Source organism: Trichosurus vulpecula, chromosome 1 (genome assembly GCF_011100635.1).
Source record: "Trichosurus vulpecula isolate mTriVul1 chromosome 1, mTriVul1.pri, whole genome shotgun sequence".
Taxonomy (NCBI): Eukaryota; Metazoa; Chordata; class Mammalia; order Diprotodontia; family Phalangeridae; genus Trichosurus; species Trichosurus vulpecula.
This window is the reverse complement of record NC_050573.1, coordinates 455,320,538-455,392,626: the sequence shown is the minus strand read 5'-3', so window position 1 is coordinate 455,392,626 and position 72,089 is coordinate 455,320,538.

Sequence of the window (72,089 nt, the reverse complement as noted above, 5' to 3'; positions counted from 1 at the left end):
AAAGTTATTTAATAAACTAATAAATGTGGGAAACAGAGATTTCTGTAAGAGTCTTATTTCTTGAGAAGCCTATGTTGCATATATTTATCTGGTATAATTACCATCCCAGTGTAATTAATAACCCCCTTCATACATTTATCTTTTAGGCATCCAGTAGCGATTATTCTTTCTAGTAGGATGTGGTTTCTGCCTATGGCAGTCAATTAAAGAAAGATTTAGAGACCAAAAAAAAAATACATATATATATATGTATGTATAAAATGGTGTTTCATGGAGTGTGGTACTTTGCATATGACTGTGGATTGAAATATTTAGCAACACTATTTCACTAGGCTTCAAGACCTATGTGATAGAGCAAAAATACCAGTTTCATTTTGAAAATGAAGAAACCTAAATGAAGAAACCTAAGGTTATATGATCACCATGTATGATAGTGGTGAAATGCACTAAATCTTTGTGTTGAAACTTGTAGTTTCTAAAGTAGCATCTTCTTAAAGACTGTATGATATTACTTTGGTCGCTTAATCTATAACTTCACATCTTCATCATTAAAGCAAAGTTTGGAGATTTTACTTCTAGATCCTGAATTCTAGCCAAAGTTATTTTTTTCCTTATCATTCCCAAACATTTTTGCCCGGTGCCTTATTATACAACACTTTCCTGATACCAGTGTCCTTTCTCATTTTATTTCTAAAAAAAATTAACTATAACAAATCCGGACATCAGAGACTATGGAAAGAAATTGATCTTGACTCTTAATGTCTATTTTTTGTTGCTTTTTTGTGTTTATTACTCAAGTTAACATGCTAGAAAATTGCAAATCATTGGGTTTTCTCACGTTGTATGATTGAACTAAAAAAGTATGTAAGAGCAGATGTCTGTGTGGAGCCCCCTGCTTTTGAAGCAGATTGAATCTTTCATTATCACCATTTGTAGTCTATTGTGTTCATCTGGTTCCACTATAATTTCCTTAGCAACCTTGGAAGCTGTACTTTATCTCAGATTTGGGTGGAAATGTAATTAAATAAACCTTAACATTTTGCCTCCTCTAGAGTTTCTCTATGGAATTTGGCAAAAAGGAATTTTATCACGTCTACTGATTATGGTTTGGCACGTCCCAGAAAAATGGTTATTAATGAACACAAATCATATATTTTTTTTTTTTTTGGTATTTAAAACCTCCTGATGAATTTTTTTTTTTTTTTTTTGCAGAGGAAGGCATTTTATTACGCTCCCTGAGAGAGCGGGTGTAGTGCTCGCGGGAACACTCACACTGATACAGCTGCAGGAGCAGGGGTAACCATTCCCTCCACTCCTGCTAGAGTCATGGTTAGTTTACAATCTTTGTTTTTTACATAGTTTCCCTAGGTTATATAGTTTATATAAATAGGGTAATAAGGATACAGAAGCAAAAGTGAAGTTAATTAGATTTTCCTTGTCTTAGTTTAGGATTAAACTATATTCTTTTATTTCCCCTACTTTCCCTCTTTAACATATGCAAATTATGCAAATCAGTAGGCCTGGATTCTTGACCAAGACCAGACCCTAGATAAGCTTGAACTGGTTCAAGTGGGTTTGGCCTCTCTAATTCCCCAGACTGCCTTCTCAAAAAGCATGCACATGTGTACAAGCCTCTGACCTCTCACCTGACCGAACTTGAGGCCTGGTCTCTGCTAAAGCTGGGGTGGGGGAAGGCAGGGAAGCACACCTTTAGTTCTGTGGAAACAAAACTCCTCCTCCCATTTCTTACAATTTCCCCCTCTTCTTTTATTCAAATTTTTGTTTCCACATTTTTAATATTCCCTTTCTTTCTCATCTGAATTTTTCTCCTTAATCATCACCCCCTTAAATATGGGAAGGATTGATCGACTCATTGAAAAATCAAAGGGGGCAGTCCCCTTTGTAAATACAGATACAGAGACCCAAAAGAAAATGATAATGCAATTGTCCCTTTAAGATTCAAAAGTCTCTTCCCATAAGCTGTCTGGCAGGGAACATCAGTGAAGTCTTCTGGTCCTTGGTATTTGTTCCAGCCACCTCCAGCATCTTCTTCTTGCCTCCTTGTAGGAACCAGCTTTCTTTCCATTCTCCTACAAAAGTCACCTTGGCACAATTTTCTAATCCTTATACCCTGATCATTTTTACAAATTCAAAATTGGAACTTTGGCCAATTGCCATGTTTAAGAAATTTTACATCAGAACCCAGTTCCTCATAATTTACATTAACTCTTTACATACTTTACTTAACATACTTTATATAACAAAGCTTCAGACAAGCATGATATTAACCAAATAACAAAATATTCTCTCAAGCCTTTGACCTAATTGTCTCCATACCATTTCCAAGAAAAAAAACCTAACTTAACACTAGTCCCAGTCCTAGAGTAATCTAAGATGTTCCATAATCAATTATTTTAATAGATTTACAAAACCTTCTGATTACAGAAATTTGCCACCAAGAGAGTAGGGACTTAGAGTAAGGGGACCATATTTTCCCCAGCTTCCTATCAACTCCAGGCAGAGGCTGTGTCAAAGTGCAAGCTGCATTGAGCCAGGCTTAGTCTGCCAGGTTTCAGTTGAGGCATCAGGTCAAGACGGTCCCACCTCAGAACATGCTGAACAGTTGCCCCCTCAACTGTGCCAAGAAATCATACCTGCAGCTCATGCCTGCCCTCCCACACGGCTGCTGCCATCTTGGGTCAGCCTTCCTTGATACTCACACCTGGAGTTAGACTCAGAAAAACAGTCAGTTAACAGTCCCGTTAAGTCTTTGAATGACAAGTTCCAATAATTGGTGACTATAAAGTCACATTGCTTCAGGAACATCCTTAAAGCTAGCTCTAAATAGCTTGCATGCATTTCCTCCCTTGTTCATAAAATCTTCCCATTAAGATCATAAGTTACTGCTCTGACACGTTTGCATCAGTTTCTCCTCTATTTCTCTATTCTTCTCTAATCATACCTGATCTGAAAGAATTGAATCATATAATTTTTCTCTTTATGTTTTAGATGATGGAATGAATTCAAATCCACATTTAACTTTTTCCATCAATACATAACTATTCTACAACTTCTCTCCTAAAGAGACTTACTTTAAAATTCCTTTCACTAAACTGAAAATATCTCAGATTTAGTTCCAGTGATTAATTACACTATTTGTATCAACACCTAATTGGTCTTATATCACTTTAAAACATCTAAGGACCCTATCCCACAAAGATAACAATATAACTTTATATCCCAGCCTTAGTCTATGGGATAATGATTCAATAATATTATCTCACAAAACTTCTTCCCCCCCTTTTTGGATTTTTGCTCCCACACTTCTTACTCACTCCTATTCTCAATTTGTTTTAACATTAATTCACATTCTTCATCATCTTTCTCATCATCTGTTTTTACAATCAACATTTTTACCCTCCCTCCTTCATTAAAATATACCACCCCCATACCCTGAATGGCAGTTTTGGCAACCAATTGTATAATACAGTGTATACATAGAGGTAACAAGAATAGAACACATAATGCTAGCAGGAAGACTCCAATAATTTGTTTCCACCAGGAACCCTTGAGCCAATCAATCCAAGAAGGATTGAATGGACTGGTCCATGTCTGAACTGGGACATGTGCTAGTTTCCTGATACTATTAGTATTTTCTTTTACAGCCCGTCCATTATCATCTATTTTTATGCAACAACTAGAGAGGTCAAATTTTCATCACATCCTTTAAAAGCACCCAATTCACATATATTAAACTCAGATTAAAATCACAATGTTCTTCTCAAATTTCACAATCTAAGAGAATTTTAGAAATACAGAAACAATAAATTTCAGATGACATCAATTGCATTTCCAGGTCACCACCTATGGGAATTGTTGATCCTATTACTTCTGATACATATATATATATAAAAATTGAGCGAAAACCTGTTGACCCTTCCAATAGATGGGGGTCCATTCTAAGATCAGTACCTGGAAATCCTCACCCTTAACTCCCATAACCTTTAGGATTTTTCTCCCACTTTTTACCCCAATGGGTAGTGTACAAAGGGAAGATCTCTCTGTCCCTGTCTACCAAGAATATTATGGCTTCTTTATGATCCCCAAACTTTAGGTTTACTAGGGGTTCTCAGCTGGGTCTAGAGACAGAACCCCAGACCCCAATAGTCTTCTTCCTCAAAAGTGAGGAGGGGAGCTCCCTGTTCTTCCTTTCTTAAGTCAGGACACTCTCTCTTAAAATGTCCTTTATTACAATAGTAACAGACTGCCCTACCTGCCCATTTACCCACATCTCTCCTATATCCTGAAGCCCTGTGCCCTTTGAGATTCTCCCTTAAGGATTGTTTATGATCACCTCTTCCTTCTTGCTTCCTCATAATTTCCCTCATAGTATTGGCCATGACCCAAGCTTTCTGTTTCTGTCTTTCATCCTCCCACCTTACATATACTTTCTGAGCCTCTCAATAATTTGCCTATTGGTCTCTCACTCCATCTCTCTAATTTGTGCAATTTCTTATTTATATCTGGCCATACCCTAGTGACAAAGTTTACTTTTAGCATCCCTTGGGCCACAGTGATGAGGGCACAGTCTCTGGGAACCCCCTTCAATCTGGAATACAGTCTCTGGGAGCCCCCATGAACTGTTCTTGAATCTTCCAACTAGATCTGGCCTTCCCCTAAGGCCACAAGCCTTACATTATCATTAGGCCCAAATCTCTACCTAGCCTTGCTCTTTATTGTCCAGCTACTTCCCACCCCTGATACTATCAATATCCATGCCTTCAGCTACTTCCAACCCCCAATTCCATTCTCCTGGTTGCTGGAGTCTGACCTCATCTCCTCCTCCTTAGACTCCTCCCCAAGACCCTTCCTAAAGTCCTCCACTAGTCACCTCACACCACCTCTCAATGCCTCCTACAATCTTTGTGTATATAATCTCCATCTTGCCTCCTTGAAGGTGCTCAGATTCAATCTAGCTCAGCCCAGACTAAGTCTGGCCCACCTAACAGGTGTCACAAAGGGGTGGGACCACCCAAGACAACCCATCATGGTGAACCTCCAACAAACCCCGTCCCCTCCCTTGGCCGACAAGGCCCAAGCCGAGTTCCTTTGGCAGGACCCAGCGTGTGGGCACCTCGGGCTCTTGAGCACTCCCAGAAACCAATGGTTCACTAACAACCTTTATTTTGATTTAACCTCTTTAACAGGATCCTGAATATCTCCTAATTCTTTCTAGGAGCTGAGAAGGAGATTCATTTTTTTATTTTTCCTGATTTCAAAAGCCTTATATTCTGTGATTTTGGCACAGCTTCCCTTATCCCTTCTATTACCAATTGTCTAAGATCCTGCATATTCCTATGATGTTCTTTAATATTGTTATCCCAGCTTGGATCTTCATTTGGGAATTCTCTATCTGCAGCTACCACTCCTGGTCCTGGAGGGTGTCCCCTTTTTCATCCCTCCATGGCTGCCTTTCTAATCATACCCTTTTCTTCTCCCATAAACAGGAGGTTGAGTATGGACATTAATTCTGCCTAGTATTAGGAATATTTGCCTGGTAAAACTTATAAAAAAAAGAAAACTTTATTTCATATCATTATTTGCTTTAAGAACCATCCAGTTTTGAATTTGGCACCCTACTTTCTACAAAATTCATCTTATGCATACTGGTAATTAACAAAATGCCTAAGGATTCTAAGGATTTTTGAGGGGAAGGGGCGTGGACACTTCTCTCAAAAAAAAAAAAAAACCTTTTTGGACTCTTAAGGACCACATGGGCTTGCATATTCTCCCACTCATTCTTTATACCAAGCTAAAATATTTCTCAGTTTCCCCTTCAGCCTGCTGCTTCTGATAAAAGGGAAAAATCCCTTTCAGTTTTCTAAGGGCTCCTCCCTAGGTGGGGCCTGGCAGCCCCTTGAGGGCAAGGGAGTTTACCTTTCTAAGCACTAACTAATCCTAATTGACACACCCAGTCTTCCAAGATGGAGTGGGGGGAGGGGGTGGCCAAGAGGAGCACGTGGACTGAATACCAGGTGGTCTCAACCCCCCCTTTTATCTCTACCTTCTATCTCTCTTATTTTCCCAATCTTTACTGAAACTTTACTCTCCATATTTCCAATTTCAATCTTTCTTTCCTTAATCTTGACCCAAATTTCAAGTAAATAAATTACATACCCAGCTTTCCTTTTTCCCAGCTGCTTTCTTTTTACCTTAAAACTTAAAAATGACCAACAATTTTTAATCACATTCTAAGCAGACCACTGAGCCTCTTTAAAGTGGTCATCCAATTTTTCATACAGACCCCTTTACTTCTCCTCTACAGTTTAAACACTTGCCTGATGTTAGATAGGCTAACTCAATACAAAATACACAGATTTTTCCTCTAGAATCTAACCAACCCTTAATTCAGAGCCCCCAGCCCTGCCGACTGGCAGTTTCAGCTCTGATTCCTTATCTAACTATTTTAATACCAAAGGTCTCCTAGAGTTAAACATTTTTACCTGAACATAGAACAAAAAGGCACAGACAAAACATTAGACAGACATTTCACTTGAACAATTTAGAATTTGAATTCAGACTCACTTCCAATATTAAACCAAATCACTTTCCTTGGGTCGACCCACGAGTGCTTTTCTTCCAAGCACTAGGAGAAATCCATTCTCCCCACTTAGGTGTACTTTCCCTGGGTCGACTTATTGTCTTCCCAGCTAGCCAACATTCTTCCTAACGGGAGGAGGAATGTTAGGAGGATCCTTTCCATCCTCCCCAGGTACCTTTGCTTAGAGCTCTTATTTCCCATTCTAGGCAAACCTTACTTCTCAACCTAGAACCCCCAGACTTGACAAGGCAGTACTAGTACCCGTTTGTTCCTACCTTGCTCAGGTGACCTGACTTGCGCAGTCTCTGGTCGTTCCCTTTGCGTTGGTCTGCACACTCTTCTTATTCAAACAAGGTCTCCGGTCCTTCAGAGCCTCCAGGGGATTTTCAGCTAAAGACAGTGGGACCGCTCTAACAGTGAGCGGGAGCGCTCTTCCCTCTGCCCTATCTTATTCACCTTTCCTGGGGTCTTCAGAATCCCACGACGAGCCCCCAAATTGTGAGAAACGTGGTTTTGGGGATCAGTGGACTTCCTAGGCAGGGCCAAAGTCCTGAAGAAGAACCCTGTGATAATCCCTAGGGAAGGCTGTACAGACCACAGGACTCCCAGAGGAAGACCAAGTGGTAGCCATCCCTTAATCTGTGGGGATCACCGGGCCTCCTAGGGGTCAGACCCTAAGGAAGACCCAAGTGATGGCTCCTTAGGATGGCGGTAAGATCACAAGGCTCCCGAGACAGAGCCGGAAGTCCCATGTGATGTCCCCTTAAGAAGGCTGTGCAGACCACAGGGTTCCCCAAGGGAATCCAGAGTGGTAGCCCTCTTAACACCGCAGTGGGAATCACAGGACACCCCAAGACAAGATCCAGGAGTAAGCCTGGCGAGCTTCCGCTGCCTGTTGCTTCCCTTCACTTGACCTTAGGAAAATCCATGTGATTTGCCCATTCACACCCAAAGAACTCAGGACCAGAGTGGGCAGAGGAAGGCATTTTATTATGCTCCCTGAAAGAGCGGGTGTAGTGCTCGTGGGAACACTCACCTCCTGATGAAAATTTTAAGGGTAAATATGAACTATGAGAGCTAGGCACCTTGGGAATTGTAAGCCCTGTCTTTCTCCTCTCCTTCATTTGCCCCATTCCTGGGTAAGAAGGAGAAAACATCTCCTGTATTTGAGAATTTTTAATGAGATCTTGTTGCATGAGGAACTTGAATGGAAGGGGGATTTTGGTGGGAGTATAACGAGGTCAAAGAACAAGCAATAGATGTGGAGAGACAAAAGTAAAGCAGAAAATTCATGGAAAGCAGATAGAACCACTGTCTGAGGTCCCTGACACACTATGAGGTCAAAAGACTAAAGTGGTATATTTTTCTTTTCCCCTTTTTAACTCCCTCCTTCTGTTTATATAGAGTTGAAAAATGAAATGCAAAGACTATGTCTTGTTTTTGGATTTCCCCACTGCAGATGATAGCTTGTAAATATAGTTCTGATTCTCTTTTTTTCTAAATGAGTTTGTTTCCATTGGACACTGGTATACTGCCACTTAAGGTCAGAGTGCACATAAAAGGACATCTCTGAGGAGTTTCATATTTCAGAGACAATTTTGTTAGGATATTGTATATAGGATATTTCTGGTTGAAAATAATGGCAGTCGGTGGGTGGAGCCAAATGGCAGCTGGAAAACAGGGACTAGCATGAGCGCCCCGCCGAGTCCCTCCAAAAACCTATAAAAATGGCTCTTAACCAATTCTGGGACTGCAGAACATGCAAAACAGCAGAGGGAAGCAGGGCTCCAGCTAAGGATGGCCTGGAGGGTCTCTGGGTGAGGTCTATCCCACATGGAGCTGGGAGCTGGGAGCTGGGAGCAGAGCAGAGCAGAGCAGCACCCAGCTTGAGCAGCTCGGACCAACCAGACCACGAGCTGGGCAGAGCGGGCCCTAGCACCCTGAATCAGTGAGCTGCAGCAGTTACCAGAATTCTCAACCCACAAACACCAAGGACAGCAGAGAAGGTTAGTGAGAAAACCTGCGGGAGTGGAAGGAATTCACAGTTTGGCCACCACCCCCAGGGCAGCGGAGGCGGGGCAGCTACAGCTGCAGTTGCTTCGGGCCCCAAGCCCACCTGGTGAGAGGAATTAAGTGGCAGATCAGAGCAGGAGTGCACAGCCTGCTGAAGATCTAAGCCCAGTCCGGGTTGGGGGTTCTTGGGGAAGGAGCAGTGCTGGTGTGGCAGAGCTGGAAAATCCCCCCCAAACACGGAACATAGAACTCTTTAGTTATATAATACCCTGCTGAAAAACTCAAGGGTCAAGTTAGTTGGTTGGGAATATGGCCAGGCAGTGAAAACGCACCCAGATTCAGTCTCAGACTTCAGATTCTTTCTTTGGTGACAAAGAAGACCAAAACATATAGACAGAAGAAGTTAACAAAGTCAAAGAGCCTACAACAGAAACCTCCAAGAAAAACATGAACTGGTCCCAGCCCATGGAAGAATTCAAAAAGGATTTGGAAAAGCAAGTTAGAGAAGTAGAGGAAAAATTGGTAAGAAAAATGAGAAGGATGCAAGAAAACCATGAAAAACAAGTCAATGACTTGCTGAAGGAGACCCAAAAAAATACTGAAAAATACACTGAAGAAAACAACACCTTAAAAAATAGGCTAACTCAAAAGGCAAAAGAGCTCCAAAAAGCCAATGAGGAGAATAATGCATTGAAAGGCATAATTAGCCAAATGGAAAAGGAGGTCCAAAAGACCACTGAAGAAAATACTACTTTAAAAATTAGATTGGAGCAAGTGGAAGCTAGTGACTTCATGAGAAATCAAGGTATTGTAAAACAGAACCAAAGGAATGAAAAAATGGAAGACAATGTGAAATATCTCATTGGAAAACCCAGTGATCAGAAAAATAGATCCAGGAGAGATAATTTAAAAATTATTGGACTACCTGAAAGCCATGATCAAAAAAAAGAGCCTAGATGTCATCTTTCAAGAAATTATGAAGGAGAACTGCCCTGATATTCTAGAGCCACAGGGTAAAATAGAAATTGAAAGAATCCACCTATCGCCTCCTCAAATAGATCCCAAAAAGAAACCTCCTAGGAATATTGTCACCAAATTCCAGAGCTCCCAGATCAAGGAGAAAATACCACAAGCTCCCAGAAAAAAACAATTTGAGTATTGTGGAAACATAATGAGAATATCCCAAGATCTGGCAGCTTCTATATTAAGAGATCAAAGGGCTGGGAATAGGATATTCCGGAGTTCAATGGAGCTAAGGATGAAAACCAAGAATCACCTACCCAGCAAAACTGAGTATCATGCTCCAAGGCAAAATATGAATTTTCAATAAAATAGAGGACTTTGAAGCTTTCTCAGTGAAAAGACCAGAGCTGAATAGGAAATTTGATTTTCAAACACAAGAATCAAGAGAGGCATGAAAAGGTAATCAAGAAACGGAAATTGCAAGGGACTTACTAAAGTTGAACTGTTTGGTTTACATTCTTACTTGGAAAGATGATACGTATGATTCATGAGACCTCAGTGTTAGGGTAGCTGAAGGGAATATGTATATATACATATGTTTATGTATATATATATATATATATATATATATATATATATATGTGTGTGTGTGTGTGTGTGTGTGTGTGTGTGTGTAAGTGAACATGTATGTATGTATATATCTATGTGTATATATATATAAATATATATATATATATATATATATATATATATAGAGAGAGAGAGAGAGAGAGAGAGAGAGAGAGAGAGAGAGCCAGCAGACACAGGGTCAGTTGAAGATGAAGGGAAGATATCTAAAAGAAATAAAATTGGGGGGGGCAGAGCCAAGATGGGGGCTGGTAAGCAGGGACTACAGTGAGCTCCCTACCCGAGTCCCTCCCAAAACCTATAAAAATGGCTCTGAACCAATTCTAGAATGGCAGAACCCACAGAACAGCAGAGGGAAGCAGGGCTCCAGGTAAGGACAGCCTGGATGGTCTCTGGGTAAGGTCTATTCCACACGGAGGTGGGAGCTGGGAACAGAGTGGAGCAGAGACCAGCTTGAGCGGCGTAGACGATCCAGACCAGAAGCCGGGCGGAGGGGGCCCTAGCGCCCTGAATATGTGAGCTGCGGCTGTTACCAGACCCCTCAACCCAAAAACACCAAAGACTGCGGAGAAGGTTAGTGGGAAAAGCTGCGGGAGTGGAAGGAGTTTGCGGTTCGTCTTCCAGCCCCGGGGGCAGCGGAGGTGGGGCAGCTACAGCTGTTGTTACTTCCGGCTCCAGGCCCACCTGGTGGGAGGAATTAAGTGGCGGATCAGAGCAGGAGTGCAACAGCCTGCTGAAGATCTAAGCCCAGTCTGGACTGGGGGTCCTTGGGGAAGGAGGAGTGCGGCTCTGACAGAGTTGGCACCTCCCCCCCAAACGTAGAACATAGAACTCGTTAGTCTACAAGCAGTCATACCCCACTGAAAAACTCAAGGGTCAAGTTAGTTGGTTGGGAATATGGCCAGGCAGCGAAAACGCGCCCAGATTCAGTCTCAGACTTTGGATTCTTTCTTTGGTGACAAAGAAGACCAAAACATACAGCCTAAAGAAGACAACAAAGTCATAGAGCCTACAACCAAAGCCTCCAAGAAAAACATGAACTGGCCCCAGGCCATAGAAGAACTCAAAAAGGATTTGGAAAAGCAAGTTAGAGAAGTAGAGGAAAACTTGGGAAGAGAAATGAGAAGGATGCGAGAAAACCATGAAAAACAAGTCAATGACTTGCTAAAGGAGACCCACAAAAATACTGAAAAATACACTGAAGAAAACAACACCTTAAAAAACAGACTAACTCAAATGGCAAAAGAGCTCCAAAAAGCCAATGAGGAGAAGAATTCCTTGAAAGGCAGAATTAGCCAAATGGAAAAGGAGGTCCAAAAGACCACTGAAGAAAATACTACTTTAAAAATTAGATTGGAGCAAGTAGAAGCTAGTGACTTTATGAGAAATCAGGATATTATAAAACAGAACCAGAGGAATGAAAAAATGGAAGACAATGTCAAATATCTCATTGGAAAAACCACTGACCTGGAAAATAGATCCAGAAGAGATAATTTAAAAATTATTGGACTACCTGAAAGCCATGATCAAAAAAAGAGCCTAGATACCATCTTTCAAGAAATTATCAAGGAGAACTGCCCTGATATTCTAGAGCCACAGGGCAAAATAGAAATTGAAAGAATCCATTGATCGCCTCCTCAAATAGATCCCAAAAAGAAATCTCCTAGGAATATTGTTGCCAAATTCCAGAGCTCCCAGATCAAGGAGAAAATACTGCAAGCAGCCAGAAAGAAACAATTTGAGTATTGTGGAAACCCAATCAGAATAACCCAAGATCTGGCAGCTTCTACATTAAGAGATCGAAGGGCTTGGAATGCGATATTCCGGAGGTCAATGGAGCTAGGATTAAAACCTAGAATCACCTACCCAGCAAAACTGAGTATCATGTTCCAAGGCAAAATATGGACTTTCAATAAAATAGAGGACTTTCAAGCTTTCTTAGTGAAAAGGCCAGAACTGAATAGAAAATGTGACTTTCAAACACAAGAATCAAGAGAAGCATGAAAAGGTAATCAAGAAACAGAAATTGCAAGGGACTTACTAAAGTTGAACTGTTTTGTTTACATTCCTACATGGAAAGATGATGAGTATGATTCATGAGACCTCAGTATTAGGGTAGTTGAAGGGAATATGCATATATATGTATATATGTATGTATGTATGTATGTATGTATGTTTATGTATATATATAAGTGAATGTGTATGTATGTATATATATCTATTTGTATGTGTATGTGTATATATATATGTGTTTATATATGTATGTATGTGTATATATATATATATACACACATATATATATATATATGTAAAAGAGAGAGAGCAGACACAGGGTGAGTTGAAGATGAAGGGAAGATATCTAAAAGAAATAAAATGAAATTAAGGGATGAGAGAGTAACATACTGAGAGAGGGAGATAAGGAGAGATAGAATGGGGTGGATTATCTCGCATAAAGGTGGCAAGAGGAAGCAGTTCTATGGGAGGAGGAGGGCAGGTGAGGGGGGAATGAGTGAACCTTGCTCTCATCAGATTTGGCCTGAGGGGGAATACCATACATACTCAGTTGGGTATCTTACCCCACAGGAAAGAAGAGGGAGGAAGATAAAAAAAAAATAAAAGGCGGGGGGATGATGGAGGGGAGGGCAGATGGGGGTGGAGGTAATCAAAACAAACACTTTGGAAAGGGGACAGGGTCAAGGGAGAAAATTCAATAAAGCGGGATGGGTTGGGAAGGAGTAAAATGTAGTTAGCCTTTCACAACATGAGTATTGTGGAAGGGTTATACATAATAATACATGTGTGGCCTTGGTTGAATTGCTCAACTTCTTAGGGAGGGTGGATGGGAAGGGAAGAGGGAAGAGAATTTGGAACTCAAAGTTTTAAAATCAGATGTTCAGAAACAAAAAAAGTTTTTGTATGCAACTAAAAAATAAGATACACAGGCAATGGGGCATAGAAATTTATCTTGCCCTACAAGAAAGGAAGGGAAAAGGGGATGAGAGGGGACGGGGGTGATAGAGGGGAGGGCTGACTGGGGAACAGGGCAACCAGAATATAAGCCATCTTGGAGTGGGGGGGGAGGGTAGAAATGGGGAGAAAATTTGTAATTCAAAATGTTGTGAAAATCAATGCTGAAAACCAAATATGTTAAATAAATAAATTGCATTTAAAAAAAAAGAAATAAAATCAAATTAAGGGATTAGAGAGGAATATGTATAGAGAGGGAGATAGGGAAAGATAGAATGGGGTGGATTATCTCGCATAAAGGTGGCAAGAGGAAGCACTTCTGGGGAAGGAGGGGAGAGGGCAGGTGAGGGGCGAAATACTGAATCTTGCTCACATCAGATTCAGCCTAAGGAGGGAATACCATACCTACCCAACTGGCTATCTTACCCCACAGGAAAGAAGAGGGAACAAGATAAAAAAGGGGTAGGGTGATGGAAGGGAGGGCAGATGGGGGTGGAAGTAATCAAAAAAAAAAACACTTTTGAAAAGGGACGAGGTCAAGGGAGAAAATTCAATAAAGGGGGATGTGTTGGGAAGGAGCAAAATATAGTTAGTCTTTCAAAACATGAGTATTGTGGAAGGGTTATACATAATGATACACATGTGGCCTATGTTGAATTGCTTCACTTCTTAGGGAGGGTGGGTGGGAAGGGAAGAGGGGAGAGAATTTGGAAGTAAAAGTTTTAAAAACAGATGTTCAAAAACAAAAAAAAAGTTTTTGCATGCAACCAAAAAAGTAAGATACACAGGCAATGCGGCGTATGAATTTATCTTGCCCTAGAAGAAAGGAGGGGAAAAGCAGATGGGAGAGAAGTGGAGTGACAGAAGGGAGGGCTGACAGGGGAACAGGACAACCAGAATATATGCCATCTTGGAGTGGGGGGGAACGTAGAAATGGGGAGAAAATTTGTAATTCAAACTCTTGTGAAAATCAATGCTTAAAACTAAATATGTTAAATAAATAAATTTAAAGATAAAAAAAAAGAATGGTAGTCATGTGCCATTAAAAGAACTTTTCACTGTCACATTTCAGTTTTTGTTTTATGAATATAACTCTCTGAAATAAAACCTTAAAAGTTAAATTTGGGACACAGATTTTTTAATCAAGTGATCCATAAATAATTGTGAGAGACTTATTTGTAAGGTAGGCCCTTTGCTAAGGACTGTGGATTCAAAAATAAACAAAAGGGATCCCTCATTCCTCATGGAGTTGCAATCTAGTGGTGTAGACAGTAAGTATAGAAATATAATCAAAGTAAGTTATAAACATGATAAAAATGAAAGAATAAAGGGAAGACAGAATTAAAAGTGATTGGGAAAGGATTCCTATAAAAGGTGGGGTTTTAGTTAAGAATAAAAAGAAGCCAGGGAAGTCAATTGGTAGAGTTGAGAAGTGATTGAATTCCAGATTTGAGCCCAGTCAGAGAAAATGACTGGAGCTAGTGATGAAGTATCTTGTTTTTAGAATAGCTAGAAGGGCAGTATCACTAGATCAAGGAAAATTAGTCAAGGTGTAAAGTATAAAAAAGTTGGAAAGATAACTTGGAACTATTTTATGAAAGATTTTGAATGCTAAATAGAGCATCTGGTACTTTGTCCTGGAGGTCACAGATAACCTCTGGAGTTTTTTGAGTAGACAGGTGACGTGGTCAGATCTATGCTTTAGGAAAGTAATTTAGTGACTGAATGGAGGATGGATTGAAAAGGAAAGGTGTGGCAGGTGACAGATGAAACGCCTAAGGAAACAAACGTTCAATCTTCTGAGCATATCAGTTTATTAAGCAATGATTACTAACTGCCTAAAAAATTGTGAGCAGGTCCCTTCCTCAGCTTAGGGCTGGATCTTGGATATGGGGGGGAAACATATTTTTATACATTAAGAATAATTGTTCAAATAAGGCCAACAAATTAAAAGGAAACAGCATTAAGTAATCTGATTGGATGAAAGATTAGGTATTTTCCAAGTTGAGAGGAGGAGAGTTAACAAGTGCAATTACCTGAATTCAGAAAAAAAAGATGTCTCACTTTCTATTAAGTGTCTGTAAAACAATCAAAGGGACATGGGAAAAATAGCTGATTGATCAGTATGGGGTCAATTTTCAAATAAGATGCATGGGTGGCTTGAGATGTACAATTGTGAAAAAACTTGCATCATTCTTTGGATCTGACCAGGTTTTGGGTCACCATAAATTATGTCCATAGTTAAGGGCCTCAAAACAGTAGGTAGAGGTAGTCCAGCTTCCAAACCATGCAAGGCTAGGTTTAAATAATACAATAAGGTTTCTTCATAATTCCCACAAATGAATAAAGTTTCATCACATAAAACAGAATTTGGACTAGACCCATAATTAAAAAGAAAGGGAACTGTAGCTAGCTCCAGAATTAATGCTTAAAGTAGAGTCAGTGGGGCTTACTCAATTCCCATAATTAACCAGGTGTTTGTTTTTTTAACCACAAATAGCAAAATTTCGCTGATATAACTAAATCCTTGAATACTATTAATTTCCTTATGTTTCCTTAACAGTTATATTTAATTAATCCTTTACTTATAAATTAAAACTGACCACATTCTGGGGTTTAAAACATACAGCAAATAACTAAACATGTTAATGTATTGAAGTTACCTCTTTATACAACCCTTTGCGTTTCCATGATTTTTTATGTGATAGCCAAAAATTTTCATATGAAAACGCACTCTTCATTATAGGAAATGTACTGTTATTGTTATTATCCTCTGTTTTAAAACAAGATATACCCCATTGACCATTTAACAGTTTCCAAATATCTATTTTATGACATTTTCTTTTTTTCATTAAAATTAGTTAATTTAATTTTAGTTTACAACATTCAGTTCCACAAGCTTTTGAGTTCCAAATTTTCTCCCCTTCCCTCTCCTCTCCACCATGATGGCATGCAATCCAATATAGGTTCTACATGTGCATTCACATTAAACATATTTTCACAGTCATGTTGCAAGGAAGAATTATAACCAATGGAATGAATCACAAGTAAGAAGAAAAAAACAAAAAAGAGAGCCAACAGTTTGCTTTAATCTGCATTCAGACTCCTTGGTTCTTTCTCTGGATGTGAATTGCTTTTTCCACTGTGAGTCTTTTAAAGTTGCCTTAGAACCTTGCATTGCTGAGAAGAGCCAAGTGTATAAAAGTTAGTCATTTCACAATATGTCTGTAATTGTGTACAATGTTCTCCTGGTTCTGCTCCCCTCACTCAGCATCATATCATGTAGGTTGTTCTGGGTTTTTCTGCAGTCAGCCTGCTCATTATTCCTTATAGTACCATATTATTCCATTATATTAAAAAACCACAACTTCTTCAGTCATTTCCAATTGATGGCCACTTATTCAATTTCACTTCTTTGCCACCACAAGAAGAGGTGTTATAAATATTTTTGTACATATGGGTTCTTTTCCCATTTTTATGATCTCTTTGGGATACAGACCTAGAAGTGGTATTTCTGGGTCAAAGAATATTCACATTTTTATAACCTGTTAGGTATAGTTCCAAATTGCTCTCCAGAATGATTAGATGAGTTCACAACTCCACTAACGATGCATTAGTGTCCCAATTTTCCCACATCTTCTCCACCATTTATGATTTTCCTGTTTTGTCATGTTAGCCAATCTGACAGGTGTGATTTGGTACCTAAGTGTGGTTTTGATTTGCATTTCTCTAATAAATAGTGATTTAGAGCATTTTTTTTTCATATGAGTAGATATATTTAATTTCTTCCTCCGAGAATTGCCTGTTCATATCCTTTGACCAGCAGTTTTTGTGAAATTGTGAGTTCTTAACCCAGAAGCTGGAGTCTTTGGGTTTAACAACCAGTAGATTACCTACCATAGTCATTGCCTATTGTGTCTTGTGTAACTAACCTATTACACTGATCCACTACTCTTTTTCTTTTTTTTAATTTAAAATTTTTGAACAATTAATTTATTATTTAATATTTTAGTTTTCAACGTTGATTTCCATAAGATCTTGAGTTACAAATTTTCTCCCCATTTCTACCCTCGCCTCCACTCCAAGATGGTATATATTCTGATTGCCCCATTTCCCAGTCAGCCCTCCATTCTGTTATCTCACTCCCCCCATCCTCTTTCCCCTTACTTTATTGTAGGGCAGGATAGAATTCTATGTCCCATTCCCTACATATCTTATTTCTCAGTTCCATGCAAAAACAACTTTTTTGAGCATCTGATTTTAGAACTTGGAGTTCCAAATTCCCTCCCCTCTTCCCTTCCCACTCACTCTCCCTAACAAGGCAAGCAATTCATCATAGACCACATACATATGTGTCATTATGTAAAACACTTCCACAATACTCATGTTGTGAAAGACTAACTATAGTTCCATCCATCCTTTATTCAATTTTCTCCCTTGACCCTGTTCCTTTATAAAAGTGTTTGTTTTTGATTACCTCCTCCCCCATCTGCCCTCCCTTCTAGTATTCCCCCTTTTTTATCCCCTTACCCCTACTTTCCTGCTGGGTAAGATAGCCAATTGAGTGTGTATATTGTTCCCACCTCAGGTCAAATTTGATGAGAGCAAGATTCACTCATTCCCCCTCACCTTCCCCCTCTTCCCTTCCAACAGAACTGTTTTTTCTTGCCACTTTTATGGGAGATAATTTACCCCATTCTATCTCTCCTTTCTCCCTTTCTAAATATATTCCTCCCTCATCCCTTAATTGTATTTTATTTTTTTTTAGATATTGCCCCTTCATATTCAACTCATTCTGTGCCCTCTGTCTATACACACACACACACACACACACACACACACACACACATAGATAGATAGATAGATAGATACACATTAATTTATTCATGTGTGTGTGTGTGTGTGTATTCCCATCAATTACCCTAACACTGAGAAAGGTCTCATGAATTACACACATCATCTTTCCATGTAGGAATCTAAATAAAACAGTTCAACTTCAGTAAGTCCCTTATGACTTCTCTTTCTTGTTTACCTTTTCATAATTCTCTTGCTCCTTGTGTTTGAAAGTCTAACTTTCTATTCAGCTCTGGCCTTTTCACTGAGAAAGCTTGAAAGTCCCCTATTTTATTGAAAATCCATATTTTGCCTTGGAACATGATACTCAGTTTTGCTGGGTAGGTGATTCTTGGTTTTAATCCTAGCTCCTTTGACCTCCAGAATATCATATTCCAAGCCATTTGATCCCTTAATGTAGAAGCTGCTAGATCTTGCATTATCCTGATTGTGTTTCCACAATACTCAAATTGTTTCTTTCTGACTGCTTGCAGTGTTTTCTCCTTGACCTGGGAACTCTGGAATTTGGCAACAACATTCCTAGGAGTTTTATTTTTGGCATCTTTTTCAAGAGGCATTTGGTGGATTCTTCCAATTTCTAATTTACCGTCTGGGTCTAAAATATCGGGGCAGTTTTCCTTGATAATTTTTTGAAAGATGATATCTAGACTCTTTTTTTATCTTGGCTTTCAGGTATTCCAATAATTTTTAAATTATGTCTCCTGGATCTATTTTCCATGTCAGTGGTTTTCCCAAGGAGGTATTTCTCATTTTCTTCCATTTTTTCATTCCTTTGTTTCTGTTTTATGATATCTTGATTTCTCATAAAGTCACTAGCTTCCACTTGCTCCAATCTAATTTTTAAAGTGGTATTTTCTCCAGTGATCTTTTGGACCTCCTTTTCCATTTGGCTAATTCTGCCTTTCAAGGCATTCCTCTCCTTATTGGCTTTTTGCAGCTCTTTTGCTGTTTGAGTTAGTCTATTTTTAAGGTGTTATTTTCTTCAGGAGTCTTTTTGGGTCTCTTAGCAAGTCATTGACTTGTTTTTCATGGTTTTCTTGCATCACTCTCATTTTTCTTCCCAATTTTTCCTCTACTTCTCTTAATTGCTTTTCCAAATCATTTTTGATCTCTTCCATGGTCTCAGATCAATTTATATTTTTCTTGGATGCTTTTGATGTAGCCTCTTTGACTTTGTTGATTTCTTCTGGCTTTATATTTTGATCTTCTTTGTCACCACAAAAACATTCTAGAGTCTGAGTCTGAGTCTGCATCCTTTTTCTCTGCCTGGTCATGTTCCCAGCCAACTATTTGACCTTTGAGCTTCTTGCCAGGGTAGGTTGGCTTGTAGAGTAGAGCGTGTTTTGTCACAAGATTTAGCGGCTGTGCTGTTGTTTTCAGAGCTACTTTTACTCTATAGTCACTGCAAGCTCTGCCACTGCAATGCTCCTCTTCCCCCAAGAACAGCCAACCAGGATTGCAACCCAGATCCAAGCAAGGCAAAGCAATCCCTGCACTCCTGCTCTGGTCTTCTATTTGATTCCTCCATCTGTGTGAGCCAGTGACTCCAGAACAAGCTGACACTGGAGCTCGACCACCACACGACCTCTGCCATCCCCAGGGCTGCTGGCCAGACCACTCTCTAACCCAACCTAGCAGTTTAGCCACTAATCTGTTCCATGTTCTTTTGCATTTGTGGGTTGAGAAGTGTGGTAATTGCCGCAGCTCAATGACTCATGGCCCTAAGGCCTGCTCTGCTTGACACCTGGTCTAGTCTGTCCTTGCCCGGCTCATGTTGGACTGTGCTCCACTCCCAACACCATGCCATAGACCCTTCCTAGCCATTATCCAGGACATCCTAGCCTGGAGACCTTCTTCTGTCTGCTATTTCATGGGTTCTGCAGCTCTAGAATTTGTTTAGAGCCATTTTTTACATTTGTTTGGAGGGATTTGGGGAAGAGCTTAAGCAAGTCCCTGAGCCACCGTCTGGGCTCTGCCCCCCACTACTCTATTTCTTAGCCAATACAAAGTAGTTTAGAAGATTGCTGTTTTACAATACATTTTAAGATCTGGTATGGCTAGGCCTCCTACTCTAGCATTTTTTTTTCACTCAAATAAAGGAGAATCATTAGTATCTTGGATGGTGAGAATCAGTGATGAAGAGGCTGGAGGAGTAGGGATAGATAACATAGTTTAGTTGAAATTCATAAGTATGAGTCAGAATCTTTTGATAGGGCAAGATTTAGGGATTACCATATGCAAGGAGATAACAAGGCATCTAATCTACTAGCTTTATCTGCAAAAGGATACAACAAATAATATCCTATTGATGCTATGTGGCCTAGTAGAGATAGATTGTGGTATTCGCTTAGACACTGTATGAGGAAGTTAAAGGAAGAATAATGAAAACAGCAATTATGTTTGGAGACACTGAGGCACATTATGATATTCCCTTAACAGTTCCTCATAGAAATATAATAGTGAAGATGGCTCCTTCTGCTTATAAGCACCTAATTCTGACTCCACTAACTGGTGAAATAGGGCACCCTCTCTTGGAGGTACTGGATAAGATTTCACAGTTAAGTGACTTATGGGAATGGGAAAAAGATAAATTTCCTCAAGGGAGAAGAATAAATGGCCAATGGATTCAAAGTCAGAATAGATTAACAAGAAAAGAATTGTTTACTCCTCTATTAAGAACAGGGATAGATTTTGGAAGAATAGATGGTATCCCAACTAATGAACTATATAAGATGTAAATAGAAAAGGTGCTTAATATTAGACTGAATAAGGAAGTAAAAACTGTCCCTATAGATCCTCCTGAATCATTGTGTCCAAGTTTGTTACACCTTCAAGGAGAACAGGAAATTGGCTAATCCCCAGGTCAGATTAAAGAAATATACAGCAGTAAGGAGGATAGGAATTAATACAGTTTTAGTTGGTTCATGGACTCCAGAAGCATGGCTGACCCCATATGTCTTCTAGCTGTTGTCTCCTTAATCTTTTTGGCTTTTCAACTTGTTTGCCAGATTTGTTTTCAGCAGGTTTGGCGCCTTCTACCTATAGATGCCTGTATGCTTGAGCTGGATGTCACACGCTATCCAAGACTGTGCTGTGTCCCCCTTGGCCCTGGCATTGACCAAGCTCTGGGTGCTGGCTGAAGAACTGACCACTCAAATGGGACCTCTTGGTGCAGGGAGAGTTCTACATCCAATTTCAGGAAGAAGTAGCCATAGAAGAAGAGACCTTCACCACTTGCCCCAAAGAATATTGGGTCACATTCATTTGAGGGGGGAATGACGGGTTGCTTGTGTTCAAGCCCTACCCTAAGATATTCTTTTATGTGTTTATTTTTTGTTATCCCTATTATATTGTTAAACAGTTCTGTTGACACCAGTTACCCAAAACTCCCATTGACCTACATAATGGATAGGAAAGATATGGGGGCCAAAGATTATGTTAATGAAGATGGGAAGATCTTTTCCATCCATTAATAGGCCCAAGTGACCTGCCTGGGTCACATGGAAGCATGAGTCACATGAGCCTGTGGTGGGAGGAGCTTGTCAAGTGGGTGGAGCAGGAAGGGGTAGAGCAGGAAGTTGGTTTGAGTCAGAACTAGGAGATAGATGCTGGGATTTACAGCCCGGAGAGACAGAGACATAGAGAGAAAGAGAGAGAGAGCAGGTAGCAGCATCCAGCATGAGTGAGAGAGGGAGTGATTTCGCTTGAGGGAGTCTGCTTGTGGGAAGGATGACAGAGGAAAGGCTTGGTGATGGTAGTGCTCCCTGCATTGGTAATGTGTGTAGATTGCTTTGTTGCTGTGATGGATTTGGCTTTCTGGTGTTGGAATAAATGTTTTGGTTTTGTCTTCCATGAAGAGAGTCTGTTATATTTTACAATTTAGAACTATGCTGGCATAGCCATAGCAGCCATAGCCATTGTGGGTATTGCACTACTGCTATAACCACCAAGAAAAAGGCATATTTCTTTCTGTCCCAATTTGGTTTTCCCCACATGTCTACCATATCCAACTTTTCTAAAATTCTATTCACATGCTTAATTTCTTTCATGTTCATTTTGCATTTAGATTTATCTAGTTCAGCTAAGGGGAGGTTGAGGTCATCCACTAGTATAGTTTTGCTGTCAATCTCTTCCTTTACTTCCCTTAACTTCTCCTCTAAGAACTTGGCTGTTATAACATTTGCTACATATGTTTAGTGAAGGTATTACTTCATTGCCTGTGGTGCCTTTTAGCAGGATATAGCTTCCTTCTTTATTTCTTAATTAGATCTCTTTGTCTGAAATCATGATAGCTACTCCTGCTTTTGTTTTTTTAGTTCAGCTGAAGCATAATACATTCTATTCCAGCCTTTTATCTTTACATTGTGTGTATCCCTCTGTTTCAAATGTTTTTTTCTTGTGAACAACATATTGTAGGATTATGATTTTTAATCCATTCTGCTATTCCCTTCTGTTTTATAGGAGAGTTCATCCCATGCACATTCACAGTTATGACTGCCATTTGTGTCTTTCTCTCCATCCTATCTTCTACCCATTTATGTTTTCCTTTCTCCTTTCTCCCTTTCTCTCCTCACTTGAATTTTGCTTTTGACTGCTTCCTCCCTGAATCTTCTCTCTCTTCTATCACACCCCTCCCTTTTCTTTCCCCTTTCCCCTCCAGTTGCCTGTAGGGTAAATTAGATTTCCACACCTAACTGAGTATGTATTTCCTCTTTGAGCCAAATCTGATGAGAGTAAAGTTCAAACAATGCACATCATCCTCCCTTCCTTCCCTCTACTGTAATATCTCTTTGTGCCTCTTCATGTGATGTAATTTACCCTTTTCTACCTCCTCCTTTTCTATTCTCCCATTACATCTTTTTTCAGCACATAATTAGGTGTTTTTATCAACTCATCAAAATCAACTTAAACCCATCCCCTCTGTCTATATATTTCCCTTCTGTATTATGTAATCAAGATATAGTTCTCAAGAGTTGTATCATCTCATGTACAGATGTAAACAGTTTCTGTTTACATTTACATTCTGAAATGTTTTCCGCTTTCCTGTTTAACTTTTTATGCCTCTCTTGAGTCTTGTTTTTGAAGATCAAATTTTCTGTTGAGCTCTGTTCTTTTCATCAGAACAGTCTGGAAGTCCCCTATTTCATGGAATGTACATCTCTTCCCCTAAAAGATTATCCTCAGTTTTGCTGAATAGTTGATCCTTGGTTATAATCCAGGCCACTTTGCCTTATGGAACATCATATTGCAAGACCTCAGATCTTTTAATGTAGAAGCAGCAAGGTCCTGTGTAATACTGACTGTGGTTTCATGATATTTGAGTTGTTTCTTTCTGGATGCTTGAAGTGTTTTCTCCTTAATCTGATAATCCTGGAATTTGGCTACAATATTCTTTGGCATTTCCAATTTGGTTTCAGGAGGTGATTGATAGATTCGTTCAATGACTAATTTACCATCTGATTCTAGTGCCTCAGGGCAGTTTTCTTTGATTATTTCTTGAAAGATGCTATCCAGGCTCTTTTTTCATCATAGTTAGCAGGTAGACCAATAGTTCTTAAATTCTCTCTCCTGTGTCTATTTTCCAGATCAGTTGTTTTGTGCAATGAGGAATTTTATGTTTTCTTCTATTGTTTCAATCTTTTGATGTCACTTGACTCATTCTTGATGTCCCATAGAGTCATTTGCTTCCAGTTGCCCAACTCTAACTTTTGTTTTTGTTTTGTTTTGTTTTGTTTTGTTTTTGGAGGGGGGAAGGCAGGGCAATTGGGGTAAAGTGACTTGCCCAAGGTCACCCATCTAGTAAGTGTGTCAAGTGTCTGAGGCTGGATTTGAACTCATGTCCTCCTGACTCCAGGGCCGGTGCTATAGACACTGCATCACCTAGCTGTCCCCCCACCCCAACTCTAATTTTTAACAAATTGTTTTCTTCAGTTAACTTGTGTACCTCCTTGTCCATTTGACCAATTGTACTTTTTAAGGAATAGTTTTCTTTGGTGTACTTTTTTCCCATTTTGTCAATCGTATTTTTAAATTTTTCTTCTACATCTCTTATTTGACTTTTAAAACCCTTCCTGAGCTCTCCCAAGAAGGCTTTTTGGGCTTGAGATCAGTTAAAATTCCCCTTTGAGGTTTCAGATATGGGTATATTGACCATGTTGTCCTCTCCTGAATTTGTGTCCTCTTCCTTGTCACCAAGATATTCATCTGTGGTCATTGGGTTTTGTTGTTGTTTTTTTTTTAATTCTTCTTGCTTATGTTGTTTGCCTTTATTTTCTGGCTTTTAAATTTTATCTCTGCTTCTTGGGCCCAAGAGGAACTGTCCCAGACTTCTTGTGCTGGGGTCTAGGGGCCTGGTTACTGATTCTGAGACCTCGAGTGCATGCATTTAGATGTTGTAGTGGTCTGGTATTTTACCTGGTGCTGAGCTGGAAGTGGTGTGTGCCTGGTGTTGGTGCTTGCTTGCTCCTCCACCCTGGGGCTCAGGACCTCTTGCTGGTCCACTGAGGTGTGTCTTGCTGCTAGCTTGCTGAGATGCCTCCCATACTGAACTTGTCACCTTCAGCCATAACAAGAGAGAGTTTTCCCATTAATCCACTAGCCTCTGGAGCTAGAGCTAAAAGACTGTTGTCTTTCTGCTGGCTCCACTATTCCAGATATTTTCCTGGAGTAATATTTTCTGGGTTTTTCAAGGTCAAAAAGGGAGGGTGAAATCAACTTACTGTCTACTCCACCATCTTGCTTCCTGGAAGTTTTAGTAGGTGACTTTTAAAAATTTTGTCTGTTGGGTGATAGCCCCAGGAGTAGCTGCTGCTCCTGCCACAAGCCCTGTAGAGGACTGCACTTCTCTCTCATCTAGTTAGGACAGAGCCCCCTCTTGTGCCTAGAGTTCTGGGAATTGCCACCACTGCCAGTGATTCAGTCAGTTGGGGTCTGCTCCAGCCTCACCATTGTTGAGTTCCTCCCAGTGCAGCCTGCAGGCTAGACCATGTTCCCCTCCCAGTCCAGTGCAACAGAACCCTCCTATCCACCCTCCAGGTTGTCCTAGACTGGAAATCTGCCACATGCCCTCTCCCTGTGGATTGTACCACTCTAGAAGTGGTTCAGATTCACCCTTCAGTGGAATCTGAAAAGTGTTTGTGGGAGATCTCCGGTGAGTCCCTGCTTTCACTCTGCCAGCTTGGCTCCACCTCTTTTTATGACATTTTCAAAAGCCCAATTCAAATCCATATTAAAAATATATTTTCTTTGTTAAATAAGTAATTTATTTTTAATCTTAACATTCACTTTCTTAAGATTTTGAGTTTTTAATTTTCTTCCCCATTTTTTCCTCCTACCCTCCCTAAGACAGTGTGCAATATGATATAGGGTCTACTCCTACATTCACATCAAACATATTTTCACATGAATTATGATATAAAGAAGAGTTAGAACTAATGGGATGACCATGAGAAAGAAGAAACAAAACAAAAAAAAATAAAATAAAAGGAGAGCAATAGTACGTTTCCATCTGCATTTACACTCCAAAGCTCTTTCCCCACATGTGAATATAATTTTCCATCATTAGTCTTTTAGTGTTTTCTTACATCCTTGCAATGCTGAGAAGGGCTAACTCTGTCAAGGTCAGTAACCACACGATGTGTCTGTTACTGTGTACAATGTTCTCCTGGTTTTGTTAATTTCACTCAGCATCAGATAATATAAGTCTTTTGAGGTTTTTCTGAAGTCTGTCTGCTCATCATTTCTTTCATTACATTCATATACCACAACTTATTCATCCATTCTCCAATTGATGTACATCCCCTCAATTTCCAATTCTTTGCCTCCACAAAAAAAGCTGCTGTAAATATTTTGTTCATGTGGGTCCTTTCCCATTTGTATGATCTCTTTGGAATACAGACCTAGAAGTGGTATTGCTGGGTCAAAGGATATGCACAGATTTATAGCCCATTGATCATAGCTCCAAATTGCTATCCAGAATGTTTGGATCAATTAGCAACTCCACCAACAGTGCATTAATGTTCTAATTTTCCCACATCTTCTTCAAAGTTTACCATTTTTTTTTTTTTGGTTTTCATGTTGGCCAGTTTGATACGTATGATGTAGTATCTCAGAATAGTTTTTTCTTGATTTGTATTTCTCTAGTCAATAGTTATTTAGAGCACTTCTTCATATGATTAGATAGCTTTGATTTCATCATCTGAAAACAGCCTGTTCATATACTTTGACCAATTATCAACTGAGGAAAGGCTGGTATTCTTATAAATTTATGTCAGTTCTCTATGTATTTGAGAAATGAGGCCTTAATTGGAGGCACTTGGGGTAACAAATGTTTGCCAGTTTTCTGCTTTCCTTCTAATCTTGGTTGTATTTGTTTTGTTAGTATAAAAGCTTTTTAATTTAAGATCATCAAAATTATCTATTTTACATTTTGTAATGCTTTTGATCTCTTCTTTTGTTATGAAACTATAACTAACTTAACTTCCCTTTAAAAATTTGGATGCTCCACCATTTGGTGCATATATGTGTAGCATTGATTTTACTTCATTGTCTATCATACCATTAAGCAAAAAGTAGTTTCCTTCCTTACTGCTTTTAGTTCGTTCTATTTTTCTTTTGGCTTTGTTGGAAATCAGTATTACTCACCATGCTTTTTTTCTTCTTTACTTCATCTGAAGCATAATTGATTCTTATCTTTATTTTGTGTGTGTGTGTGTGTGTGTGTCTGCTTCAAGTGTGTTTCTTTTTTGATCCACTCTGCTATCTGCTTCCATTTTATGGGAGTGTTCATCCCATTCACATTCATAGTTTTGATTACTATTTGTGTATTTCCCTCCATCCTATTTTCCAACTGTTTATCCTCTCTGTCTTTTCACCTTTTCCCTCATCGACAGTATTTTGCTTCTGTCAACCACCTCCCCTCCTCCACTTCTCTCCCCACTATTGCCACCTTTACTTAATCACCTCTCTACCTATTTTCCAGGCTAACAAGGTAGATTTTATATTGAACTGATAATGTATATCACTTCCTCTTTGAGCCAGTAATAATGAGCTATGCCTGTCACCAACCCTCCCATCTTCCCCTACACTGTAATAGATTTTTCTTGCTTCTTCATGTTAGAAAATTTACCCCATTCTACCTGTCCTTTTCTTCTGCACCTAGTGTAATTCTCTTTCTCATTTATTAATTATTTTTATGCCATTCTCTCAAACCGACCTTAAACCTATACCCTCTATACTCTGTCAGTTGTACTATTCATGTAAAATTTTAAAGAATTAGGATGATCATTTTCCCATGTAGGGATGGAAGCAGCTTAGCTCTATTGAATCCCTTATGTTCTCATTTTCCTTCTTAACTTTTTATTCTTCACTTAAGTCTTGATGAGGGAGATCAATTTTTTTGTTCAATTCTGGAGGAAGCTTAAAATCCTCCTTTTACATTGCATGAACATTTTTCCCCTTTTGGTATTATGATTAACTTTGCTGGGTAGGTAATTCTTGGTTGTAGTTGTATCTCCTTGGCCTTCCAGATTATCATATTCCAAGCCCTCTGACCCTTTGATGTAGAAGCTGTTAAGTCCTGTGTAATCCTGATTGTAACTGCCCAATATTCAAATCATTTCTTTCTGAACCATTGCAGTATTTCTTCCTTGATCTGATACTTAATTTCACTATAGCATTCCATGGAGTCTTTATTTTGGGATCTTTTTCCTGAGGTTCTTGTTGGATTCTTTTAATGCCTCTATTTCCCTTTGGTTCCAGAATACCAGGGTGGATTTTCTTCATAATTTCTTGAAAGATGCTGTCCAAGTCCTCCTTTTGATTATGGCTTTCAGGTGCTCCAATTATTCTGACATTGTCTTTCTTGGATCTATCTTCTAGGTCAGTTGTTTTTCCGTTAATTTATTTTACATTTTCTTCTATGTTTCTCATTTTTTAAAATTTATTTGATTCTTGATATATCACAGACTTGTTAGCTTCCACTTGCCCAATTCTGACTTTTAGGGTGTTGATTTCCCCAGTTAGCTTTTGTATTTCCTTTTCCATTTGGCCAAATCTACTTTTTAAACAGTTTTTTTTCTTTTATCAAACTGTTGACTCTTTTTTCATAATTTTCTTGCATTACTCTCATTTCTTTTCCCCATTTTTCTTTTATCACACTTATATGATTTGAAGCTCCTTTTTATTTCTTTTTTCTGTATATATATTTTTTAATATTTTAGTTTTAGACATTGATTTCCATGAGATTTTGAGTTACAAATTTTCTCCCCATTTCTACTCTCCTTCCCATTCTAAGATAGCATATATTCTGATTGCCTCGTTCCCCTGTCAGCCCTCCCCTCTTTCACCCCATTCCCCCCATCCCCTTTCCTCTTACTTTTTTGTAGGGCAGGATAGATTTCTATGCCCCATTCCCTATATATCTTATTTCCCAGCTGAATGCAAAAAAAAATAATTTTTTTAAGCATCTGCTTTTAAAACTTTGAGTTCCAAATTCTCTCTCCTCTTCCCTTCCCACCTACCCTCCCTAGAAAGACAAGCCATTCAACATAGATCACAGATGTATCATCATACAAAATACTTCCAGAATGCTCATGTTGTGAAAGGCTAACTATATTTCCTCCTATCCTATCTGTCCCCCAATTTTCTCACTTGACCCTGTCCCTTTCCAAATGTGTTTGCTTTTGATTACCTCCTCACCCTATCTTCCCTCCCTCCTATCATCCTCCTTTTGTTTTATCCCCTTCCTCTTACTTTCCTGTGGAGTAAGATACCCAGTTGAGTGTATGTTATTCCCTCCTCAAGTCAAATCCAATGAGAGCAACATTCACTCATTCCCCGTCACCTGTCTCCTCTTCCCTTCCAACAGAATTGCTTTTTCTTGCCTCTTTTATTTGAGATAATTTACCCCATTCTATCTCTCCCTTTCTCCCTCTCTCAATATATTCCTTTCTCACCCCTTAAATTTATTTCATTTTTTTACATATCATCCCTTCATATGCAACTCATCCTGTGCGCTATGTATATATTCTCTTCAACTCCACGAATACTAAGAAAGATCTCTTGAATTGCACACATCATCTTTCCATGTCAGAATGTAAACATAACAATTCAACTTTAGTAAGTCCCATATGAATTCTCTTTCTTGTTTACCTTTTCATGTTTCTTTTGATTCTAGTATTTGAAAGTCAAATTTTCTGTTCAGCTCTGGTCTTTTCATTGAGAAAGCTTGAAAGTCCTTTATTATAATGAAAATGCAAGAACCCACAAAACAGCAGAGGGAAGCAGGGTTCCAGCCCAGGAGACCCTTGATGGGTTCTGGGTGAGGTCTGTCCCACACGGAGCTGGGATCCATGGGGAGCCGAGTCCAGCCGAGCCCAGCATGAGCTGCGCGGAACAACCAGACCAGAAGCTGGGCAGAAAGTGCCCTGGTGCCCTGAATCAGTGACCTGTGGCAGTTACCAGACTTCTCAACCCACAAACACCAAAGACAATGGAGAAGGTTAGACGGAAAAGCTGTGGGAGTGGAAGGAGTTCTCCATTCGGCTTCCAGCCCCGGGGGCAGCGGAGGTGGGGCAGCTACAGCTGTTGTTGCTTCCGGCCCGAGGCCCACCTGGTGGGAGGAATTAAGTGGTGGATCAGAGCAGGAGTGCACAGCCTGCTGAAGATCTAAGCCTAGTCCGGGTTGGGGGTTCTTGGGGAAGGAGCAGTGCTGGTGTGGCAGAGCTGGCACATCCCCCCCCAAACACGGAACATAGAACTCTTTAGTTATATAATACCCTGCTGAAAAACTCAAGGGTCAAGTTAGTTGGTTGGGAATATGGCCAGGCAGACAAAACACACCCAGATTCAGTCTCAGACTTTGGATTCTTTCTTGGGTGACAAAGAAGACCAAAACATACAGCCTAAAGAAGTCAACAAAGTGCAAGAGCCCACACCAAAAGCCTCCAAGAAAAACATGAACTGGTCCCAGGCCATGGAAGAGCTCAAAAAGGATTTGGAAAAGCAAGTTAGAGAAGTAGAGGAAAAATTGGGAAGAGAAATGAGAAGGATGCGAGAAAACCATGAAAAACAAGTCAATGACTTGCTAAAGGAGAACCAAAAAAATACTGAAAAATACACTGAAGAAAACAACACCTTAAAAAATAGACTAACTCAAATGTCAAAAGAGTTCCAAAAAGCCAGTGAGGAGAAGAATGCCTTGAAAGGCAGAATTAGCCAAATGGAAAAGGAGGTCCAAAAGACCACTGAGGAAAATAGTACTTTCAAAATTAGATTGGAACAAGTGGAAGCTAGAGACTTTATGAGAAATCAAGATATTATAAAACAGTACCAAATGAATGAAAAAAATGGAAGACAATGTGAAATATCTCCTTGGAAAAACCACTGACCTGGAAAATAGATCCAGGAGAGATAACTTAAAAATTATTGGACTACCTGAAAGCCATGATCAAAAAAAGAGCCTAGATATCATCTTTCAAGAAATTAACAAGGAGAACTGACCTGATATTCTAGAGCCACAGGGCAAAATAGAAATTGAAAGAATCCACCTATCACCTCCTCAAATAGATCCCAAAACGAAATCTCCTAGGAATATTGTCGCCAAATTCCAGAGCTCCCAGATCAAGGAGAAAATACTGCAAGCAGCCAGAAAGAAACAATTTGAGTATTGTGGAAACCCAATCAGAATAACCCAAGATCTGGCAGCTTCTACATTAAGAGATCGAAGGGCTTAGAATAGGATATTCTGGAGGTCAATGGAGCTAGGATTAAAACCTAGAATCACCTACCCAGCAAAACTGAGTATCATGTTCCAAGGCAAAATATTGACTTTCAATAAAATAGAGGACTTTCAAGCTTTCTCAGTGAAAAGACCAGAACTGAATAGAAAATTTGACTTTCAAACACAAGAATCAAGAGAAGCATGAGAAGGTAATCAAGAAAAAGAACAAGAAAAAAAAATTGCAAGGGACTTACTAAAGTTGAACTGTTTTATATACATTCCTACATGGAAATATGATGTGTATGATTCACGAGACCTCAGTATTAGCGTAGCTGAAGGGAATATGCATATATATATATATGTATATATATATATATATATATATATATATGTATATGAATGTGTATGTATGTATATATCTATGTGTGTATATATATATATATATATATATATATATATATATATATAGAGAGAGAGAGAGAGAGAGAGAGAGGACACAGCGTGAGTTGAAGATGAAGGGAAGATATCTAAAAGAAATAAAATCAAATTAAGGGATGATAGAGGAACATATTGAGAGAGGGAGATAGGGAGAGACAGAATAGGGTGGATTATCTCGCATAAAGGTGGCAAGAGGAAGCAGTTCTGTGGGAGGAGGGGGGAGGGCAGGTGAGGGGGGAATGAGAGAATCTTGCTCTCATCATATTGTGCCTGAGGAGAGAATACCATACAAACCCAATTGGGTATCTTACCCCACAGGAAAGAAAAGGGAAGAAGATAAAAAAGGGGGGGATGATGGAGGGGAGGGCAGATGGGGTTGGAGGTAATCAAAAACAAACACTTTCTAAAGGGGACAGAGTCAAGGGAGAAAATTCAATAAAGGGGGATGGGTTGGGAAGGAGCAAAATGTAGTTAGCCTTTCACAACATGAGTATTGTGGAAGGGTTATACATAATGATACACATGTGGCCTATGTTGAATTGCTTGACTTATTGGGGAGGGTGGGTGGGAAGGGAGGAGGGGGCAGAATTTGGAACTCAAAGTTTTTAAAAACAGACATTCAAAAACAAACCAAAAATATTTTTGTTCTCATGCAACCAAAAAAGTAAGATACACAGGCAATGGGGAGTAGAAATTTAGCTTGCCCTACAAAAGGGAAGGGAAAAGGGGATGGGAGGGGAGTGGGGTGACAGAAGGGAGGGCTGACTGGGGAACAGGGCAACCAGAATATACGCCATCTTGGGGTGGGGTGGGGAGGGTAAAAATGGGGAGAAAATTTGTAATTCAAACTCTTGTGAAAACCAATGCTGAAAACTAAATATGTTAAATAAATAAATTAATTTTTTAAAAAAATGCATATTTTGCCTTGGAGCATTATACTCAGTTTTGCTGGGTAGGAGATTCTTGGTTTTAATTCTAGCTCCTTTGACCTCCAGAACATCCTATTCCAAACCCTTTGATCCCTTAATGTAGAAGCCCCTAGATCTCATGTTATTATCATTGTGTTTCCACAATACTCAAATTGTTTTTTTCTGGCTGCTTGCAGTATTTTCTCCTTGACCTGGAAACTCTGGAATTTGGCTACAATATTCCTAGGAGTTTTGTTTTGGGGATCTTTTTCAAGAGGTGATGGGTGGATTATTTCAATTGCTATTTTACCCTCTGGCTCTAGAATATCAGGGCATTTTGTTTGATATTTTTTTGAAAGATGATGTCTAGGCTCGTTTTTTATCATGGCTTCCAGGTAGTCCAATAATTTTTAAATTGTCTCTCCTGGATCTATTTTCCAGTTCAGTGGTTTTTCCAATGAGGTATTTCACACTGTCTTCCACTTTTTTCATTCCTTTGGTTCTGTTTCATAATATCTTGACTTCTCATAAAGTCACTAGCTTCTACTTGCTCCAATCTGATTTTTAAGGTGGTATTTTCTTCAGTGGTGTTTTGGACCTCCTTTTCCATTTGGTAAATTGGCCTTTCATTGGCTTTTTGGAGTTCTTTTGCCATTTGGGTTAGTCTATTTTTAAGGTGTTATTTTGTTCAGGAGTTTTTTGGGTCTCCTTTAGCAAGTGATTGGCTTGTTTGTCATGGTTTCCTTGCATCACTCTCATTTGTCTTCCTAATTTTTCCTCTACTTCTCTTACTTGCTTTTCCAAATGCTTTTTGGGCTCTTCCTTGGCCTGAGCCCAATTCATATCTTTCTTGAAGGCTTTTGATGTAGGCTCTTTGACTTTGTTGGCATCTTCTGGCTGTACGATTTGAACTTCTTTGTCACCAAAAAACAGATCTAGAGTATGCGTTTGAGTCTGAATTGGAGTCTGAGTTCATTTTCACTGCCTGTTCATGTTCCCAGCCAACTACTTGACCCTTGAGCTTTTTGTCAGGATATGACTGCTTATAGAGTAAAGACTATTTTGTCCCAAGCTTTAGAGTCGAAGCACTGCTGTTTTCAGAGCTACTTCTACTCCACTGTAACCCCAGGCTCTGTCCCAGCAGTGCACTTCCTCCCCTAAGAAATGCCAACCTGGATCACAATTCAGATCCAAGCAGGGCACAGCAAGAGAATCTGCTTTTGTGCCCACAAAGTACTCCTCACATTCCCACTCTGATCTGTTGCTAGATTCCTTCCACTGTGTGAGCCAGGGACTAGGGAAGCCGCTGACACCGGTGCTCTGAAGGCAGCGTCAGGAGGTTCCTGCTACTGCCACTGCTGCACGACCTCCTCTACCCCTAGAGCTGGCAGCCAGACTGCTCTGAACTCAATCCCGCAGTTTCCCCCTAAGCTGTTCTTTGGCATTTGTGGGTTGAGAAGTCTGGTAACTGCCACAGCTCACTGTATCATGGCCCCAAGGCTTGTTCCAGTTGGATGATTCCAAGTGTGATCTGTCCTGGTGCAGCCCATGCTGGGCTGCCTCCTCTCTCAGCACGTGTGATAGGCCCTTCCCAGCCTATTCTGGGCTGGAATTCTGTTTCCCTCTGCTATTTTGTGGGTTCTGCAGTTCTAGAATTTGTTCAGAGCCATTTTTACAAGTGTTTGGAGGGATTTGAGGGGGGAGCTTAAGCAAGTCCCTGCTTTCATGCCACCATCTTGGCTCCACTACCCCCCCCCAGCTCCTTTTTGAGCTCTTCCATGAGGTTTTTTGTTTTTCTGGGTTTGAAACCACCTCCCCTTTTTCTTTGCATTTTTGTCCATAGATGTTTTAACAATGTTTTCCTCTTCTAAGTTAGTTTCTTGATGTTCCCTGTCACTATGATAAGTTTCTATGCTCAGATTCTTTTTTATTGTTCATCTTTTTTGACTATTTTTCCTTTGTTTTAAATTTAAATTCTGTTACCAGGGTGGAAACGGCACTGTCTCAGGCTTCTTGTGCCAGTGGCTAAAAGCCCTAGCTATTTACCTGATGCTGCACTGATGTTTCTCTGAATCCCAGGGGAAACCCTTGCATGGTACTGCCTTGAGGGGAGGGGGTTGGGTGGGAGATAGCTGGCATTGATGGAGGTCATAGGGGTTTGACAGATTACTTGGTGTTGAGGTGGGTTCTACTGGTGGTGTTTGGCATGTCCTGAGTCCAGTGGGGGTGTTTCTGTGTTTCCCCAGGGCTATCCTGAAGCACATAGCAGTCTGGCCTCTGGAGTCTACCTATTTGCCCAGGGCTGTGCTAAAGCATGTGAAGGTCTGACCACTGCAGGATACTTGTTTACTCAAGGCTGTGCTGAAGCAAGTGCTGATTCTTGTGCCTGGATGGAGTCTGCCAGTTCCTCTGGCTACACTGAGCCATGTGGGGTATTGTTGATGGTGTTCGCCTACTGCCCCACACTGGGGCTCAGGATATCCCCTGTTTTGCTGAGGTGTGGCTTGCTGCTGGCTTGCAAGTATGCTTCCTGTTCTGGACTGTGTTCCGCATTTACTTGCGTGAAACAGACACGTTTTGCTGATCTTCCATGTTTTGGGGGCTAAAACATTGTTGCACTCCACCTTTTTATTTGTTCTGCTATTAAGATTTGTTTTGGTATGCTATTTTATGGATGTTTGGAGGTGAATATGCAAGAATTATTGTGATTTATTGCTTACTCTTTTATTTGGGAATTTGATCCTATATGAGAGGGGTTGACAGGATCATTGGGACAAGGACTCTGAATTGGAGAAGTCAGAAGTGGTCTTTAAGCTGGGGTAGAAGTCATAATGGAGAAAATGGAATGGGAGGCTAGGAGGTTTCCTCCCTTTTTTATTTAAAATGCCATTTTTATTCCTTAATTAAATTATATTCATTTTTAATTTGTCCCCTGATTTAAAAAAAAAAAAAAACAAGAAAAAAAATCTGTTCTCTTTTCATAGTCAAGGAAGGGTTAAGTGCCCAGTAAATTTAACTACAATGCATGTACATTTAAATAAAAACCCTTTGCTATGAAATTACTTTTAAACTACCTGCCTTCTTTTATTATACTAAAGCATTATCAATCTTCAGAAGATAAAATGATCTAAGTGGTATTTATTCCTAAAACTTCTACAGAAATTAATTCTTATTTTTCCTTAAAACAACTTCTATAGAACTCACTAAGATAATTCAGTGGAACTGAGTTCTTGAAATTACTAAAAGTCCCAGATGTTCTCCCCTGCAATTTAAAAATGATTAATCTCCAAATGTCCCAAATCTATTAATAGGTTTTTAGTACTTTTTTTAAACCTAATCTCCCTCTGAAAGCCTAAAGTGAGAGTTAGTCTTGCTTACTGAAATAACTGCTTCAACTATGAAACTTCATTAATCTTCCACACCATTCTAAACTCTTTTGGTGCAGGTTTTAGCAGTTTTTAGCAGTTTTTTGTGGGGGAGGGGAAGGAGGGGAACTGGTTCCAATTTTCTTTAGAAATCTTTCAAATAACAGAACCTACATGTACCACTAAATACGACACAAGACAAAGATTTTCTTATATTTTACCGAGAAACAAAACAAAAACAGACAAATATGATAAGAGAAACATATACTTGATAGTCTTAGTTTTCTTTTCAATCTAAAGTGGTATAAAAGAACTGAATTAACCAAAACACATTATCAGCTGAATCTCTCACAGATGTATTTCAGTTATCACATAATTCAATAGTCTGTTCTTTAGTCCTTCCTATAAACAATGGGAGTATTCCTTGGTTCCACAGTACAAAAATTCTTTTACAAAGGTGACCACAACTATATTGTAATACTACTGGAGCCCATCATCCTTCATCACTCCTGTGAGAAAATATCATTGAAAAACTAAAACTTAATCCTAAACCACCTCAATCTCTGCAGCAGTCTTAATCCAAAATTTAACCTTAATCCTAAATTTAACTCTAAATCTTACCTGACCTCAGAAGAAACAAGGATTGAGAGCAAGAGTTTGACCTACATGGTGTAGCAACAAAGTTGCTAGCAGCTACTATGGCTATGTAAGACCAATCTCACCAGCACACAGAAGGGCTACCAACACAGGTTTTATGATCTGCTTTTCTAAGCAAAGCAACTTTAAGGGGTTAACAATCTCAGTTTCATTAAACATACATATATCATTGACTTAGTTCAAGGGGAAAAGATCAGCCACCTTGAACTTCAGGCCAAATGCAAAGAGAAATTACAAGCATACATTATAAACAGAGCAAATAACACAAACCAGTCTATCCATACTAATACATAGTTACCAGAGAAGCACAAATACCTGGGTTATCAAAGCTGTGGGGGCTGCTTCAACAGCTTGCCCAGATTCTTGTCAGCCACACTTTTTCAATGAGTGTGCCTCTGAAAGTCAAATGCTAACCTTCTAGTACATATATGCTATTCAGGACCCTGAGACCTCAAGGGTATGGGAAAGTTAGTTCTTCAATCACTAAAACCAGGGTGTGGGAAAGTTCTTCAATCACTACTACCACATCATATATATTGTTTCAAATCAATGATTCCTGATTGCTTTAGTGCTGAGAAATACTCCAAGACAAAAGATCCCACTTCACCTGTCCCATTCAAACAAAGGCCAGACTCATTAAAGACACTTGATAGCCTTATCATCCCAAAAGAGAAGAACAGCAAAAAAGAAAAAAAAATCCTGCCCTGATTGCCATTACACATGAGCAATCTTCCATTAAAATAAAAGTCCTCCCCCACCCCCGGCCCCAGTTTAAAAACAACAACCGAAACTAGAAGATCTCTTGGGAGTTTTTTCTTGAAGGTTGTCGGATTGGGGGTGGGGTGGAGAGGAATTCTGACTCCTAGTAGATGACTCACCAAAAAACTGTGACAGATGAAAGAGGAAACGACTAAGGCTGTAAAGGTTCGATATACCAAGCATACCGAGTTATTAAGCAATGCATAGCAATTGCTCCTAAATTGAAGGAATTGAGGAGATTAGAAAAGCAAATGGTTAATTTTGGGAACTTGGTGAACCACACTGACTTCATCTGAAGACTCAATTTTGGTGTTCAGTTCCCTTTCTATTTAATTTTAGGTGTAGTGCAAATTCTGTCTTGTGTAAGAAAATTTTACTTTAAAATATTCATACCCTTTGTTCATACCCTTTGTTCATACCCTTTGTTCATACCATTTGACCCAGCAATACCACTTCTAGGGTTGTATCCCAAAGAAATCACACAAGCGGGAAAAGGACCCATATGTACAAGGATATTTATAGTGGCTCTTTTTGTGGTAGCCAAGAATTGGAAATCAAAGGGATGCCCATCAATAGGGGAATGGCTGAACAAACTGTGGTATATGAAGGTAATGGAATACTATTGTGCCATGAGAAATGAGTATGATACTGACTTCATAACAACCTGGAAAAAACTTATATGACATAATGCTGAGTGAGTGGAGTAGAGCCAGGAGAATGTTGTGCACAGCCACAGAAATATGGATTCCGTGAGGACCAACCCTGACGTACTTCGCTCTTCTCAGCAACGTAAGGTGTAAGGACAACTCCAGGGGACTCACAATGGAGAATGCTATCTTCATCCAGAGAAAGAACTGTGAAGTTTGAATACAGATTGAGGCGCACTACATGCTCGCCTTTTTTCTTCTCTTGTGTTTTTGTCTTTGGGTTTTTTTTTGGGGGGGGGGTTCTGTCTCTTCTTTCTCATGATTCATTCCATTGGTCATAATTCTTCTCCACTTCTTGACTAGTGTATAAATTAATTCAATGCAAAGTTATACATGGTAGTTATATGAGATTCCATGCCGTCTTGGGGAGGGAGGGGAGAAAATCGGGAACTCAAAATTATGTAGAACCGTGTGTGGTAACCTAAAAATTAATAAATAAATAAATGGGGAAAAAATAAAATAAAATATTAACAAAGGAACTGCAAACATTTGTCACCAGGATCATACACTATGACAGGGTGATATTTATACCAGCAACATAAGGCTGCTTCAATATTAGACAAATATCAGCATAATTGACCATATCAATAACAAAAACAATGGAAACCAAATGATTATCTCAATGGATGTTGAAAAAGCCTTTGACAAAATACAGTAGTCATTCCCATTAAAAACACCAGAGAACATAGGAATAAATGGGCCATGCCCTAAAATGATAACTAATGTTTATCTAAAACTATCATATCTATAACGGGGATAAGCTAGAAGCATTCCCAGTACTATCAGTGGATGAAGCAGGGATTACAATTATTACCTTCATTATTCATTGTACTAGAAATGTTAGTATTAGCAATAAGAGAAGAAAGATAAATTGAAGAAATTAAAATAGAAAAAAAGAACAAAATTATCAGTCTTTACAGACAATATGATGGCATATTTATTATATTATAATTTAATAATACATAATATAATTTATGACATAATATGATGTGATATGATGTGATGTGATATGATATGATATGTTATGATATGATATAATATGATTTACTATACAATACTATGATATACTATGATATGCTATGATGTGATGTGATATGATATGATGTAACATAGTGATATAATATAATATTATACAATATGATATAAGATGATATAATGCAGCACAATACGATACAACATGATACAATACGATATATTATAATATGATGTGATGTGATGTGATGTGATATGATAATAATATGATATATGATATGATATGATATGATATATGATATAATATGATCTAATATAATGTAGTATAACATAATATAATATAATATAGCATAGTATAGTGTAGTACAGTACAGTACAGTATAGAACAGTACAGTACAGTAAAATACAATACAATATACTATAATATAACATAACATAGTATAATGGAGTACAGTACAGTACAATATAGTACAGTACATTATAGTACAGTTGAGTGTAATATAATATAACATAATATAATTATTATAACATAGCATACTGCAACATAACATAACACAATGTAACATAACATAACATAGCATAATAACAATTTATAATACTAATAAGAATCAACTCAAAAGATACTTTTAATTTTTAATGACTTTAGCAAAGTTGGAGGATAAACCCACATAAACTATCATCATTTCTATATATTAACAACAAAGTCCAGCAGTAAGATATAGAAATATAAATTCCATCCAAAATAACCATAGACAATATAAGACCCGTGGGAGTCTTCCTGCTGAGGAAAACCCAAGAACTATATGAACACAATAAAAACCACACCCACAACAACAGCAACAACAAAGACTATTCACTCAAATAAAATCAGATCTAAACAACAGGAAAAAAAATATTAATTGCTCATGGATAGACCAAGGCAATAAATAAAAATGGCAATTCTACCTAAATTGTTCTATTTAGTGCCATACCAATCGAATTATCAAAAATTACTTTGTACAGCTAGAAAAAAAATAATAGCAACATTTATCTGGAAGAAAAAAAGGTCAAGGATATCAATGGAATCACTAAAAAAAAAAATTGAAGGAAGGTTGTCTAGCCATACCAGATCTTAAATTGTACTGTAAAATTTTCGCAACAATCTATTAGTGGGTAAGAAATAGAGTGGTGGATCAATGGAATAGATTAGGTACAAATTACATTATAATAAACAATGATAGAAATGCAGTATATGATAAACCCAAAGATCCAAGCTTTTGGAACAAAACCTCATTATTCCACAAAAACTGCTGGGAAAACTGGAAAATGATGTGGGAGAAACTAGGTATAGATCAACATTTGAAACCATATACCAAGATAAGGTCAAAGTGGGTACATGATTTATACATAGAGGGTGATACCATAAGCAAATTAGGAGAGCATAGAATAGTTGATCTGTCAGATCTATGAATAAGGAAAGAACTCATAACCAAAAGGGAGAGAGAGCATAACAAAATGTAAAGTAGATAATTTTGATTAAATAAAAGTTAAAAAAAGGTTCAGCACAAACAAAACCAGTGCAAAGAAAATTATAAGGAAAGCAGAAAACTGTGGGAAAATTGAAACAAGCATCTCTAATAAAGGTCTCATTTCTCAAACATAAAGATAACTGGATTGGGGGCAGAGCCAAGATGGCGGCTGGTAAGCAGGGACTAGAGTGAGCTCCATACGGAGTCCCTCCAAAAACCTATAAAAAAATGGCTCTGAACCAATTCTAGAATGGCAGAACCCACAGAACAGCAGAGGGAAGCAGGGCTCCAGCCCAGGACAGCCTGGATGGTCTCTGGGTGAGGTCTATTCCACACGGAGCTGGGAGCTAGGAGCTGGATGCTGGGAACGGAGTGGAGCAGAGCCCAGCCTGAGCAGGGTGGAACAACCAAACTTGGAGTCGGGCGGATTGGGCCCCTAGCACCCTGAATATGTGAGCTGCGGCAGTTACCAGACCCCTCGACACACAAACACCAAAGACTGCGGAGAAGGTTAGTGGGAAAAGCTGCAGGAGTGGAAGGAGTTTGCAGTTCAGCTTCCAGCCCCGGGGGCAGCAGAGGCAGGGCAGCTACAGTTGCTGCTGCTTCTGGCCCCAGGCCCACCTGGTGGGAGGAATTAAGTGGTGGATCAGGGCAGGAGTGCAAAAGCCTGCTGAAGATCTAAGCCCAGCCCGGGCTGGGGGTTCTTGGGGAAGGAGTAGTGCAGGTCTGACAGAGCTGGCACCTCCCCCCCAAACGTGGAACATAGAACTCATTAGTCTACAAGCAGTCATGCCCCACTGGAAAACTCAAGGGTCAAGTTAGTTGGTTGGGAATACGGCCAGGTAGCGAAAACACGCCCAGATTCAGTCTCAGACTTTGGATTCTTTCTTTGGTGACAAAGAAGACCAAAACATACAGCCTAAAGAAGACAACAAAGTCATAGAGCCTACAACCAAAGCCTCCAAGAAAAACATGAACTGGCCCCAGGCCATAGAAGAACTTCAAAAGGATTTGGAAAAGCAAGTTAGAGAAGTAGAGGAAAAATTGGGAAGAGAAATGAGAAGGATGCGAGAAAACCATGAAAAACAAGTCAATGACTTGCTAAAGGAGACCCACAAAAATACTGAAAAATACACTGAAGAAAACAACACCTTAAAAAACAGACTAACTCAAATGGCAAAAAAATTCCCAAAAGCCACTGAGGAGAAGAATGCCTTGAAAGGCAGAATTAGCCAAATGGAAAAGGAGGTCCAAAAGACCACTGAAGGAAATACTAATTTAAAAATTAGATTGGAGCAAGTGGACGCTAGTGACTTTATGAGAAATTAGGATATTATAAAACAGAACCAAAGGAATGAAAAAATGGAAGACAATGTGAAATATCTCCTTGGAAAAACCACTGACCTGGAAAATAGATCCAGGAGAGATAATTTAAAAATTATTGGACTACCTGAAAGCCATGATCAAAAAAAGAGCCTAGATACCATCTTTCAAGAAATTAACAAGGAGAACTGACCTGATATTCTAGAGCCACAGGGCAAAATAGAAATTGAAAGAATCCATCGATCGCCTCCTCAAATAGATCCCAAAAAGAAATGTCCTAGGAATATTGTTGCCAAATTCCAGAGCTCCCAGATCAAGGAGAAAATACTGCAAGCAGCCAGAAAGAAACAATTTGAGTATTGTGAAAACCCAATCAGAATAACCCAAGATCTGGCAGCTTCTACATTAAGAGATCGAAGGGCTTGGAATGCGATATTCTGGAGGTCAATGGAGCTAGGATTAGAACCTAGAGTCACCTACCCAGCAAAACTGAGTATCATGTTCCAAGGCAAAATATTGACTTTCAATAAAATAGAGGACTTTCAAGCTTTCTCAGTGAAAAGACCAGAACTGAATAGAAAATTTGACTTTCAAACACAAGAATCAAGAGAAGCATGAAAAGGTAATCAAGAAACGGAAATTGCAAGGGACTTACTAAAGTTGAACTGTTTTGTTTACATTCCTACATGGAAAGATGATGTGTATGATTATGAGACCTCAGTATTAGGGTAGTTGAAGGGAATATGCATATATATATATATATATATATATATATATGTTTATGTATATATATCTAAGTGAATGTGTATGTATGTATATATCTACATGTATATGTATTTATGTGTATGTATGTGTAAATATATATGTGTGTTGATATATATATATATATATGTATGTATATATATATATATATATATATATATATATATATATATATATATATATATATATATATATATATATATATATATGTAAAAGAGAGAGAGCAGACACAGGGTGAGTTGAAGATGAAGGGAAGATATCTAAAAGAAATAAAATGAAATTAAGGGATGAGAGCAACATACTGAGAGAGGGAGATAGGGAGAGATAGAAAGGGGTGGATTATCTCGCATAAAGGTGGCAAGAGGAAGCAGTTTTGTGGGAGGAGGGGAGAGGGCAGGTGAGGGGGGAATGAGTGAACCTTTCTCTCATCAGATTTGGCCTGAGGGGAAATACCATACATACTCAGTTGGGTATCTTACCTCACAGGAAAGAAGAGGGAGGAAGATAAAAAAAAATAAAATAAAAGAGGGGGGGATGATGGATGGGAGGGCAGATGGCGGTGGAGGTAATCAAAACAAACACTTTGGAAAGGGGACAGGGTCAAGGGAGAAAATTCAATAAAGCGGGATGGGTTGGGAAGGAGCAAAATGTAGTTAGCCTTTCACAACATGAGTATTGTGGAAGGGTTATACATAATGATACATGTGTGGCCTAGGTTGAATTGCTCAACTCCTTAGGGAGGGTGGGTGGGAAGGGAAGAGGGGAGAGAATTTGGAACTCAAAGTTTTAAAATCAGATGTTCAAAAAAAAAAAGGTTTGCATGCAACTAAAAAATAAGATACACAGGCAATGGGGCATAGAAATTTATCTTGCCCTACAAGAAAGGATGGGAAAAGGGGATGAGAGGGGAGGGGGGTGATAGAGGGGAGGGCTGACTGGGGAACAGGGCAACCAGAATATATGCCATCTTGGAGTGGGGGGGAGGGTAGAAATGGGGAGAAAATTTGTAATTCAAACTGTTGTGAAAATCAATGCTGAAAACCAAATATGTTAAATAAATAAATTTAAATTAAATTAAAAAAACATAAAGATAACTGGGTCCAATTTATAAAAATACAAATCATTCCCCAATTGATAAACAGTCAAAGGATATAAACAGGAAGTTTTCAGACAAAGAAATCGAAGCTATCCATAGTTATCTGAAAAAAAATGCTCTAAATCACTATCAATTACAGAGATGCAAATTAGATCAACTCTGAGGTATTATCTCATGCCTGTCAGATTGATGAATATGACAGAAAAGGAAAATTATGAATATTGGAAGGGGACATGGGGAAACTGGGAAACTAATGCATTGCTGATGGAGTTCTCAACTGATCCAACCATTCAAGAGAGCAATTTTGAACTATGCCCAAAGGCCAATAAAACCGTGTATACTCTTTAATCCAGTAGTGCCTCTTCTAGGTCCATACCCCAGAGACATAAAAAAGATAGATGAAAGGATGTACTTGTACAAAAGTATGTAGAGCAGCTCTTTCTGTGGTAGCTAAAAATTGGAAGTCAGAGGGATGCCCATCAATTCGAAAATGACTAAACAAGCTGGAGCATATGATTGTAATGGAATATTATTGTGCTATAAGAAACGACAAGCAGGATGATTAGATAAAAACTTGGAAAGACTTGTAAGAATTGATGCAAAGTGAAGTGAAAAGAACCAGGAGAAACTTATACATAGTAATTGCAATGTTGCTTGATGAAGAATTGTAAATGACTTAGCTATTCTCAGCAACAAAATGATCCAAGAAAATCCCAAAGAACTAATGTGAAGCATACTATCTGACTCCAGAGAAAGGACTGATATTGTTTGAAAACAGACTGAATCATGCTATTTTTTCACTTTCTTTCTTTCATTCCTTTTCTTTTACTCTAGTCTTCCTGTACAAAATGACTAATATGGAAATGTTTTACATGATTGCACAAGTATAACCTGTATCTTACTATTTAGCATCGCAGGTTAGGGGGAGGGGAGAAGAGAGGGATAGAATTTGGAACTCAAAACTTTAAAAATGTTAAAAATTGTTTTAACATGTAATTGGGGGAAATATATATAAAAAACATTCAGCAAGCATTATCTGTAATTGGGGAAAGATAGAAGCTCTCTCAGTAGTGTTAAGGGTGAAGCAAGAATTGCCATTGTCACCAATACTATTCAATAGTGTACTAGAAATACTAGTTACACAATAAGAGAAGGAAAAGAACATGAAGGGATTAGAATGGGCTATAACTCTTTGTATATGCTATAATGGTATACTTAGAGAATTCTAGAGAATCAACTAAAAAAAACTACTTGAAATCATTAACATCTTTAACAAAATTTCAATATGTAAAATAAACTCAAATAAATAATGAGCATTTCTATATATTTCTACTAAAGGCCAGCACCAAGAAATGGAAAGAGAAATTCCATTTAAAATAACAGTAGACTATATAAGATATTTGGGAGTCTACTTGCAAAGAAAAAAAGAACAGAAATAAAATGATCACAATTACAAAACATCTTTCACACAAATGAAGTCAGATCTAAACAATGGGAGAAATATCAGTTGCTCATGGTTAGGCAGAGCCAATATAATAAAAATGACAATTATTCCTAAATAAATTTACTTGTTCAGTGCCATATCAATCAAATAACCAACGATTATTTTTAGAGCTTGAAAACTAACGACAAAACTCATTTGGAACAACAAGAGGTGAAGAATATCAAGAGAATTTTTTTAAAAATGCAAATGAAGGTGGCCATGCTGTACCAGACTCGAAACTATATTATAAAGCATAATTATTAAAACTATCTTGTACTGGCTAAGAAATAGAGTGGTGGATAACTGGAATAGGATAGGTAAATAAGACACAGAAATAAATAAAAATAGTAAAGTAGTAGTTGATAAACCCAAAGACTCTCACTTTTGGGGTAAGAACTCAGTATTTGACAAAATTCTGGGGAAAACTGGAAAGTAATGTGGCAGAACCTGGGAATAGTCCAACATCTCACACCATAATATACCAAGAAAAGTCCAAAATAGGTGCAGCATTTAGACATAAAGGGTAATATCATATGCAAATTAGAACAACAAATATTTTACCGGTCAGATCTATGAGGAGGGGAATAATTTGTGACCAAACGAGAGATAAAGGGCATTACAAATGTAGAATGAATAATTTTGACTATATTAAATTTTTAAAAATGTTTTATACAAACAAAATCAATACAACTCAGATTAGGAGGAGCATAGAACACTAGGAAAAAATTTTTACAGCAAGTGTCTTTGATAGAGGCCTCATTTCTCAAATACATAAAGAACTGAGTCAAATTTATAATAATACCAGCCATTCCCCAATTGATAAATAAATGTTCAAAGGATATGACTAAGCACTTTTCAGATGAAGAAATCAAATTATCTATAGGCAAACAAAAAATTCTCTAAATCACTATTGCTTAGAGAATTGCAAATTAAAAAAAAAAACTCAAAATACTACCTCACAAGTATCAGGTTGACTAATATGACCAAAATGGAAAATGATAAATACTGGAGGAGAAGTAGCAAAATTGGGACATTAATGCATTGTAGTTGGAGTTGTGAAATGATCCAAGTCTTCTGGGGAGCAAATTGTAACTATACACAAAGGGCAAACCAAACTGTGCATACCATTTAACCCAACAATACCACTACTAGGTTAGGATCCCAAAGAGATCATAAAAAAGAAAAAAAAAATTCTACCAAAACATTTATAGCAGCACAAAGACTCACAAAGAATTAGAAATTAAGCACATGCTCAACAATTGGGTAATGGCTTAACAAGTTCTGGTATATGAATGTAATGGGATACTATTGTGGCATAAGAAATGATGAGCAAGCAGTTTCCAGAAAAACCTGGAAAAGCAAATTGAAGTGGGCAGAACGACATAATGGGAAGCAAAGTGGGACTTTTTGCTAGTTTTTCTTTTGGAGTACTTCTTAGCCCTAAGGCAACCAAGTGCCTTTGATTGAGCCATGTCTTTGTTTGTAGGAAGGCCAACACCCTTTTGCTAATTATGTCACGAATGGTGTGAAGCCCTCTAGAGGTGTGAAGCTCTCAAGAGGTGTGAAGCTCTCTGGCCTTAAAAAGGGGTATATATCCTCTGAGGTTAGCATTTTGCTTGAGGCTCACTCATTTGAACAGTGTTAGTTTAGAGACTCTGAATAGCCATTAAGGAGCCCCCCAGCTTTGAAAACCCAGATGTTGATGCTTCTCTCCCTGGTAACTATATATGTATAGCTTTGGTCACACAGATAGAAGTCTGTCTGTTGTGTGTTATTTTGCCCTGTTTATAATTTCTGCCTGCAAATTCTGTTTCTATTTGCTTTGAAGTTCAGGGTGCTGACATTTTCCCCTGAACTAAGTGAATGATATATGTATGTTTGATTAAAGTGAAATTATAAGCCCCTTAAAGTTGCTTTCCTTAGAAAAGCATATCAAAGAATCTGTGCTAGTAGCCCCCTCCCACCCCACTGTGTGTTGGTGTTATTGGCCTTACACAGCCACAGTAGCACCAAACAGCATTGTTGTTACAAACCACAACATTTTATAAAATTTCAGCAACACTGTATGATGATTAATGATGAATAACTTAGCTTCTCTCAGAAATACAATGATCTAGGACAATTCCCAAAGACTCATCATGATGGAAAATGCTATCCATATCCAGAGAAAGAAATGAGGGAATCAGAATTCAGATCAAAGCGCACTATTTTCACTTTATTTTTAGTTGTTCTTTTCTTTTGGCCTGTTTCTTCTTTAACAACATGACTAATATGTAAATATGTGCTACATGATTGCACATACATAACCTATATTGGATTCCTTTTAATTCTTCATTCAAAAACTGCCTGTTCACTGTTTTCAGATGAAGAAATTAAAGCTATCTATAGTCATATGAAAAAATACTGTAAATTACTATTAATTAGAGAAATGCAAATCAAAGCAACTCTAAGGTATCACATCACACCTATCAGATGGGCTAATATGACAAAACAGGAAAATGACAAATGCTGGTGAAGATATGGATAAATTGGAATACTGATGCATTGCTGGTGGAGATGTGAATTGATCCAAACATTTTGTAGAGCAATTTGGATCTATGCCCAAAGGGCTGTAAAATTGCAGATATCCTTTGACCCAACAATACTACTTTTAGGTCTGTATCCCAAAAAGATCATAGAAATGCCAAAAGGGCCCACATACACACAAAAAAATAATTTATAGCAATTCTTCTTGTGGTGGCAAATAATTGGAAACTGAGGGGATATTCATCATTTGGGGAAGGGCTGAACAAGTTGTGGCATATGAATGTGATGGAATACTATTGTTCTATAGGAAATTATAAGCAGACAGACTTCAGAAAAACCCGGAAAGACTCATGTGAACTGATGCTGAGTGAAATGAAAAGAACCAGGGTAACATTGTACACAGTAACAGACACTTGTGTGATGACTGACTTTGATGGACTTAGCTCTTCTCAGCAATTCCAGGATCTAAGACAACTTTAAAAGAATCATGATAGAAAAAGCTATTCACATCCAGAGAAAGAACTTTGGAATCTGAATGCAGATGGAAGCATACTATTTGCTCTTCTTTTCTTTTGTGTTTTGTTCTGCTTGCTCTTTCCCATGGTTCCTTCCCATTATTGCTAATTCTTCTTTGCATCATTATTAATTAGAAAATATATTTAATATGAATGCATAAGTAGAAGAAATATCAGATCACCCACCATCTTAGGGATGGGGTAGGAGAGAGAAGGAGAAAATTTGAAACTCAAAATCTCACGGAAGTGAATAATGAAAACTGAGAATAAATAAATATTTAAAAAACCTGCCTGTTCATATCCTTTGACTATTTATCAATTGGAGAATGACTTGTTTTCTTATAAATTTAATTCAGTTCTCTGTGTATTTTAGAACTGAGGCTTTTATCAGAAACTCTATCTATAAAAATTGTTTCCCAGCTTTCTGCTTTCCTCCTAATATTGGTTGAATTGGCTTAATTTAACAAAACCTTTTTAATTTAATGTAATCAATATTATCTACAGTATTATCCATTTTGCATTTAATAATGTTCTCTATCTCTTTTTGGTCATAAGGTCTTCCATTCTTCAAAGATCTGAGAGGCAAACTATTCCTTAATCTACTAATTTGCTTATGCTATCAATCTTTATGTCTAAATCATGTACCCATTTTTATGTTAACTTAGTATGAGGTGCAAGATATCGGTCTATTCCCAGTTTCTGCCACACTATTTACCAGTTTTCCGAGCAGTTTTTGTTAAATAGTGAGTTCTTATCCCAGAAGCTGGAATCTCAGGGTTTACCAACTAGATTGATAAGGTCTCAGGGTTTATCATTAGGTTACTATAGTCATTGAATATTGTATCTTCGGTACCTAGCCTATTCCACTGATCCACCACTCTATTTCTTAGCCAGTGTTCAGTAGATTTGATGATTGCTGCTTTATAATACAGTTTTAGAGCAGGTATGGCTAGGCAACTTTCCCCTGCATTTCTTTTCAATAATCCCCTCAATGTTCTAGACCTTTTGTTCTCCCAGATGAATTTTGTTATTTTTATCTAGCTCTATAAAATAATTTTTGGTAGTTTGATTGGTATAACACTGTATAAGTAGAGTAATTTAGGTAGAATTGTCAATTTTAACATATCTCAGCCTGCCTATGAGCAATTATTTTTCCAGTTACTTAGATCTGACTTTATTTGTGTATAAAGTGTTTTGTAATTCCATTCATATAGTTGCTGGGTTGGTTTGGCACATAGACTGCTAAATATTTTATGACACCTATTGTAACTTCAAAAGGAATTTCTCTCTCTATCTCTTGTTACTTGGCTTTCTTAGTCATATGTAGAAATACCGATTCTTTATGTGGGTTTGTTTTGTGTCCTGTAACTTTGATAAAGTTGCCAATTATTTCAAATAATTTTTTTAGTTCGTTCTCTAGGATTTTCTGAGTATAATCATCATATCATCCGCAGAGTGGTAACTTTGTTTCTTCATTGCCTATTCTAATTCCTTCAAGGTCTTTTTTCTTCTCTAATTGCTACAAATAATATTTCTTTTTTAATCTTTTATCATATTTTATTATTTAATATTTTTAGTGTTCAACATTGATTTCCACAAGATTTTAAGTTACAAATTTTCCCCTCATTTCTACCCTTCCCCCATTCTAAGATGGCATATATTCTGATTGCCCCGTTCCCCAGTCAGCCCTCCCTTCTGTCACCCCACTTCCCCCCATCCTCTTTCCCCTTACTTTCTTGAAGGGCAAGATAGATTTCTATCCCCAGTTGCCTGTATATCTTATTTCCCAGTTGCAGGCAAAAACAACTTTTTTTTGAGCATCAGATTTTAAAACTTTAAGTTCCAAATTCTCTCCCTTCTTCCATTCCCACCCACCCTCCCTAAGAAGGCAAGCAATTCAACATAGGCCACACATGTATCATTATGTAAAACACTTCCACAATAATCATGTTGTGAAAGACTAACTATATTTCCCTCCATCCTATCCTGTTACCCTTTATTCAGTTTTCTCCCTTGACCCTGTCCCTTTTCAAAAGTGTTTGCTTTTGATTACCTCTTCCCCTGATGGGTCCTCCCTTCTATCACTCCCCTTTTTTTATCCCTTTCCCCCTATTTTCCTGTGGGGTAAGACTCCCAATTGAGTGTATATGTTATTCCCTCCTCAATTCAAATCTGATGACAGCAAGATTCATTCATTCCCCCTCACCTTCCCCACTCTTCCCTTCCAACAGAACTGCTTTTTCTTGCCACTTTTATGTGAGATAATTTACCCCCCTTCTATCTCTCCCCTTCTCCCTCTCTCAATTTGTTCCTCTCTCACCCCTTAATTTTAATTTATTTTTAAATATCATGTCTTCATATTCAACTTTCCCGGTGCCCTCTGTCTATATATATGTATATTCCCTTCAACTACCCTAATACTGAGAAAGGTCTCATGAATTAAAGTCCCTCATGATTTCTCTTTCTTCTTGTTTACCTTTTCATGCTTCTCTTAATTCTTATATTTGAAAGTCAAATTTTCTATTCAGCTCTGGTCTTTTCTTTTTTCAAGAATGCTTGAAAGTCTTCTATTTTATTGAAAATCTGTATTTTACCTTAGAGCATTACAGTCTGTTTTGCTTTGAAGATGATTCTTGGTTTTATTCCTAGCTCCCTGGACCTCTGTAATATCACATTCCAAGCCAAGATCTTAAGCAAGTCCCTGCTTTCCAGCTGCCATCTTGGCTCCGCCTCTTAAAGGTAGTATTTCTAATATAGTATTGAATAACAATGGTGATAATGGACATCCTTTTTTCACCCCCAATCTTATTGTTAATGCTTTTAGCTTACCCCTATTGCATATAATGCTTGCTGATGGTTTTAGACAGGTGGTACTTATCATCTTAAGGAAAACTCCATTGATTCCTATGCTCTCTAGTGTTTTAATAGGAATGGGTGTTTTATTTTGTCAAAAAATTTTGTGCATTTATTGAGATAATCATATGATTTCTAGTAATTTTGTTATTGATATTTTCAATTATGCTGAAAGGTTTCCTAACACTGAACTAGCCATGAATTCCTGGTATCAACCCCACTGGGTCATAATGTATTATCCTCATGATAAGTTGCTATAATCTCTTTGCTAATATTTAATTTATTATTTTTGCATCTATATTCATTAGGGAAATTGGTCTATAATTTTCTTCCTCTGTTTTGGATCTTCACAGTTTAGACATTAGCACCATATTTCTTTGTTTCTAATTTATTTTTTAGTTTTAGTTTACAACACTCAGTTTCACAAGTTTTTAAGTTCCAAATTTTCTTCTCCTCCCTCTCCTTCATCCCCCCCCCAAGATTACTTGTAATCTGATATAGGTTTATATATACCTTCACATTAAATTTATTTGCACCATAGTCAAGTTGTAAAAAAGAATTATGACCAATGGAATGAATCATGAGAGAGAAGAAGCAAAACCAAAAAGAAGAGAAAAAAAAGAGAGCAAATAGTTTGTCTCAATCTGCATTCAGACTCTGTAATTCTTTCTCTGGGTGTGGATAGATTTTTTTTCCCATCATGATTCTTTTGGAGCTGTCTTTGAACCTTGTATTGCTGAGAAGAGCCAAGTCTATGAAAGTTGGGCATCACAGATACCGTGTCTATAATTGTGTATAATGTTCTCCTGTTTCTGCTCCCCTCACTCAGAATCATATCATGTAGGTCTTTCCAGGTGATTATGAAGTCTGTCTGCTCTGCTTTTCTTATAGCACAATAGTATTCCATTACAGTCATTTACTACAACTTGTTCAGCCATTCCCCAATTGATGGGCATCCCCTTGATTTCCAATTCTTTCCCAACACAAAAAGAGCTGCTACAAATATTTTTGTAGAAGTGGATATTTTCTCCATTTTTATGAGCTCTTTGGAATACAGCCATAGAAGTGGTATTGCTGGGTCAAAGGATATACATATCTTTATAGCCCTTTGGGCATAGTTTCAAATTGCTCTCCAGAATGGCTGATCAGTTCATAACTCCACCAACAATGTAACAGCAGCACCATATTTCTATCACAAAAGGAATTTTATTGGAATCCTTTGGCCATTTTTCCAAATACTTTATAGAGTATTGGAATTAATTATTCCTTAAATGTTTGGTAGAATCCACTTGTAAATCCATCTGCCACTAGTGACTTTTTTTTTTTCTTGGGGAATTCATTCATGGCTTGTTCAGTTTCTTTTTTTTTTTCTGCAATGGGGCTATTTAAGTATTTTATTTCCTCTTCAGTTAATCTGCATAATTCACATATTTTTTGTAAATATTCATCCATTTCCCTTAGATTTTCAGATCTTTTGGCATACAGTCCAATACTACTTTTGAAAGTATTGTTTTGTTCTGTGGATTTTTTTTCCATTTGACCACTTCTGTTTTTTAGGGAGTTGTTTTCTTCAGTCAGTTTTTCTGTTTTCTTTTTCAAGGTGTTGACTCTTTTTCCATAATTCTTCTTCATAACTGTCATTTCTTTTCCAAATTTTTCTTTTCCCTCTCTTCCCTGATTTTTAAGATCCCTTTTGAGGTCTTCCAAGAAGACTTTTTCAGCTTGACACCAATTTAAATTCTCTTTTGAGGTTTCACATGTAGGCATTTTGACATTGTTGTCCTCCTCTGAGTTAGTATTTTGATCTTCCCTGTCACCATAGTAACTTTTTATACTCATGTATCTCTTCTGCTTCTTACTCATTTTCAGCCCTTTGTGTGACTTTTAAATTTGACCTCTGCTCCTGGGGCACAGGGAGCATTATCACAAGCCTCTTCTGCTATTGGTCAGAGACCTGGTCACTGACTTTCTGTGCCTGCGCTTCAGGTCCTTGAACTTTGTCCACCACACTGGGGGTGGCCTGGCTTAGTAGTGACTGTAGTGCCTGTAGTGCCCCAGTTCCTGGACTCTCAATTTCCTTCTGGGTTGAGGCTGGAGGCCTGATTGCTGGCTTTCTTAGGGACCTTGGTTGCTGACCTGTAATTCAGAGCCTCCTGCTGGTTTGCACATACACCATCTGTGCTGGACTGTCCTCCCCCTTTTCCCAAGTGAGATAGACCTTTCCTGAAGGCCTTCTAAATTATCTTAAACTATAAAATTGTTTCATTCTGTCTTTTTGTGGGTTCTGCCACTCTAGAATCTGTTTAAAGGCTTGATTTCACATGTTTTCTGAGGGAAACTGGGAAAAGCTCAGGCAATATCCTGACTTCTCTCCTCTATCTTGGCTCCACTGCATTGCAATGACCAAAGTTGAGGGAAAGTTTGTGCACAGCTTTTTGTTTGCAGACGATTATTTGCTCAACTTCTGAGGCTGAGATGCAACAAAGTATAGATCAATTCTCTGTTGTTTGTGCTAATTTTGTCCTAGCAATTAACACCAAGAAAACAGAGGTTCTCCACCAGCCAGCACCACACTATCCGTATATGGGACCTTTGGTTATGGTATATGGAGAAATTTTGAAGACTGTGGATAAGTTTACTTACCTTGTCAGTGCACAAAGATGATGATAGGTTAATGCAAGTGTTGTCAGAGCTAGCTTAGCACGTGGGAAGCTCCAGTGGAAATTATGGGAGAGAAAAGGCCTTCCAAATTGAAGGTCTTTAGAGCTATTGTGCTGACTTCATTGCATGGCTGTGAAACTGTATCAGTAACAAAAGATTCACGACCTCGAGGATGACCATGAACATGCCTGTATGGTTCAGAATTGCAAAGTATGAAAAACTCTCTAGATACGAGGCAGAGGAAGTATAACATTTACTTAGACTCCAAAGGATAAAATCCCAAGACTGATAACCCCAATTTGATATAACAATTTGATGTATTACAAAACCAGTAAGCCTACCTCAATGGAGCAACAAGGAAATTATAACACAGTATTTTAGTGAGGAACCAAGTGATCCTGCAACCTTCCCCTGTGCTAGGGCCTTCCCATGAACAATCACTCATGAATCCTAACTGTCTCCTTGCCTGTGTTCTCTCCCCACTCAGTTCTCTGGTCTCTGCAGTTCCCTGGTTTCCACTTTCCTCTCTGTGCTCTCTCTGCAGCTCTGTTGACTCCGAGTCCCTGCTTCTTCTCCTTGGGCTGAATTCCAACTCCTGTAGCTCTATGCAGATTCTGCTGCTCTCAGTTCTGGGCTCTCTTTATATACAGTCTTAGCTGGCATGTGACTGGCTAGAATTCGAATCTCTGATTGGCTGAATTCACGATTGATTAGAATTCAGTGTACATACCACTGGCTCTGGTCTTAGCAACTCCCTTTAGGGCCCTGAGGGCTTCAAGCCCAAATCTCCTTAGTACCTAGTAAGTAGGGGCTTAAGGCCTACTTACAAGTGAAGATATAATTAAACTTTCTCACCTAGCCCCACGTGAGGCCTATTGAATGGTTGGGGAAGATCTTTGATCATATTAATACTACAGAAACATGGACAGTGTATCAGCACCAAGCCAGGAAACTGAATTGCTTCCATTTGTATCATCTTAACAAGATTCTGAAGATCATCTGACAAAAACAGTATTAGCCACTGACATCCTTTCTGAAACTAAACCACCAAACATTCAAACTATACTATAGAAGCAATAAGTCTGATGGGCTGGCCACGTTGTTTGAATGCTAAACATACATTTGCCTGTAAGACTATTTTATGGAGAACTTACACAAGGCAAGTACTCAGTGGTCAGAAGAAGCAGTTCAAGGACACTCTCAAGGTCTCTCTCATGAACTTTGGAATCAATTGTGAAACAAGGGAGACACTAGCACAGAACCACTTAGCGTAGCATTCCTGTATCAAAGAAGGCAGTGTATTGTATGAGCGGAGTAGAATTGCAGTAGCTCAAAAGAAATGTGAGATTCAAAAAATGAGAGATATCTCCACTCCAACTGTTTATTTGGACTATTTGTGCCCAATCTGTGGTAGAGGCTTTTGAGCTCATGTCAGTTTGATCAGCCCCAGTAGGACACACTGTACCTTCATCCCAATATAGTAATGTCATTTTAGTCCTCTTCAAGAAAAAAAACAACATGTAATGTTATATCAGGAAATGTACATATTCTCAAGTGAATGTGTCATTTTATTTTATACTGTCAAACTTAAACTTTTCTGCCTGAACCAAGAATAATTTTTAGCTGCTTTTTGAATTCTATTGGTCCTCTGGCATATAGTCATGATTTTGATACAGATAATTCCTGTTAGTTCTAGAACATCTGCTTAGCATACTGTGTCTCATTTATCAACCTGTTAATCCTTTTTTTTTTTACTTTTTTTTTTTGAAAGGCAATCAGGGTTAAGGGATTTGCCCAGGGTCACATAGTAAGTAAATGTCTAGCACCTTTAAAATCAACCTAGAAGGAGTGTAACTTTCAGAAATAACTTGTCTGAAACAGAGAAGCAATCTGTTCTAAAGGTATGCATTGTCCAACCTGGCAAGGTCAGCAATTTCACAGATAGATGTTATTACTCACCTTGAGACAAAGTGTCCTCTTAGGGTGAAGGTCAGACCATAGATGAACTATCAGTAGAATTGTAAAGGGCCTTTGGTAAATGCAGAGAATAGATAGCCACAGCTGCAGAAAAGAAGCAAACAAACAAGCCTGTGAATGAACAAACAAAAACAGCCCAATAGTTTGTAACATGTTTGAAGTGGTAGACGTAAATTGGACATGACCAGGATTCTCTTTCAAGAATGTCTCCATGGTTGAGTGAAATATATTATGCTCCTCATTCTACTTCCTCTTTGGGAAGATATTCCAAGTACCTAAGAGTAGAGCTGTTACCTGAAGCCATAGCAGTAGCAGAGAAAAAACAGGCAACTCAAACCAATCCCTCACTACTATCTTATAACCCAGTAAAACATACATCTGACTGATAATTATATCTGCTTTTTTTAGGTCTCACTCCTATCTAAATAAGAGCAATAGTTCAAATAGTTAATTGTGTTATTTTCTTTAGTTCATTTGTTATTTTTCCTTTCATTGAATTAACTGGTTCTTTGCCTGAATAATTCAGAAAAACCCCTGAGCCAAGAATGAGACTGCCTTGGATTTTATCCAAACTCTTTCACAAATATTCACCTGTATAATCTTGGGCTTTATACTTCAGCTTTCTTGACATTAGTTTCTGTGTTTGTACAACTGAAAGGTTGAATTAGATTATCTCTGAGCTTCTTTCTGATAGGGTTTAGACTGTGGAGCCTCCTTGAACTCCCCTTGAATCCTCCCATTTGATGAGGCATTTGCCTGAGGCCATAAGTCACTAGGCCCAAATCTTTGTTACTCTTAACCTAGCCTAGCTTTCTATTGTCTGTAGTCCACCCTTGATCCTATCAAAGTGCCCATGCTCAGATCTGTTACCCTTAAACTAGCCTACCCCTATGTTGTCTGTTACCTCCAGGTAGCCTTCATCTACTTCCCAACCTTAATCCCATTCTCTTGGTTCCAGGAGTCTGACCTCACCCCAGTCCCATCAAGATTCTCCCTAGACTCCACCTCAAGACCCTCCCTAAAGCCCTCCTCCCATCATCCCAGGACCACCCTAGATCCCTCCAACAGTCTTTCTGTATATAAGTCTCATTTAGCCTCCACGAAGGTGCTCAGATTCAATCTACCTCAGACTGAATCCAGCACACTTGTGAAAACGAGTCACAAATGGTGAGATTTCTTAAGACTACCCATTATGATGAATCTGTCATAAACTTTTTTTTTTCTCTTTGTCCATGAGAAGGCTTGAGTCAAATTCATTCGAATAGTACTAGGCATGTCAGTATTTTGGGATCTCAAGTACTAAAAACAGATGGTTCCCTGACCTTATCAATTCCAACTGTAAAATTCCTTGCTTCTATGATTTTTTTTGGTATTATGTAGATAGGGACTTTGGATATAAAATATATATTATTTGACTCTTATGACTTGCCTAAATAGCACAGAAAAAAAAAATTGTAGCCTAGATTAGATAATGTGTAGTCTTTCTTAACAATAACATTTCAAACATGGAGGAATTTGAAGTGCAGAAATCACTTTCATTACAATAACCCTAAGAGGTAGGTATTCTTAACATCCATAAGGAAATTGAGTCTCAGAAGGAAAATGTGTTGCCAGTGGATACAGAATCAGTAAATGTAAGATGTGAATTTGAACCCAGATCACCTGAATTCCACATTCAATACTTTTCTGAATAAACCATGATAACTTTGTTATTATATACTCAAATGCTTTCTCAAACATTATAGGATAACATAGATATGAGGGAAGTTAACAGACTGGCCTCAATGACTGTTGGCCTCTGGCTTTAAATACTTGTTAAATAATTAAAAGGAATACATTTAAACAGTTTGTCCTGGTAATTGGCTTATATTTCTTCTCATCACTTAGAACAACAGCTCTGTTCCCATAGTTTGCTCAGGTAATGAAGAAAAAGTCATTTAAGCAGTATAAGTTTTTTTTTGAAAGAAATAAATTTTATTGGTATTCAATTTAACAGCTATTCAAAAATAAATGCTGAAATACTCATCAAAAGGACTATCCTTGTTAAATGAAAAAATGTAGCATAGGACCTATTTTTTTTTTAAATTAGGCAATATATTCCATGTATTCAGTCTCAGAGAAATTAAATTGCTTACGTGTTAATTTTCTGGATAACTGAAGCTCACCATGTAAAGTATCAATTTAAAAAAAATAATCATTTTAAATAGAAGACTTTTCTAACTGTATCTTTTATTTCCCCAATCTCTTAAACAGAATATACTTAACCTTTTCTTTGAATTAGGGTAATAATGATGCACATCAATTATTATTATACCGTACTGGGATTATAGAAAGAATATCAGCAAAATCACTGAGGTTTGCAGGATTATTTATCTTTAATTAAATGATAATGCTTTTTTCCCCAGTTATTCTGCATGCTTTTTATATTATCTGTGTTATATTTTGTTGTCACTTCTTGCTGTTATCAGTGTTCCTACCAAAAAGGAGCCCCTTTATAATGAGAGTAATAAAAACTGTGTCCCAAATAAGCAAATGGGTTTTCAATGAGAGTATGAGTTTTCCAATGAGTAAAAGGCATGAGCCTTATGGACCTTATGACACCTATTTTGGCTGATCAAAGGCTTCTTTTTTTTTTTTAAATGCTTACTGCCAGGTTCTTGGTGGTACTCTGGATAGTTGGGGTTGCCACATAAGCAACCTCCGAATAAGTGAGTTATTACTGTATCCACATTAGCAAAGCAATATTAGTTTGAACTGTTGGCCAGGATGTGGAAATATCCTCATTACATAGAGGTGGACATCATAATGTTATTCATCAAACTGAGATTCTGTGTGCCCATAAAGTCTGTCAGAAGAATATGGGCTAATAACAACAGGAGCTTCTACTGGTTTCTCTTCCTTAGGAGCACTTGTAGCTATAGGTTCACAGGCTGCTGCACCTGGTATTGGAGTGACAGATGTAGGTGTAGGGGTGGGAGCCAAGGCAGGGGAAGGAGTTGAGGCTTGAGCCACAGATGCTGCTGCAGATGAAGTAACTGTAGTAGTGGTAGCAAGTTTTGATTGTTGAGTTGTAGCTGGTGATGGTGTCGAAGTAACTATTGCTTTGGGTTTTGTCACCATAACCACCACAAAGTTCTTCTCGTCAATTTTGTATTCTTTGAGAGCAGTGTCATCGTTCAGGATTTTGCTTGCATAAATTAATTTTTGGCCTGCTATTCGAAAAGTATCCCTTCTCTTTTCAGATTCAATCTTCTTTTTCACTGCCTTAACTGTCTCCTCAGGGTTGATGTAGATCTTGAAGGTCTGTTGTGTAGCCAGAATGGCCTTTGTTTTCTTTGAATGACTCAGGTTGCCTCATTGGGCTTCCCTGGACGCTGGGGCTTGCTCTTCCGGGGCAGGACCAGAACTTCCTGTGTGATGAGTCATGGGGCTGGCTGAGGGGAGGTGTTAGCTCCAGAACCTGGTCTACCCTAGGGGGAGGAGCCAACTCAAGAACCAATCAGCCCTGGTCATTCGGGCGGAGCTTGATGATGTCAAAAACCCTATAAGAGGGGAGAGGACAGCTTGAAGATTCTCTTTTCCTTTTCCGGTTGGAGCCAGCGACAGTTACATCGTCAGTTACAGCGACCGTTACATCGTCAGTTACAGTTGCAGTTTCAGTTACAGACACAGACACAGCTGAGGCAGGAGCTGCCAGTAGCAGAGCTGATCTACGGGAGGAAGCTGAACAAAGACTTCAGTCCAGTGGGTAATCTTATTACCATAAAAGGGGGAAACATGATTTTGCTTTACGCAATCATGTTTCTCTGTAGCCTCCTGGTTACTCTTTCAAGGCGTACTTATTGGGCCTGGAAGATTATGATCAACATATCAAAATGGGGCTTCTGGTTCATGGGTTGGTTACTGTGGAGCCTAAATAAATGTTTTGATTCTTCTGCCTTCTACTTTGAGAGTTTCTTATATCCGGCGGTTCCGAACCTTTCAGACATGTTTATGATCCTCTTTGAGATTATAAACTCTGCCCTCCTGATACATTTGGCGTCACGAACAGGATCGCTAGGTATAAGATCTCTATTTAGAAGCAGAACAATTTCAGAGGAAGAGATGAATATCCCAGGATGGGAGGATCCATTTTATTCCTCCCTAGCAAAAGAATTGGCTAAAAAAGCTGGACCCTGTGAAAACTGGGAACCAAGGCTACGGAGAGGAGATCCTAGGGATTTGGAAAAGTGTTTACGAGAAGTTGGGATTCAGTCAGGGGCATCACTATCTAGGCAAAGCTGGATAGTGTTATCAGCCTACCGGCTAGTATACGAAAGATTGAGATTAAGTGAAAGACATGGGGGCACTCCTACCCCACAGGAAGAAGAGGAATCTCAGATAGCAGGAGACCAAACTGACTCAAATGAGAACTTTTCTATTAATGTGGCTAAGAGCAACAGGAGACCAAAAAAGCCCAGAGTGCATTTCAACCCAGCCCAGAAAGAGCCTGACTGCCTGCTTCGTCCTAGCCATGGTGGCAGAGGAAGTGAGTGGGGAGAGAATAAGACAATGTTAGGGGCTGAGGCACAAAACACTACTGGGGTTCAGGATGTGCCTCACACAGAGAATAGGAGATGGTTAAATGATCAGACAAGGGCTCGACCCATACAAAGGAGGAAGACAGAAACCCGAGGTGAAGATTCAGTTACAAGGGAAATTCAGGAAGATTTCTCACCGCAAGAGGTCACAGATATTTTGAGTAGATTCAGCCAAAGAATAGGAGAACCATTGATATCTTGGATGGTAAGACTCAGTGATCAAGGGGCCGGTGGAATATCAGTAGATGGGACAGACTGCATGAGATTCATAGGTATCAGCCATGATCCTCTAGTTCAACAAGCTTTTAGAGAACATCATCAGCAAGGAGATGGTGATAGCAGGACTACTCTGTTGGCGTTAGCCGCTGTGGGATGCAATAAGAGATATGCTACTGATTCTATGTGGCCCACTGAGCACAGACCCTGGTATTCACTTAGAGATTGTATCATGAGACTAAAGGAGGAGGTAATGAAGACTGCCATTATGACAGGAACTGCAGACAAATATTACAATGATTCAATGGAACTGCCTCATAGGAATTTAATAATTAGGACAGCTCCCCCTGCTTATAAACAACTAATTTTGAATTTATTACTTGGAGAAGTAGGGAGCCGTCTTACAACAGTGATAAATAAGATTTTACAGTTATATGACTTAGGTGACTGGGGAAGGGATAGATCTCCTCAAGAGAGAAGGGTGAATAACCAGCAAACTTGGCGCCAAAGGAGAGTAACAAGGAAAGAAATGTTTACTGCTTTATTGAGAGCAGGAGTAGGTTTTGAAATGATAGATGGAATTCCAACCAATGAATTATATAGAATGTACAGAGATAAAGGCCTTGATAACAGGAGAGATAGGGAAATCAGAACTGCTCCTGCAAGCCCACAAGCCACTCAGAGTGAAGGTGACCTTGTGTGATTAACGGATGAAAACTTGTACATTTGGGGAAAGGCTGGGAGGACAATCTTAGTCTCTATCTAGGGTGGGATCCTCTTGGCTTCCTCATTATGTTCCTTTTGAAAAGAAACATTTCCCACCTGAGTTTGGCTCTGATGTTGGATCTTTGCATAACTGAAATCTCAACCAAACTTGAGATGATTTTATTTGAAGAATTATAGTCCATACTTGTCTATTCTTTTTGTCCTTTGTTTTGGCTAACCTTGTTGCTAGTTTTGTTTCCTTCAGGCTTAAGCACCCTGCACTTTCCGGTGACTGCCTAAGCATGTAGCATTCTTGGAATTCCTGCCAGCTTGTTAAAGAAATGACCTCTGGAATGGGACTTTTTGGGGGCAGGGCCATCTCTACATCCAATTTCAGCATGAAGAAGCTATGGAAAATGAGACCTTCACCCCTCACCCCAAGATTTTGAGCCCCAATCGTTCAAGGGGGGTGGAAATGATGATAGTGTTCTGTTTACTTATTTTGTGTTATCCTTGCTGTGTTGTTTTATTGTTATGATATTATTGATCCTATGTAATGGATACAAGGATTTAGGGGTGGACATTTGAATTATTAATAATTATTTTGGGGATGATTGATTGAAGAGATTATTTTGCTGGGATCTAGGGGTGGATCGCATTTGAATCGTTAACCAATGTTTGGGAATGTCACTGAATGATATGTTTTGCTTTATAATGAATGATATGTTTTAGTTTCCTTTGTAATTGGATCACAATGTATGTTCTAGGATACATGGCTGATTAGATTATGTATCCTATAACAAGGGGTGGAGTGTAGCCAGAATGGCCTTTGTTTTCTTTGAATGACTCAGCTTGCCTCATTGGGCTTCCCTGGACGCTGGGGCTTGCTCTTCCGGGGCAGGACCAGAACTTCCTGTGTGATGAGTCATGGGGCTGGCTGAGGGGAGGTGTTAGCTCCAGAACCTGGTCTACCCTAGGGGGAGGAGCCAACTCAAGAACCAATCAGCCCTGGTCATTCGGGCGGAGCTTGATGATGTCAAAAACCCTATAAGAGGGGAGAGGACAGCTTGAAGATTCTCTTTTCCTTTTCCGGTTGGAGCCAGCGACAGTTACATCGTCAGTTACAGCGACCGTTACATCGTCAGTTACAGTTGCAGTTTCAGTTACAGACACAGACACAGCTGAGGCAGGAGCTGCCAGTAGCAGAGCTGATCTACGGGAGGAAGCTGAACAAAGACTTCAGTCCAGTGGGTAATCTTATTACCATAAAAGGGGGAAACATGATTTTGCTTTACGCAATCATGTTTCTCTGTAGCCTCCTGGTTACTCTTTCAAGGCGTACTTATTGGGCCTGGAAGATTATGATCAACATATCAAAATGGGGCTTCTGGTTCATGGGTTGGTTACTGTGGAGCCTAAATAAATGTTTTGATTCTTCTGCCTTCTACTTTGAGAGTTTCTTATATCCGGCGGTTCCGAACCTTTCAGACATGTTTATGATCCTCTTTGAGATTATAAACTCTGCCCTCCTGATACATGTTGCTGGAGGGTCTTCAGAGTGATCTGCATGGTATTGCCACCATCCCCAGAAGCCATGTTGCTGTGGTCTCAGTAGGCCTCATGGGCCTGCTGGGAGGGAGGTCGAGTGGCTGGTAGGGTTGGTCACATTCACCTTGTGGGACGGCCTCTCCTCCAGGCCTGGGCCTCTGCAGCTACCGCTGTCACTCTCCCCCAGGTGATCAGCAGCAATCGCCTTCTCCCCAGGGCATTTGGCCAGCTCAGAGTCAGTCTTCCGAAGCTGCCGGCTGGTCTGGGAGGCAGTGAGTGAATCCGCTGGATCATCAGGGCCTGGTTGCCACCATCATGACCCACTTAGACATCCCCCCACCACCTCCTGAAGAAGCTGGGCGCTAAGCAGTATAAGTTTTAAGAGTTACTTTATTTCAGCTGACTTTGAGGCGTTTGCATTGGGAAAATTTCTAAAAGGGCCTGTTACAGTCTGCTTTTGGAGAAAGAATAGGGAGAATATTCAACTCCAGGCTCTTCTGTTTGTAAATTGTGGTCAGGACATTCTAGTGTACAAAGCATTCCTGTCCTTCAACTATCTTCTTATACTACTCAATTTCTTTGCTGTCAAATGAAAATATATAGAAAGGAGAAAACATTTGAATGCTTAGAGTTTGGAAAATGCCAATATTTCCCTTTTTTTATCTTTTAAAATAGACTTAAAGAAAAATGAAACTCACACATATTTCAAGATAAATTAAATTTATACATTTCTACTTCTGTGCTTTATCATAAATGCCATTTGACATGGATTATTGAATCTGCAAAAAAAAAAAATTTCTGAGTCTTTTAAGAACTTTCTCAAAACTTTTCTTTGCATTACAATTGTAATTACTCCCACTAAATGCAAAACAGGTCAGAAATATTTAAGTAAATCACAATTACAACCTATAAAATATTAAGTCCAATTTGAACACAGTTAAACTCTTTCCTAATGACAACAGTTCTTCCAGTGGAAAACAAAAATTTGGGAATGCTGAATCAAATAGTGTTCTTAGCTCAAATAAAACATATTATTATAGATTTAGAAACTTGAAAAGAAGGAGAATTTGCAAACTGACTAGGAGAATGTGCCTACATTCAGGGAATGAGGCAGGGAATACAGCTGCTCTTCCATATACTCAGAATCTAACAAGTATTCCTCTGTTAACTCTAAATAAAAGACTGGACTGAACACTAGAATTATCAAGAAAAAGTGAAAATATTTTAACTTTAGAATTTTACATAATATACATAAATAGTAATCTGTTCTCCCTGGGAATATATGTCATATTTATAATTCACTGAAATTATAGAAGACCATTGAAGTGAAGGACTGCTTTACTTTTTTTTTTAATCTTTGTACCTATAGCATAGTCATAGCTCTCTTTATATAGTAGGAATGTATAAGAATTGAATATAATTAAGCCCTAGAACCCTTACTTTTCCTGGCAGTTCTATTAGAGTATTATATGTTAAACTTTTATTCTAATCCAGTAAGATTGTGATTAACATTATGATGCATGTGCCACTCAAATTACTTTTTCTCTACTACTTACAGAATTGCTGTGTTGAAAAAGGATGCACCTCCCTCTTTAAAACCAAGATTTTTAATTACTTTCCTTAAGCTGAAGAAAATGCGAGATTTCAAGCAAGCTTGGAAGAAGAGATTCTTCTTTTTGTTAGTCCTTTGTTCTGAAAAAGGATGGGTGACATCAGGAGGTTTATATACTGACTTGTGAGTGAATTGGATTTAAGTGAAGCAGGGCTGTGCAAAATTATTGGGCTCACTCTCTCCTCCAGAGTTATTCAGTGTCCACTGGCAAGACATAGGTCAGAATCATTACCAATGGCCCCAGATGGAGTGGGTGACCTTGACTTTTTTTAACTAAAGTCTAACCCAGGTATCCATTTGTCCGAGGCAACACCCATTCAGTGATTAAAGGTTAGGTAAAAATTAAGGCAAAAGATGACATAGTTTGCCTTCTCAAAAGAATCAGTGTGGGAGTGGAAGACCCTCAGGGTTTCTGGCCAAAAAGAAATTGTGATTCACACACACTCAGAGCCATAAAAACCCAAACAAGAGCAACCAAGTCTTGATCTGGGACCTATTATTGGCAAATCAGTGAAAGCAAGAGTGATTTGGGTTTAAAGGCATAGTCAAGTAGCTCTACTTGGATCCCAAAGGGCTTTATCAAGGTCTAGTTTTTCAGAGCTATATTTCAAGAAATCATAAATGAAAACTACATGAGACAATTGTTCCAGTCTTTCAGGGAAAATAAAAACAGTGATAGAATAAATAAGTAGGGAAGAGAAAAAAAACAATCTAGTTTTCCCAAACCCAAGATATCTTGCAAAGTATAAGTGATCAAAATTTATATTCCTTTGGGCAGCCACCCACATGTAAGGGTATGACTTCCCATGTGAATGGAGGGATATGAGGAGAAGGAAGGAAGGAAGAAAGAAAAAGAAAGAGGGAATGGGAAGAAATAGAGGAAGAAAGCAGGGAGGAGTCCCAGTTGTAAATATCCTGAGGAGTCATAGTATTTCTTTTCAGAGTGTAGTAGGACAGAGTACAAAAGGAAAGAGCTTGAAAGAGAATGAGGGATGATGACTAGCTTTTGGATCTTACAAAAAAAGATAGTGACCATGTAGTTTTGTTATTTACTTTGAAGGTTTTTGAATAACCCATGTTTGCTTTCATTTCCAGCTGAAATGACCTTTCCTTCATTAAGTTTCCCAAAACAATCCAGAAAGAAGGAATCTCTCCCTCCTCTGAATGTGAGGATGTTATATTATATCTCTATTGCATAAAACTCTGAATTATATATTGTGCGTATATGTTACCACTTCCAGTACATTGTAAACCATAGCCAATTTTGTTCTTTATTGCATGAATCTCTCCTGTAACATTGTTCTTTATTACAAGTAACTGGAAATTACCATTATTTCTTCAGTTCTCTTCAAGTGAATCCCCAAATAGTTTCCTTCTTTTTCTCTCTCCAACTAAGGTAAGCATGCTTCACTTGTACTTTATTTGTATACTATGTTTCATGTGAGTTTAAAATGAGGAATATAAGGCTTCATTTAATATTTAATAACATATTTTTTTGTAGAATACCTAAATTTGTCTTAATGTATTTTCAGATACACATAAAATAAATATAAAAAAGACCACCTTGTGTAGGAATTATGCCATAATGGGACATAGTTTGTTTCTCTGAATCTGGCAAACTTTTAATGGCTCATGACAGTAAATTCTTATTTCCTATGTACAGTAATCAATTCTTTCTCACAGCTTTAATTGCAAAATTTTTATTTATTTTGGGTCCACATTTCCTTTTTCTGCTTCCAGTCAAGTACTCTGTGCTTTTCAAATTTTTCCTCTACTTCTCTTACTTGATTTTCCAAATCCTTTTTGAACTCTTCCATGCCCTGAGACCAACTCATATTTTTCTTGGAGGTTTTTGATATGGGCTCTTTTACTTTGTTGACTTCTTCTGGCTGTATGTTTTATTTTCTTTGTCACCAAAAAAATATTCTGTAGTCTGAGTTTTTTGCACTGCTTGTTCATGTTCCCAGCCAAGTACTTGACTCTTGAGCATTTTGTCAGGCATGGCTGCCTTGAGAGTAGCGAGTGCATTGTCCCAAGCTTCAGGGGTCTTGCACTGCTGTTTTCAGAGATACTTCTATACAGCAAGCTCTGACACACCACTGCTCCTTCACCCCCAAGAACAGCCAAGCAGGACCAGGACTCAGATCCAAGCAGGGCAAAGAAAGAGAACCTGCCTCTACACCAGCAAAATGCTCCCTGTACTCCAGCTCTGATCGACCACTTGATTCCTTCCACCAGGCCAAGGTTTCTGGAATCAGCTGATTCTGGAGCTCTGAAAGCATCTGCAAGAGCTTCCTGCTGCTGCCAACACACCACCTCTGCTGTTCCAGGGCAGGGCCAGACCATGCACTTCTCTCACTTAGATCCAGCAGTTTTCCCACTGACCTACTAAGTTGTCTTTGGTGTTGTGGGTTGAGAAGTGTGGTAACTGCTACAGCTCAATGATTCATGGCCCTAAGGCCTGCTTTGCCCAATATATTCCCACCCTGGTCATTCCTGGCATGGTCCATGCTGGGTTGTGCTATGCTCCCAGCAGTGTGTGATAGACCTTTCCCAGTGACCATCCAGGCAGTCCTGGGCTGGAGACCTGCTTCCCCCTGTTATTTTTTGGGTTCTGTAGCTCTAGAATTTGTTCAGGGACAATTTTATGGGTGTTTGGAGGGATTTGGGGGAGAACTTAAGTGAGTCCCTGTTTTCCAGCTGCCATCTTGGCTCTGTTCCCCCCACCCCCACCCCCAAAATGCTTTTTGAGCTCTTCCATGCCCTGAGACCAATTCATATTTTTCTGGGAGGCTTTTGATGGAGGCGCTTTGATTTTGTTGATTTCTTCTGGCTGTATGTTTTGATGTTCTTTGTCACTAAAAGAAGATTCTATAGTCTGAATCCTTTTATGCTGCTTGCTCAATTTCCCAGCTAATTACTTGACTTTTGAACTTTTTGACAGGGTATGACTGATTTCAGAGTGGAGAGTGCTTTGTCCCAAGTTTCAGGGGTTTTGCACTGCTGTTTTCAGAGCTACTTCTTTTCTGAGGCAGTATGATGCTCCTTTCCTGGCCTGTGCTCTGGTCTGTGAATGCAAGCACTCCTTTTTGCCCTGTAACTACCAGGAGGACTCCCTCTCTACAGCCACCACAAGCTGTGTTGCACCAGTTCTCCTCCTCTCCCAACAACTGCCAAATCAGACCGGGACCCAGATCCAGGCTGGGCAAAGCAAGAAAACCCTGCCACAGTGCTAGCAAAGTGCTCCCTGCACTCTTGGGCTGATCCTCTGCTTGATTCCTTCCACTGTGCGGGCCAGGAACTCTGGAAGCAGGTGCTGCTGGAACTCTGGAAGCAGCTGCTGCTGGAACTCTGGAAGCAGCTGCAGAAACTTCCTGCTGTAGCTGCCTGCTGCGCCTGAGGCTGGGGCTGGACCACCATACTTCTCTCACCCAGATATAGCAGTTTTCCCACTGACCTGTTTTGTTGTCTTTGTCATTGAGAAATCTGGTAACTGCCACAGCTCCATGACAGAGGGCCCTAAGGCCTGCTCCATCTGGCCTCCTCCCAGCCTGTTCTGTCCTGGCATGGCCCATGTTGGGCTGCACTCCACTCCCAATATGGTTTGATAAACCCTTCCCAGTGACCATCGAGGCCATCTTGGGCTGGAGACTTTCCCTCTGTTAGAGTCTTTGGATTTATCGAACAGTAGATTACTATAGTCGTTGACTACTGTGTCTTGCATATATAACCTGTTCCACTGATCTGTCATTCTATTTCTTAGCTAGTACCAAGTAGTTTTGATGATTGCTTCTTTATAATGCTATCCAAGATCTCATATGACTAGACCTACCCTTACATTTCTTTTCATTAATTACCTTGATATTCTGGACCTTTTGTTCTTCCAGATGAATTTTATTATTATATTTTCTAGCTCTATAAAATAATTTTTGTTAGTTTGATTTGTATGTCACTGAATAAGTAAATTAACTTAGGTAAAACTGTTGTTTTTACTATATTAACTTGGCCTACCCATGAGCAACTGACATTTTTCCACTTATTTAGATTTGGCTTTATTTGTGTGAAAAGTGTTCTATAATTTCTGATCATATAGTTCCTGGGTTTGTTTTGACAAGCATACTCCCACATATTTCATGACATCCACCATAGCTTAAATGAAATTTCTCTATCTCTTACTTTTGTACTTTGTTAATAATGTATAACAATGCTGATAATGTATGTGGGTTTATTTTATATCCTGTAACTTTACTAAAATTGTTAATTATTTCAAATAGTTTTTTTAACTCGATTATCTAAGTATACCATCATGTCATGTGCAAAGAGTGATAGCTTTGTTTTTTTTTTTTTGCCAATCTTGTTACTTCAATTTATTTTTCTTGTCATTGCTAAAGCTAACATTTCTAGTAAAATACTGAATAACAATGCGTAATAATGGACATCCTTGTTTCACCCCCAATCATATTGGAAATGCTTCTAGCTTATCCTTATTACATATAATGCTTGCTGATGGTTTTAGACAGATGGTACTTATCATCTTAAGGAAAACTCAATTGATTTCAATGTTCTGTCATATTTTTAACAGGACTGGGTGTTGTATTTTGTCAATACCTCTTTTTTCTGCAGTTATTGTGAAAATCATATGACTTCTTTTAGTTTTGTTGTTGATATAGTAAATTGTGCTGATTTTTCCCTAATATTAAGCTAGCCCACCATTCCTGGTATAAATCCTACTTGGTCATAATGTATTATCCTCATGATAAGTTGCTATAATCTCTTTGCTAATATTTTATTTAAAAAATTTTCCATCTATCTTCATTAAGGAACTTGGTCTGTATTTTTTTTTCCTCTGTTTTGGCTCTTTCTGGTTTAGTTATGAGCACCATATTTGTGTCATAAAAAGAATTTAGTAGGACTCCTTGTTAACCCATTTCCTCAAATACTTTATATTGTATTGGAATTAATTGTTCTTTAAATGTTTGGTTGAATTCACTTATACATACTTCTGGCCCTGGAGATTTTCTCTCAGGGATTTCATTGATACCATGTTCAATTTCCATGTTTAAGTCTTACTTGATAAAACTTTATTAAAAATAGATTAAAAATGAAGCAATATCAATACTGAATCTATATGCACCAAATACTATAGCATCTAAATTTGTAAAAATAAATGTTAAATTAATTACAGGTAGAAATAGATTGCTATATTATAATAGCATTGGACTCTAATCTTCTCCTCTCAGAACTAGATAAATATAAACAGAAAAAAAAATAAAAAGGAAGTTAAGAAAATAAATAAAATTGTAGATAAACTACTTAAGATGGGTATCTGGACAGTACTGAATGATAGTAGAAAGTAATCCACCTTTTTGTCAGTGCTTCATGTTATTTTTACAAAGATTGAGCTTATATTAGTGTGCAAAATTTTTATAGTTTTTATTGTAAATTTATTTATTTTCAATTTTCAACATTCACTTTATAAGATTTTGATTTCCAAATTTACTCCCCATCTCTCCCCTCCGTCCACCCCAGGACAGCATGCATTTTGATTATCTCTTCCTCTAATCTATCCTCCCTTCCATTACTCCCTCCACCTTTTCTTATCCCCTTCCCTGCTATTTTCCTGAAGACAAGATAGATTTCTATACCCCATTGACTCTATATCTCATTTCCCTGTTGCATGTAAAAACAATTTTAACATTTGTTTTTAAAGCCTTGAGTTCTACATTCCCTCTCTTCCTCCCTCCCCACACACCCCCATTGAGAAAGCAAGCAATTCAATATAGGTTATATATGTGTAGTCATGCAAAACACTTCCATAACTGTTACGTTGTGAAAGACTAACTATATTACCTAATTATATTATATTTTGCCCTGTCCTCCATTTATTCTATTCTCGCCTTTGACCTATCCCTCCCCAAAAGTGTTTGCTTCTGATTGCCCCTTTGCCAAATCTCCAATCCCTTCTATTATCTCCCCTCTCTTATCCCCCCATTCTCCTGTAGGGTAAGATAGATTTCCATCCCCAATTCAGAGTGTATGTTATTGCCTCCTTAAGCCAAATCCTATGAGGGTAAGGCTCACTTATTCCCTTTCACCTCCCTCCTCTTCTCCTCCATTGCAAAATCATTCTTGCCTCTTTTATGTGAAATGGTTTACTACATTCTACCTCTCTCTTTCTCTTTCTCCCAGAACATTCCCATCAACTCAATTTTATTTTGTAGGTATGATCCTATCATTTTCAGCTCACCCTGTGCCCTCTGTCTACATGTATACACACATATATACACATATGTACACACAAACATACATATATGTACAAATATATAGATTCATACACACACACACCTACACCTACACACACTCACACACATGCACATACACACACACACACACATTCCCTTTAGTTACTCTAACACTGAGGAAGATCTCTTCAGTTATAATTATCATTTTTCCATGTAGGAATGTAAACACTTCAACTTCAATAAGTATTTTATGTTTCTCTTTCCTGTTTACCTTTTCATCTTTCTTTTAATTCTAGTAATTGAAAGTCAAATATTCTATTCAGTTCTGGTCTTTTCAACAAGAATGCTTGAAAGTCCTCCATTTCATTGAAATTCCATTCCCTCCCCCACCTCAAGTATTATACTCAGTTTTGCTCAGATTCTTGGTTTTAATCCCAGCTCCTTTGACCTCTGGAATATCGTATCCCAAGCCCTCTGATCCCTTAGTGTAGAAGCTGTTAAATCTTGTATTATCCTGATTGTGTTTCCACAATATTTGAATTGTTTCTTTCTGAACACTTGTAATACTTTCATCTTGACCTGGCAACTTTGGAATTTAGCTACAATATCCCTAAGAGTTTTACTATTGGGATCTCTTTCAGGAGATACCTGGTGGATTTTTGCCATTTCTATTTTACCCTCTGGTTCCAGAATATTAAGGCAGTTTTCTTTGATAATTTCTGGAAAGACGAGGTCTAGTTTTTTTTTGTTTGTTTTGTTTTTTAATCATAGTTTCCAGGTAGTCCAATAATCACAAATTATCTCTCCTGGATTTATTCTCCAGGTCAGTTGTTTTCCCAATGAGTTATTTCACATTGTCTTCTATTTTTTTTTCACTCCTTTGGTTTTGTTTAATTTTTTTTTTATTTCTCATAAAATCATTAGCCTTCATTTGCTGCATTCTAATTTTTAAGGAATTATTTTCATCAGGGAGATTTTGAACCTCCTTTTCCATTTGGTTAATTCCACTTTTCAAGGTATTCTTCTCCCCATTGGTTTTTAGACCTCTTGCCATTTTGCTTAGTCTATTTTTAAAGGTTTTATTGTCTTCAGCATTTTTGGGTTCTCCTTTAGCAAGCTGTTGACTCATTTTTCATGATTATTTTTTGCTTCACCCTCATTTCTCTCCCCACTTTCCTCTATTTCTCTCATACAACTTTCAGAATCCTTTTTGAGATTTTCCATGGCCCGAGATCATTTCATATTTTTCTTGGAGGTTTTGGTTATTGGAGCTTTGTGTAACAACAAAGCTGCTCACTGTTACTGTGGCTGTGAAAGACCAATAAGAGGAGGAGGGCTGCTAGCACAGGTCCTTGGATATGCTTTTCTAAAGAAAGCAATTTTAAATGGTTTACAATTTCACTTTAATTAATCATACATATATTATTCATTTAGTTCAGGGGGAAAAGTCAGCATCCTGACCTTCAGAGAAAACACAAACAGAAATTACAAGCAGAAATCATATAAACAGAACAAAATAACATTAATCAGCAGACAGGCTTCTTGTCTGTCCAAGAAATTACATGCATAGTTACCAGAGAGAGAAGCACCAACATCTTGATTTTTCAAAGCCAAGAGGGCTCCAACAGCCACCCAGAGTTTCATCTGGTCAAATCAAACAACACTCTTCCAGTGGTGAGCACTGAAAGCAAAACCCCTCCTCCCCCAGTTCTGAGAGTTCTAGTTTGAGGGCTACCCTCAGAGTATATATACCCTTTTTCAGGGCCCAAGGGCTTCATACCGCTCCTGACCTAATTAGCAAAGGAGGTTGGCCTTCCTACAAACAAAGGCAAGACTTGATCAAAGGCACTTAATTACCTTAGTGCTGAGAAGCACTCCAAAAGAAAAAAAAAAACAGTAAAAAATCCCACTTTGCTTGCCCTTATACATT